Source organism: Coregonus lavaretus (assembly GCF_964263955.1).
Source record: "Coregonus lavaretus genome assembly, contig: HAP1_SCAFFOLD_3218, whole genome shotgun sequence".
Lineage (NCBI taxonomy): Eukaryota > Metazoa > Chordata > Actinopteri > Salmoniformes > Salmonidae > Coregonus > Coregonus lavaretus.
The window spans coordinates 1-66,569 of record NW_028165852.1 but is presented as its reverse complement, the minus strand read 5'-3'; the positions used below and the strand labels follow the sequence as shown (position 1 = coordinate 66,569).

Genomic DNA, 66,569 nt, shown 5'->3' with positions numbered 1-66,569 from the left:
CTGTGATCAAAGGGCCGTGGTGCTCGCTGCTTCAGGACGCTAGTCTCCCTGCCAAGCCACATTGTGTGTCTTTGAAACAGGGAAATGAAAGGAGGGATCGCATGGCTTACATCCAGGCATCACAGAGAATGCCTCAAATTGGCTTTCTGAATGTTTTGGAGAGAGCAACACATTCAAAAAGGAATGTAGGTGTTCAAAGGATTAAGCCCAAGTGTGGGAGGTTATAAAAAAGTGCACACATAAAGCTAATGGATGTTAAGTAAACTCACATGTACATGGGGCCATCAAAGGACAGTAGGTCAATGAGTTATAATCGGCGATTTGGGGGCTGCTCAGCCCAGCTCAGCACACACACTCGTTATCCTGTTGCGGTGATAAGCTGAAAGCAGTGGGAATCCCCTTTGGACACGATATGTCCCCGCACATTTGGATGAATCCCTATGAAGGTTTGTAGAATGTGGAGGATTTCGCTTGTGTTCACGAGCGTTCACGAGTCCCAACGGACTTGGTGGGGTGTAGCTAGCCAATGGGATGAGCCGCACGCTGTCGAGTCACCAATGAAGCCATCCATTCCCCTTTTGACACTCCTTGTTGCCATCTCCCCAGTCTCTCTCTTCTCTTGCCTCTGTGAGCTCTCCTCTCTTCCCTCTGTGAGCTCTCCTCTCTCTCCTCATATCTCTGTGTAAGAGATGTGCTCCCTGCCTCCCTGCCTATAAGTGAGATTAAAGCGATGGCATATTTATGCAGGTGCTGTTCCCCTGCTTTGTCTGATGAGCTAACACACAGAGGTGACAGTAAGCGCAAAACTTTCTCTCTATTTCTGACCTACATTTCATTTCAGAAAATAACACACATGGATCCTGGATCGTGTATGTGTGTGTGTGTGTGTGTGTGTGTGGGTGTGGATAGTGAGAGGAAAGAGGAGAGAGGCAGACCGTGTGGATAGGGTGAATAAAAGGAGGTAATTGTTTCCTGTGGGTGACCAATAAAAAGATGTTTGTGTAAAAGATCTGCTAGCTCTGACTTTGCTGATAACTTAATGTACTGAGGAAAAATGTACTTACTATGACTGTGATATGTGGTTGTCTCACCTAGCTATCTTAAGATGAATGCACTAACTAAAGAGTGTCTGCTTAATGACTAAAATGTAAATGTAAGATGTATTTAGTAGAACACTCTTAATGATCTTGGAATTATGGGAACATTTTGGGCTATGTCAACAAATGGTATGTAACCAGTCACAGAAATTATAGGTAAAGATTATAGGTAGGAATATTATGATCACGTGTAAGAGTGTAAGATACTGTACCATGTTGTGATCCACAGTGTCACACAGTTTGAGTCTCGAATCATTTCAGAACTTGTTATGATTTCCTTGTGCCAGTATCCACAGCATTCTGTAATCGCCCCCTACATACAGAACATACAGTGGGAAAAAAAAGTATTTAGTCAGCCACCAATTGTGCAAGTTCTCCCACTTAAAAATATGAGAGAGGCCTGTAATTTTCATCATAGGTACACGTCAACTATGACAGACAAATTGAGAATTTTTTTCAAGAAAATCACATTGTAGGATTTTAATGAATTTATTTGCAAATTATGGTGGAAAATAAGTATTTGGTCACCTACAAACAAGCAAGATTTCTGGCTCTCACAGACCTGTAGCTTCTTCTTTAAGAGGCTCCTCTGTCCTCCACTCGTTACCTGTATTAATGGCACCTGTTTGAACTTGTTATCAGTATAAAATACACCTGTCCACAACCTCAAACAGTCACACTCCAAACTCCACTATGGCCAAGACCAAAGAGCTGTCAAAGGACACCAGAAACAAAATTGTAGACCTGCACCAGGCTGGGAAGACTGAATCTGCAATAGGTAAGCAGCTTGGTTTGAAGAAATCAACTGTGGGAGCAATTATTAGGAAATGGAAGACATACAAGACCACTGATAATCTCCCTCGATCTGGGGCTCCACGCAAGATCTCACCCCGTGGGGTCAAAATGATCACAAGAACGGTGAGCAAAAATCCCAGAACCACACGGGGGGACCTAGTGAATGACATGCAGAGAGCTGGGAACAAAGTAACAAAGCCTACCATCAGTAACACACTACGCCGTCAGGGACTCAAATCCTGCAGTGCCAGACGTGTCCCCCTGCTTAAGCCAGTACATGTCCAGGCCCGTCTGAAGTTTGCTAGAGTGCATTTGGATGATCCAGAAGAGGATTGGGAGAATGTCAGATGAAACCAAAATATAACTTTTTGGTAAAAACTCAACTCGTCGTGTTTGGAGGACAAAGAATGCTGAGTTGCATCCAAAGAACACCATACCTACTGTGAAGCATGGGGGTGGAAACATCATGCTTTGGGGCTGTTTTTCTGCAAAGGGACCAGGACGACTGATCCGTGTAAAGGAAAGAATGAATGGGGCCATGTATCGTGAGATTTTAAGTGAAAACCTCCTTCCATCAGCAAGGGCATTGAAGATGAAACGTGGCTGGGTCTTTCAGCATGACAATGATCCCAAACACACCGCCCGGGCAACGAAGGAGTGGCTTCGTAAGAAGCATTTCAAGGTCCTGGAGTGGCCTAGCCAGTCTCCAGATCTCAACCCCATAGAACATCTTTGGAGGGAGTTGAAAGTCCGTGTTGCCCAGCGACAGCCCCAAAACATCACTGCTCTAGAGGAGATCTGCATGGAGGAATGGGCCAAAATACCAGCAACAGTGTGTGAAAACCTTGTGAAGATTTACAGAAAACGTTTGACCTGTGTCATTGCCAACAAAGGATATATAACAAAGTATTGAGAAACTTTTGTTATTGACCAAATACTTATTTTCCACCATAATTTGCAAATAAATTCATTAAAAATCCTACAATGTGATTTTCTGGAATTTTTTTTCTCATTTTGTCTGTCATAGTTGACGTGTACCTATGATGAAAATTACAGGCCTCTCTCATCTTTTTAAGTGGGAGAACTTGCACAATTGGTGGCTGACTAAATACTTTTTTCCCCCACTGTACATACAGTATAATCTTTGGAACTGGGTTGCGTATGCGTGTGCTTAGCTTTATTGTTGGGAAACGCTACAAGAGGAAGTCTCATGTCAGACTTGATTGCTCTGAAAACATCCTTCTTCCCTAACGTTTCCCCTTCAGACCAAGCTCTGGCCCAATCATGGCAGACGAGGTCTCCGGCTGCCCACGACTGAAAACAACAAACTTGATGTTTCTCTGTTGTGCGAGTCACTCACAATCTCTTAATCGGGCTCCCTTCTGTTGTTCTAAGTTGTGGGAATTGTCCATTGGAATGGAAGGGGTACAGTCTCAGGCCAATGTTGACCAATGAAAACACATTCCCTTCTTACAGAATGTACTAAAATCATGTTCACATAAACATACTCTAGGTCTGAAACGTTGCTGTTCTTTGGCTGACGGTAGCTGTGTTTTGAGACATTGCAGTCGTAGGTTTCCATTGTATTTCTCCTAGACAAGTTGGTGTGCTCACACACTCCGATATGTTAGTGAAGGACAATGATATGAATGTACTTGAAAACTGCTAACGTGATGCTTGTGCAAAGTGTACGGAGGGTTTCAGACCTTCCAGATTCCCAAATGGTGAGAGGTAGCCTAGCCTTCTGTAAATGACTTACGACTGGGCCCCACTTTACCTTGCAGCTCTCAGGAATAAGTTTTAAAGAGGAAGTTTAAGAGTTTGACTAAACTCTGAGACCTGGCTTGGGTTTGGGTGGGTAGCTAGCTAGCTAGCGTGTACAATGTCGTCTTGAAGTTCCCCCCGCCCCAGCAGGGTGGATTATAATTGGCATGGCCTGCTGTTTCTGACGGCCCAGCTACCATTTACGGTTCAAGGCATCATTAGCTGGCTGGGTCTCACAAAAGAGGAGTGAGGCAATGGAGGCACTCATGTTCATCGCAAACAAAACAAAAAACAAGCTGAATAAAGAAATAAGAATGTCTATACTTTTAGACAAATTGGTTGTAAACTACTACCATTGATGTTTTATTAGACTTCAAATTTGGAATGCTTGAAAGTTGAAAACACTGTAAACAAAAACAAGCCTGGAGGATCTTGGTGTTTAATAACAATGATATAAGGACATAGGGCTATACAGAATCTGCCATCACTACTAGCATGAAGCCAAGTATTATGCATGTCCAGGAATCATGTATCTCATGTAGTTGTTTTTACGGTCTCCCCGTGTAAAAAACTGTACATACATTTCATCTGTTTATCTGAATGTTCAATCTACAAATAAATTCCCCTAAGGACTATAAACATATTATCTGGGTATTGATCTAAGCCTTGTCGAGGCCAAGGTCACAACGCCAACTCTCCCAAAGGAAAACATTTTTCAAATGGCCTGGAGATTCCATTTTCAGATAGCCCCACTAAACATGCTACTCCTCCGTCCACACATGACAGAGTATGAAGGGTTCAGCCGCCAATGACTACCAGACATTTCAGAGCCGTACAAAACACTTTAAGGCAGCTAGGGGCCAGCTGTGTGAAGGATGGCTCAGTCCTGGTTGGTTCAGGCCAGCTGTGTGAAGGCTGGCTCAGTCCTGGTTGGTACAGGCCAGCTGTGTGAAGGATGGCTCAGTCCTGGTTGGTACAGGCCAGCTGTGTGAAGGTTGCCTCAATCCTGGTTGGTTCAGGCCAGCTGTGTGAAGGATGGCTCAGTCCTGGTTGGTTCAGGCCAGCTGTGTGAAGAATGGCTTAGTCCTGGTTGGTACAGGCCAGCTGTGTGAAGGTTGGCTCAATCCTGGTTGGGTCAGGCCAGCTGTGTAAAGATTGGCTCAGTCCTGGTTGGTTCAGGCCAGCTGTGTGAAGGTTAGCTCAGTCCTGGTTGGTTCAGGCCAGCTGTGTGAAGGTTGGCTCGGTCCTGGTTGGTTCAGGCCAGCTGTGTGAAAGTTGGCCCAGTCCTGGTTGGTTCAGCAACCAGTCAGTGGGAAGAAAGAAAGGTTCAAACAGGAGGGTTATACAGTACACAGAGACTGTTACAGAGAAGTAGCCTACAGAGCAGACCCCTGATATATAGCAGAACTGTAAGTTGAACTTTCTCATTTCGTGACTTTTCTAATTGACCAGTCAGCAGGAGACACCAAAATAGGTTCTGACAAATGGAATCGATTAGAGACTTTTTCAAATCAAATCAAATTGTATTTTTCACATGCGCCGAATACAATGGGTGTAGACTCAACCGTGAAATGCAGGGGTACGAGGTATTTGAGGTATATACTGCATGTACATGAAGGCAGGGTTAAGCTGTGTGTCTCTGTTTGAGTGTCTCTGTTTGGGTCTCTCTGTTTGAGTGTCTCTGTTTACGTGTCTGTATCCACAGGAAGTTTAGCCTGTACTTCTGTACTTCTCAGTGGCTGACCAAAATGATAATCCTTTTCCCCATGCAGTCCCTCCTCTGGCTTTGAACTACTCTGGAGGAGGTGATTAGTTTTAGTTCCACTTCCCTTGCCTGTCTCTTCCCATCCAGGGCCTGTGACTCTGAGGAGAGGAGGGGAGGGAGACTGCTGTTTTTGGGGAGGGTTAAGGACAAGGCAGAAGTCCTCAAACGAATAGAGAGCTGATAATGGCTGTTCCTCTGGAAAACAGTACTTTTACGGGGCCAGAATTAGACATGGAGAAGCTTTCAGGTGACATGGTCCAGAGGTGGGCAGTTTATGGGGTGGGACGAAGGCCAAATATGAACAGACTTCAGAAGTGCCACAGGAAAAACTGCCAATTGAATCTACACTGAGTGTACAAAACATTATGAACACCTGGTCTTTCTATGATATAGACTGACCAGGTGAATACAGGTGAAAGCTATGATCACTTATTGATGTCACTTTGTTAAATCCACTTCAATCAGTGTAGATGAAGAGGATGAGACAGGTTAAAGAAGGATTTTTAAGCCTTCAGACAATTGAGACATGGATTGTGTGTGTGTGTGCCATTCAGAGGGTGAATGGGCAAGACAAAACATTTAAGTGTCTTTGAACGGGGTATAGTAGTAGGTGCCTGGCGCACCGGTTTGTGTCAAGAACTGCAACGCTGCTGGGTTTTTCACGCTCAACAGTTTCCCTTGTGTATCAAGAACGGTCCACTACCCAAAGGACATCCAGCCAACTTGACATAACTGTGGGAAGCATTGGAGTCAACACGGGCCAGCATCCCTTTGAAACGCTTTAAACATCTTGTGGAGTCCATGCCTCAACGAATTGAGGCTGTTCTGAGGGCAAAAGGGTATAGTAAAACATTGGAAACATAGTTTCATCAAAGTACATACTGTTAGTAGTTAACTAGGGAGGATTCAGGGTCCTTAGTAGTGAAACAAATTAAGCAAACCAAATAATTCCAGACGTTACGCTTGCGTCCCATCTTTGATTCAGGAGGACAAGGCCAGGAAGAGCCATCCCAACCCTGAGTGATGTCAGGTGTGATCTGAGGCAGAGGTGATAGGGTTTGTGTCCCTCCCTAGGAGAGTCTCTTGGACATGAATAAACCATAATGAACCTCAGCCAAGCTGCTACAGAGGCTAAACCTACTCCCACTGGTCCCTGCTCTACGCCTCAAATCCCTGGCCCAATGAAGTATGAAGAAGAAGCTGACATTGCTCACGTTTTTGTAGTTGGTACTGTACTGTAAGGCAGAGGTGGTGAGGTGGTTGGGCTGGTGGGTATGTGATAATGGCTAACTTACTAGTTACATTATCTGTCGAAATGATCAAAGGGGTAGTGTAGGTTCAATGGTAACGAACTACCCACATCAATCACATTAGATGTTAGTCAGAACAACTTCTTCACTTTTCATAATAAGTTGGATCCATCATTTTTTCTTCTTCTGATAAATCATGGCACCACATTGCAATTGTAGTTACATTTACATAATAGTTTACTTCTGCGGTCAGTTGGCTTCTTCTGGTTTTCTTATTAAACACAGACACAGTGACTATGTTACTAGTCCTCCACTGATAATGGTAAACCCAATGTCTTATGGCCTGCACTGTATCAATGATGCGATGGTATCTCTTATCTGACTGTTTTTAAAGCAACCAAAGAAACTTTATATTTGTTGTTGCTAATGGAGTAAACATTTTGAAATAGGCTGAACTATGCCAACAATAAAACTCATAACCATCCAGTATGTTAAGTCGTTTCGATACTGTGGAAACATTACAGTATATGTTGAATCATACTACGCTCCATATATTTTCCCTCTGTTTGATCTGGGACATGCAATTACTTTTTATTTTGTTGGAGAGTGGAGATTGCAAATGTCATGATAGAAATTATATGGTGGCAATCATTTCCACTCTGCCTCACTGACATTCTCTTACATCACATCTTTGGAAGCCTGCAACTATATGCCTTCTGAACAATTTTTATTCGCATTACCAACTATGGTCATATACAGAGAGAAAGACAACCTTCAATCTTCACTACCTCAAATGTCAAATTTATGCCCCAGTTCTTGTTAGATATACTGTATGCCAGGGTTCCCCAACTGGTGGCCGTGGGCCGAATTTGGCCCGCGGTTGAATTTATTTGGCCCTCCAAGTTTTCTGAGCAAAAAAATAGATAAAAAGAAAACTGTTTTATTTTATTTTCATTGTTGGACTGTATAAACACCAGTTATTAAAATTTCGAAAATCTGTTCCCAAGTATTCCCGCGCATAATAGAGAGACGTGATCGTATAGAAATGTAAGCAAGGTTTGAAAGGATTATGTTTTTGTCAAATATTATATCTATTTGGGAGTCTTGCGGTCAAATTGCAGTCTACAAATTATTTGTAGTTATGTTCCGGCCCCCCGACCATCCGCTCACGAAAAAATCGTTCTGCGGCTGAATCTAGTTGATGATAAATAATATAATAATAATAATATGCCATTTAGCAGACGCTTTTATCCAAAGCGACTTACAGTTATGTGTGCATACATTTTTACGTATGGGTGGTCCCGGGGGATCGATCCCACTACCCTGGCGTTACAAGCGCCATGCTCTACCAATTGAGCTACAGAGGACCACCCTACAGAGGACCACCCTACAGAGGACCACCCTACAGAGGACCACCCTACAGAGGACCACCCTACAGAGGACCACCCTACAGAGGACCACCCTACAGAGGACCACCCTACAGAGGACCACCCTACAGAGGACCACCCTGCTGTAGGCCAAACTGTAACTTCTGAGTAGGCCAAACTGTAACTTGTGGGTTAATACATTAGAGATAAAAGTTTGACAGTGGGAGAGGAGTCAGAATGACATACTCTACTGGGGAATGTGTCGGCTAACAGAAGGCCTGATGCTGTGGTGACTGATAAAGACTGGTTGTGCTGTGTTGTGTTAGAACCAATCAGGAGGAAGACTGAGGCACAGAGCTCTAAGAAACACGTGTTGCTGTTGACAGACATGGCTCCTCGTTACCTCTTCACTGACACCTTCCCTGTTGGGGGTTATGATTTCCATCAGCGCAAAGACACTCCAACTACCAATCTACCCACAGATTCAGTCCGGCTACAGTCATGAGCTTCACTGGTGAAAATAACATTTCACACACCATTTAGGGAAAATCTGATAAATATGAAAGTTTAAATCGAAAAGACTGAGAACGCTACTTCTAACTCTGTTACTCTGCACTGATGGTCATGGTTGTTTGATGTTGTGGATGGTGTGCCCCATCCCAAGCAGTTGTTGACAGCTTGTTCTGGAGAGCTTGTTGCTACTTGTAAGTCGCCCACTTGACCTCCTTTACGTAGCTCCCTCTTTACTGTTCACCTGAATACTGCCAATAGCAGGTGATTATGCCACACCACAACCTCATAACCTAAAGACAATCGACCAGAGCACACTACCTCTGCAGTGTCAATAACAATATCACATGAAATAAAACTCCTCATATTTTACTGTGATGCCGCTGCTCCTCTCCTCCCTGTTGTGATTTGAGGAGTATGTCTCCTGTGTGTTCTGTGTGTTCCGTCCATTAAACAGAGCTGGAGGTGGAAGAGCTTCCAATTACAGCAGCCAGCAGGAGTCACACACAGCACACAACCACCACTGGAATGTGAACAGGCAGCTCCAGACATGTTGGGTTAAACACAGCCTGCCAAGCTAGGGGGAGGTGGAGGTGTGTGTGTGTTGGGAGGATGTGTGTGTGTGTGTATTTGTATTTATTATGGATCCCCACAAGGCAGCATATACTCTTCCTGGGGTCCAGCAAAATTAAGGCAGTTATACATTTTAAAAACATTACAATACATTCATAACAGATTTCACAACATATTAAGTGTGTGCCCTCAGGCCTCTACTCTACTACCACATATCTATAACACAAAATCCATGTGTACATGTGTGTATAGTGTGTATGTAATTGTGTGTTTGTATGTGTCTATGTTTGTGTTGCTTCACAGTCCCCGCTGTTGCATAAGGTGTATTTCTGTCTGTTTTTTAAATCTAATGCTCAGCATATGTGGGAACTCCTTCAAGACTGTTGGAAAAGCATTCCAGGTGAAGCTGGTTGAGAGAATGCCAAGAGTGTGCAAAGCTATCATCAGGCAAAGGGTGGCTATTTGAAGAATCTCATATATAACATATTTTGATTTGTTTAACACTTTTTTGGTTACTACATGATTCCATATGTGTTATTTCATTGTGTTGATGTCTTCACTATTATTCTACAATGTAGAAAATAGTAAAAATAAAGAAAAACCCTTGAATGAGTAGGTGTTCTGAAAGTTTTGACCGGTAGTGTACTTTTTTCCAGCAACAGACTATGATCGATAGTGTCAAAAGCCGTGCCGAAGTCTAACAAAACAGCCGCCACAATCTTTTTATCATCAATTTCTCTCAGCCAATCATCAGTCATTTGTGTAAGTGCTGTGCTTGTTGAATGTCCTTCCCTATAAGCGTGCTGAAAGTCTGTTGTCAATTTGTTAACTGTAAAATAGCATTTTATCTGGTCAAACACAATTTTTTTCCAAAAGTTTACTAAGGATTGGTAACAGGCTGATTGGTCGGCTATTTGAGCCAGTTAAGGGGGCTTTACTATTCTTAGGTAGGGGAATAACTTTTACTTCCCTCCAGGCCTGAGGGCACACACTTTCTAGTAGGCATAAATTGAAGATATGGCAAAAAGGAGTGGCAATATCGTCCGCTATTATCCTCAGTAATTTTCCATCCAGGTTATCAGACCCCGGTGGCTTGTCATAGCAGCTTCCCACCAGAATGGGCTTTAGGTGAGGCAGATGAACCTGTAGCCATATTACTTCAACAGTATTTAACATGAGATCCTCTCTAAGCTTTACAGGCATTTCTTTCTTTTCTGGAAATGTTAAAACCTTGTATTGCTTCCACTGTATCATCAAAGGTATTATCTAAGTGTGTTTCAGAGATAGTCAGACTATGAATGTCATCTGTTACTAGCAAATTACTGATCTCATGAACCTTGTTTCTTAAGCTACACATGTTAACATGGGCTATTTTTAACACTTTTCTAGGATGCTTGATCATTTTTCTTGCTTTACTGGGAAGCTTAGCAGAGGTAGACATACTCAGATAATTTTTATTAGTGCAGGGTGAGCTGCACACAGTGGACTTCCTACTAGGGCACACCACAGTATTACTGTGTATGTGTGTGTGTGTGTCTACGTGTGTGTCTATTAAATCAAATCAAATCAAAATGTATTTGCCACATGCGCCGAATACAACAGGTGTAGACATTAACGTGAAATGCTTACTTACAGCCCGTAACCAACAATGCATTTATTTATTTAAAAAAAAAGTCAAAATAAAACAACAACAACAACAACAAAAAAAGGTGTTGAGAAAAAAGAGCAGAAGTAAAATAAAATAACAGTAGGGAGGCTATATATACAGGGGGGTACCGGTGCAGAGTCAATGTGCGGGGGCACCGGCTAGTTGAGGTAATTGAGGTAATATGTACATGTGGTTAGAGTTAAAGTGACTATGCATAGATAATTAACAGAGTAGCAGCAGCGTAAAAATATGGGGTGGGGGTGGGGTGGGGCAGTGCAAATAGTCTGGGTATCCATGATTAGCTGTTCAGGAGTCTTATGGCTTGGGGGTAGAAGCTGTTGAGAAGCCTTTTGGACCTAGACTTGGCGCTCCGGTACCGCTTGCCGTGCGGTAGCAGAGAGAACAGTCTATAACTAGGGTGGCTGGAGTCTTTGACAATTTTGAGGGCCTTCCTCTGACACCGCCTGGTATAGAGGTCCTGGATGGCAGGAAGCTTGGCCCCAGTGATGTACTGGGCCGTACGCACTACCCTCTGTAGTGCCTTGCGGTCGGAAGCCGAGCAGTTGCCATACCAGGTGATGATGCAACCAGTCAGGATGCTCTCGATGGTGCAGCTGTAGAACTTTTTGAGGATCTGAGGACCCATGTCAAATCTTTTCAGTCTCCTGAGGGGGAATAGGCTTTGTTGTGCACTCTTCATGACTGTCTTGGTGTGTTTGGACCATGATAGTTTGTTGGTGATGTGGACACCAAGGTACTTGAAGCTCTCAACCTGTTCCACTACAGCCCCATCGATGAGAATGGGGGCATTCTCAGTCCTCTTTTTTTCCCTGTAGTCCACAATCATCTCCTTTGTCTTGGTCACGTTGAGGGAGAGGTTGTTATCCTGGCACCACACGGCCAGGTCTCTGACCTCCTCCCTATAGGCTGTCTCATCGTTGTCGATGATCAGGCCTACCACTGTTGTGTCGTCGGCAAACTTAATGATGGTGTTGGAGTCGTGCCTGGCCATGCAGTCATGGGTGAACAGGGAGTACAGTAGGTGACTGAGCACACACCCCTGAGGGGCCCCCGTGATGAGGATCAGCGTGGCAGATGTGTTGTTACCTACCCTTACCACCTGGGGGCGGCCCATCAGGAAGTCCAGATTCCAGTTGCAGAGGGAGGTGTTTAGTCCCAGGATCCTTAGCTTAGTGATGAGCTTTGAGGGCACTATGGTGTTGAACGCTGAGCTGTAGTCAATGAATAGCATTCTCACGTAGGTGTTCCTCTTGTCCAGGTTGGAAAGGGCATTGTGGACTGCAATAGAGATTGCATCATGTGGATCTGTTGGGGCGGTATGCAATTTGGAGTGGGTTTAGGGTTTCTGGGATAATGGTGTTGATGTGAGCCATGACCAGCCTTTCAAAGCACTTCATGGCTACAGACGTCAGACATTTAGGCAGGTTATCTTAGTGTCCTTGGGCACGGGGACTATGGTGGTCTGCTTGAAACATGTTGGTATTACAGACTCAGTCAGGGACATGTTGAAAATGTCAGTGAAGACACTTGCCAGTTGGTCAGCACATGCTCGGAGTACACATCCTGGTAATCCATCTGGCCCTGCGGCCTTGTGAATGTAAACCTGCTTAAAAGTCTTACTCACATCGGCTACGGAGAGCGTGATCACATAGTCATCCGAAACAGCTGGTGCTCTCATGCATGCTTCAGTGTTGCTTGCCTCGAAGTGAGCATAGAAGTGGTTTAGCTCGTCTGGTAGGCTTGTGTCACTCGGCAGCTCGCGGCTGCGCTTCCCTTTGTAGTCTGTAATAGTTTTCAAGCCCTGCCACATCCGACGAGCGTTAGAGCTGGTGTAGTACGATTCAATCTTAGTCCTGCATTGACTCTTTGCCTGTTTGATGGTTTGTCGGAGGGCATAGCGGGATTTCTTATAAGCGTCCGGGTTAGAGTCCGGTTCCTTGAAAGCGGCAGCTCTACCCTTTAGCTCAGTGCGGATGTTGCCTGTAATTCATGGCTTCTGGTTGGGGTATGTACGTATGGTCACTGTGGGGATGACGTCATCGATGCAGTTATTGATGAAGCCAGTGACTGATGTGGTGTACTCCTCAATGCTATCTGAAGAATCCCGGAACATGTTCCAGTCTGTGCTAGCAAAACAGTCCTGTGGCTTAGCATCTGCGTCATCTGACCACTTTTTTATTAACCGAGTCACTGGTGCTTCCTGCTTTAGTTTTTGCTTATAAGCAGGAATCAGGAGGATAGAGTTATGGTCAGATTTGCCAAATGGAGGGCGAGGGAGAGCTTTGTATGCGTCTCTGTGTGTGGAGTAAAGGTGGTCTAGATTTTTTTTTTTTCTGGTTGCACATTTAACATGCTGGTAGAAATCAGGTAGAACGGATTTAAGTTTCCCTGCATTAAAGACCCCGGCCACTAGGACCGCTGCCTCTGGATGAGCATTTTCCTGTTTACTTATGGCCTTATACAGCTCATTGAGTGCAATATTAATGTCAGCATTGGTTTGTGGTGGTAAATAGACAGCTATGAAAAATATAGATGAAAACTCTCTTGGTAAATAGTGTGGTCTTCAGCTTATCATAAGATACTCTACCTCAGGCGAGCAAAACCTCGAGACTTCCTTAGTATTTGATTTTGTGCACCAGCTGTTGTTTACAAATATACACAGACCACCACCCCTTTTCTTACCAGAGTCAGCCGTTCCCATCCTGCCGATGTAGCGTATATCCCGTTAGCTGTATGTTGTCCATGTCGTCATTCAGCCACGACTCGGTGAAACATAAGATATTACAGTTTTTAATGTCCCGTTGGTAGGATAACCATAATCATAGGTAATCTAATTTATTTTCAAATGATTGAACATTGGCTAATAGGATTGATGGAAGAGGCAGTTTACTCGCTCGCCGTCGGATCCTTACAAGGCACCCCGATCTACGTCCACAATATCTCTGTCTCTTTCTCCTGGAATGACAGGGATTTGGGCCTTGTCGGGTGTCTGTAGGATATCCTTCGGGTCCGACTCGTTGTAGAAAACATTTTCGTCCAATACGAGGTGAGTAATCGCTGTCCTGATATCCAGAAGCTCTTTTTGGTTATAAGAGACGATGGCAGAAACATTATATACATAATAAATTACAAATAACGCGAAAAAACACACCTAAAATAGTACAATTGATTAGAGGGCTGTAAAATAAAATGTGTGTGTCTACGTGTGTGTGTGTGTGTGTCTACGTGTGTGTGTGTGTGTGTGTGTCTATGTCAGAAATGACAAAATACTACCCCTGTATTAACCCATAATGGTCAGGTGTGTGTTGTTGACATGAAATGCGGTGGAACATTTGTCAGGTTGTCTATCCAGTTTGTCTTCAAAAACAAGACTAACACCTTAACAATTTTTCTCATTTTTCCATGACATAGGCAGTAGCGGCGCTTGGGTAACATCACTGTGGAAGCCAGACAAAAAGCCATATTACAACCTGTGTTGTGATAATTGCGTTGTTTGCTCTGTAACCTGTTAGTTCACATGCCTTGACACCGTGATATATAGGCCTAAGGCCGAGACAATAAGAAGACACAGTGTCAGAATCAATTCAACCACACCTTTGTTTCATCACAAAACCGGCGCGCAACCTCAGTCCTGTGAAGTAACAAACAGCTACATGACCTACAGAATGGTCAAGCAAGTCAATGTTTCCAACATTTTTGGACCACTAAACAACTATTGATTTAGAACCACAGAGAGTTACCGCAAGTCGCAAAGAAAACAGGAGCTGCCTCCACTATTCCAGCACCATTTCAACTTCAACATTTCACATCATCAAATCACCTATGCTTAGTCTAATACAGTGACAACTAAAAGATACCAAAAACAATTTAGTCCAATCAACGTAAGCTAAATATGATGTGGCTGTCCATGGTTATGATTTCTCTGTGTGTGTTCATGCAAGTAGATTATTTATTTTTTACTCACCCTACTTGTAAAGAAACGCCAATGCCATCCTCCTCTCTTTCATGTTGATGAAACGGTCTATCACTCATACAGTACACGCTTTTATTTTGGATTGTCCTAGGCTACCTGGCTAAAATGCTAACTTCCTTTCATGGGCAATGTTAGCTGGTAAACATTAGCCTTCTACATCTAGCTACATCCTCTCAGGTCAGGGGCACAAAGTATGCATTTATGGGTGGATCAGAATCGCCGTTATAATCATTGGCAGTACTGAGAATTAAGTAAAACCACAAGTCTAAATCCCTATCCCCATCCATGGCTAAATTAGGAAAGGGCCCATTTTTGCTAGCTAGCTAGCCACAGGAGGACAACAACACAACAAGATGCAACAATTCAAGTTGTTTCTGTCAATGACGTATTCCTCTCGATGTGATATGATTGGAGTGGAGCCAAATTGAAACTGGCTTCCCTTGACACTTTATTTTGTTGCGCCAGGACTATTCACAGTTGAGCTCGCTCAGTTTAGCTCAACGCTGATTGGCTAACATTTTACTCTTTTTTTTATCAATGGAGGCCAAATGCTCACTGGCTTCACTTGCATTCAATGCTACGGGGGGCAACAATGTCATGTTTTTTTGACCAGACATCATCAGATAGATGGCCTATACATACAGAGACAGAGGTGCGCTGTTTCGTTCGCTCAGATGCTTTCTCCAGTGAGATACATTCAGCCTGTTGCGAATTGAAGGAAATTAATGAAACACAGAGAGATGAAAGTAAAAGAATGTGAGGTAGCCTGGCATCCCTTGGCATCCATGAATACATGCTACTGGGCATAGGCTACTCTTAAGTTATCAGCAGACAGGAATGTGTACTTAAAGTTCCAATGCAGCCGTTTTTCTCTCAATATCAAATCATTTCTGGGTAACAATTAAATACCTTACTGAGATTGTTTTCAATTAAAATGGTCAAAAAGAAACAAAAATTGCTTCTTAGCAAAGACCAATTTCTCAAGCTAGAATTTTGCTAGGACTGTTTGGGAGTTGTCTGAGTGAGGAGGGGGAAAACTGAAAACTAGCAGGCCAAAACTCCAACCCACCAATACAGGGTGAAATTTCAGGCGGTCTTTTCAAACATCTCTTACATTAAAAGGGCATTATCATAATTTGTACAATATCACAGTAATATTCCAACCTCATAGTGTGGAAATATACTGAGAGAGAGAGAGAGAGACAGAGAGAGAGAGACAGACAGACAGAGAGAGAGAGAGAGAGAGAGAGAGAGAGAGAGAGAGAGAGAGAGAGAGAGAGAGAGAGAGAGAGAGAGAGAGAGAGAGAGAGAGGGAGAGATTTGTTAAGTCACACTGCCACCCTCTGGTCACCACTGTACTTGCAGTCCTCATGTTGAAGACGTTCACAATAACATCAGTCTAATCTGAAATAAAACAAACACTTTTCACACTCTGCCATAGCAGCATTATGTATGTTAGTGACGGATTGATTATAGGCTGGATTATTTATTTTTTATTGCCTTAAGAGAAGATGTTTTTCATTTAAGAGCAAATTCTATAGCTGCTAATGTCTCCATCTTCTGGTCAGTAGTTGAACTGCAGCTTGAGATTATCAGTATTCTCTTACTAACATTTCCAGATCCAGTCATATTATTTAAAACAAATCAAATACAAATCAAGGGATAAAAAAATGTAAACATACAAAAAAATAAAAGTAGCTCAAATTGCTGTAATGGAGTTCACCTTTAACCATCTATTGGTTTACTTTGCATCACTCTCTCTCAGCACCAAGAGGGTTTCTCCTGAGCTCGTATAGCTGCTGCCCGAGCCTGGCTCGCCTGTCACGGTACTCCAGCCTGTGGTAGTTGATCTCTGGCACTCCTCTGAAGCTGAACGGTGCGCCCAACCAGGCAACAGCGATTGCGGACGTGGAGTCGCTGTCCCCACCGTAGAAGAAGCCGTGATTGGCCAACTCAACCCTGGAGTCGCCTGCTTTTAGGAGGGCGTCGTAAGCTATCATGGGAGCATCGTGCCCACTGGTGCCACACATACGCTGGAAATGTACCTCCCTCTCCTTCACTCCGTAGCGCTCTGGGAACTGGGGTTTGCTCTTCCCATTCAGAATGCCTCTCTTTTCTAAATAGGCTGAGTCCCAAAAACAAGATTAGTCAGAAGCAGGTGAAGCTTACACATAATTCTACATTGTAAACCCAGGTAGTTAGAAAATGTTGTGTAAACAAACGGGACAATCTCATGGGAATATGTCTAATGGGGCCTGTGGGGTGGTGGTGGTTCAGACGCCCACTCTCCACACTGACTGCTATCAGCAGGTGCTCCTACTCAAGGTCGGGGAAGTGCAGGCCAATACACATGGTCCTCATGGCTGACCCACACCCTCCACCCCTCTTGTAGAAGGGAATCTTAATGCCCCTCTCAGTTCTCCGTTTGTGCCTGGCAACGCCGTCAATGCAGGTGATGCCTACAGCGGAGAGAGAGGGAGTATAATTCTTGCATTGAAGGGAGATCAACATGTTTGTTTAAGTGTGCCGTGCTCCAGCGTGCAGAAACATTGCCACTGCTGTTAACACTATTGAGTGTCCTGTTTACATTGTGACAACAAGACATGACACACTTCAGAAAGGACTCCCCCTCCCCCTTCCCCACCTTGACCAGGGCTTCAGCTGTAGCCAGGTACATGACGGTGTCATCACTAACAGGGAAGTCTTTGGCATCCAGCTTCTCTAGACTTCCTATCTTCTGCACTTCCTCATGGATGAGCGCTCCATCATTCTCAAACTCCCAGTTGCAATTGGTTGTAGCCAAGGGCGTCTCCTGCTCCGCTCAGCACCACTCTGGCCTCGTACCTCTGTTCCAGGGGGACCTCCTCTGAAATGGTGAGATCTGGTTGGAATGATGGTAGTAGTGGTGGTGGTGTTCAATTACTTCTGTTAAAGATTTCATTAGACCATTGACTAATTGTATGTTGCATTGGATGAAAGAAATACCTATTTATTTAAAATACAGAAAAAAGTTCACAATACCTTTTTAGGCTGTTAAGATGAGATAAGAGACACAGTCCCATATGTGAGTCACTGAACCCTCAATGGTCAATTCAGGAAGACACAACGTCACAGGATGTTAAGGTATGAATTGTACTGTGTAGAATCACAGAACACACAATATAAGTTGAGCTTGCGCTGTCAATGGCTCCCTTGTACTGGTGGTAGATCTTATAGGCTTATATAGGTGGAACTTGAGCGTATGTTCCCTTCATGTAATTCTATACCTTCGATTTTGCCTTCTCAGTCTCCATCCTTTCTCAGCTCACACGAGTTATGACAAACATTTCCTGGGTTGAAGGCCAATGGGATTGCGATTGTGAAGTTGCAATTGCCCCATCTGCTGGAGGTAAATGGGAAATTCATTGCTCTTTTCACGATCGTACACTTTACTCACTGTCTATTCCCCACTTTATGTGCTGTATAAAACCTTTACAGGTTGTTGTGTTATCGCTGGACCAAGGATGGCGCCCATGAACACCACAGTTTGAAATATACAGTAAAATAGTTAATTGTTCATTAAAAAAGTATCTCAGGGGTGAATCACCCAGACCACAGGAAAACCCCAAGATGATGTCATTCCCTGATTCAACCAATGTCATCAACAAACAATTGTTTTGAGGCCCAGTAATACTTCTGATAACGTTACCAAGTTAGTTTACATCTTTTGGGAAATATCTTGATGTAAAGTGTAAACCATTTATATTGTGTATCTACATATTGGTGATGGAAGTATGGTGCTCCCTTGTAAAAACAATCTATCTAAAATCACTGTAACCAAATGGAATTTCAGTTAGGACAACATTAACTGCAGTGGAACTCAGACATGCACCACTAACTTTCAAACTGCACTTTTGGCAAGGGAGATATTTTGGAACAAGCTGTTACTAAAAACAGGTGGAAAAAACAACTCGTAAGCCAACTCTCTGCTGCAGGAGGTCATTAAATCCTGATCTACCCTGTTCTCAGATTGTGTGACGGACAGATCTCTCATCTACGCGTGTTATCAATTTGTATTCAGTTCTGAAGTTGAAGTTTCAGTCAGACTATTGCTGTGCAAGTGGCATCTTTCAGGAAGTGGGGACCCGGGCCTGTGACGCATAAAAGACATTCACATCAAATGTGGAGCAGCAGTGAAAGACATGGTGGTTTGACTACACCACGTGATGAAACCTACTTCCTCTAAATGTAAGACTTGCATTCTTTCTCTCTCTTTCACTTTGTGTGATCTGAGGATTGATTTGATAGAAGGATGGCGGGGACGAGGTAAGACAGATACGATTCTAGTGGGTTTGGATGGAGTGGTTTTGCAAATTGAAGGATGCTGTTATTGTTGTTTAATCACTCTTAAAAGTATTTGGAGATTTAGTGGGGGCCATTGGTGACTTCTAGAGATGTAACACCTGGGCAATGGAATCAGGAGCCTGGGCCCTCACTTACTATATGCGGCTGGTCGGTGGAAAGTTGTTGATGCATGTGTTATTATGCGTAATTCTGTTATTCTTGAGTATTATAGTCCCGAATCGTTATGACATAGTAGATGTTGTTCAGGACTACCCTGTCTATGTGCATTTAAAACAGGAAATAATTAGAATTGGTGGTTGAAACATTTTGAATTTCTGAAAATATTTGCATTTTTTTGTCTCTTTCTTTTCTAAACTGAAGCTTAGTATTTTCCTAACTTGTTAAACTCACTCACAATCAACAGATCTGTGATATCACTAAAACTGCATCCATTATCCTTTCTGTCAATTGACATTTCTGCACTGTAAATCTTTACCGCATAAGCCTCATAACAATATGACAATCTTTATTACTATGGTCATGTCTACGGCATTGTTAATGTTGTAATCAACAATGCAGAGAGAAGTTAGGGTCTATGCAAACCATCAGTATACACAGCTGTTGATTTCTTAATCTGTTCACTTTTTTGGGTGTGGAGGTTGAGATTTGCTTCCTGTTGGGAGACACATTGTGCAACGTTTCTAAAAACCACACAATTGGTTTAAAACCCAACAATAAACTACTATGTGACCTTGCTGGATGAGCCTTGGTATTTAGATTGAACATAGATTTTTTTTCCGTTGGTAGACTGTTTATTATTTGCAAGAATCCCAAACTTGAACAGACTGAGTTTTTCCTGCTCATCGACAGACACATTACAGCAAGAAGGATTGATGAGAGAACCAGTACAGGAAGTAAGGCTAACGTCCTCAAGCTTAGACTACACTTCTTGCAGTGTCTGCCCTTAAATGTTCCTAATTTCCTGGACATTACTACTAAACCAAATGAATCAATTAATTCACCAACAGCAAAAACAGCACTTTAACTGCCTTCTGTGAAGTATTTTACATCCATTGATTTATTTGAAATCGTATCAATCGGATAATACTTATTTTTGAACAATATTTTAATCTGAACATATTTTCTCCTCCTTTTGACCAGAATCACCAATCTTCAGAGTGTAGGGAAACAGCAGCCTCTGATTCTGCCCCACCAGGTGACCGGAGCGGCACCGGGTACGGTCCAGATGCGCATCAAGAGCTCTCAGTGCAGTGGGGAACGGCTGAGTCAAACCAAGTCCATGGTCCTGCAGGACCCCGACCTGCCTCCCAAACCTGTAAGTATAGGACACGTGCACATAGAGATACACATGCACACATTCACACACACACACACACACACACACACACACACACACACACACACACACACACACACACACTGCTCACTTATTATACAATTTTATAGCATATTTTGGATTGAATGTTGTTTGACATTTGGTGAACCATGTTTACATAAATTCCAATAATTATGATTATAGTATTTATAAACCGTTGTCTCACATTAGGTGATTATCATTTGCTTAATTGCGCTGAGCTCTGTTTAACTGAGCACTTCCCAGTGGGAAAATCAGGGTAAAGATAAAACAGATGATGCAATTACAAAATGAGCAATCTGGTGCAGCATATTTGGAATAATGTAGTTACCATGTTGACAATGAACTGGACATAACCCCAACCATTTACTCTTTCCCATAAGCAGGTGTGGGGCCGGTTGACACCTCTATTTAGCATAGTGGTTAATGACCGTATCATAATAATAGTGGTTCATGACCGTATCATAGTGGTTCATGACCGTATCACAGTGGTTCATGACTGTATCATAGTGGTTCATGACCGTATCATAGTGGTTCATGACCATATCATAGTGGTTCGTGACCGTATCATAGTGGTTCAGGGCCGTATCATAGTGGTTCATTACTATCTCATAGTGGTTAATGACCGTATCATAGTGGTTCATGACCGTATCATAGTGGTTCATGACCGTATCATAGTGGTTCATGACCGTATCATAGTGGTTCATGACCATATCATAGTGGTTCATGACTGTATCATAGTGGTTCATGACCGTATCATAGTGGTTCATGACCATATCATAGGGGTTCATGACCGTATCATAGTGGTTCATGACCGTATCATAGTGGTTCATGACCATATCATAGTGGTTCATTACTGTATCATAGTGGTTCATGACCGTATCATAGCGGTTCATGACTGTATCATAGTGGTTCATGACCATATCATAGTGGTTCATGACTGTATCATAGTGGTTCATGACCGTATCATAGTGGTTCATGACTGTATCATAGTGGTTCATGACCATATCATAGTGGTTCATGACCGTATCATAGTGGTTCATGACTGTATCATAGTGGTTCATGACTGTATCACAGTGGTTCATGACCGTATCATAGTGGTTCATGACCGTATCATAGCGGTTCATCTGTCTATGTATTGGCTGGAATAATATAGCTGCACATTTAGTTTAAAACAGGCCAATGTAACCTTCAGTCAGTCTCAGTTTCTAACATGTATTTTAAACCTTCATAGAGTTTATTAATAATTGACAGCAAACTGAATTACTCAGATGATCACAGCCGTGAGGCCACGTCTTGATGTTTTGTTGCGTTGCTTGTTTGCTAATTATGCAGAAGATACTTGTTTGTGAGACGCCTCGTACTGCAATAACACAGTTTGTCCAGAGGGCAGAGTAGAGGTACAAAAGCTACTGCAGATAATGAACCAGATCCTACAGACTACAAACATGGTCACTAACACCTCCCAACAAACACAGCTCAGAGCACAGAACGTTATAGTGTTGCTCTAACATTACATCAGTGTTCCAGTGTTCCAGTGTAGAATGTTATTCTGATTACAGCTGTACTAGTTTTCATTACATTCATTACACAGAGGATCACATCTAGCAAACATCAAAATGAATGCTGTTTGTTGCTATCATGTATTAGTGTGTGTTTGTAGAGAGCAGAGTAATTGTTTCTTGACCTCCTTCAATGTATTGCCATATGTGTTAAACCCAGCCGGAACGTGTCCTCCTCCACCCTCCTACACTGTGATTAATGAGAGATTATAAACTAGGTGGTTCCCGCCCTGAATGATGATTGGCTGACAGCCGTGGTGTATCAGACCGTATACCACGGGTATGATAAAACATTTATTTTTACTGCTCTAATTACATTGGTAACCAGTTTATATTAGCAATAAGGCACCTCAGGGGTTTGTGGTATATGTCCAATATAGCACGGCTAAGGGCTGTGACCAGGCACTCCGCGTTGCGTCGTGCTTAAAGAACAGCCCTTAGCCGTGGTATATTGACCATATACCACAACCCCTTGGGCCTTATTGCTTAAATATAGCAGCCAAAAATAGGCAGAACCAGTCGCAGTGAATAAAGGACTCATTAGGGGTTTGGAGTGTGGGAGCAGACCTATCCTTATTGGGATTCCTATAAGACAGTCATTTGAACAGTAGAGGGCAGGGCAGCACCGCGCTGAGGGATAAAACTCAATACCAAACGGTACATACTGTGTTTCTATAGCAACCAGGGTGACTATTACAGAACACTGGTTCAACTATGTATAAGCTCAACCTTTTCTGAGATACCTTTGTTGTAACTACAACTTTTACTACTCTGCTAGTTTAATCTCTCGTTAATCAATAAACGTGCTCTATTAATGTCCATGTTGGTCTTTTGGAATGAGTGTTTCCATTGCTGTTATCGTGATATGAATTATCATGGTCTGATTGTGATTAGCACTGGGTTGTGTGAGTTGTTTATCGGTTGTCGCAGTGTGAGGTCCCATCTCATTAACCACACACACTACTGTCAGAGACTCTGTAGGTATTTATGATGTAGATGTTAAACATGTTAACACATCGATGAGACATTCACACATGTAACCATACTCTGTTTGTATTATATTGCATAATCTTAATAGCTGTTAAATACAATTTGGAATACATGGACTCTTCACAATACCTGTATTATTTTAATTTCACCGACAATGGGGCCACAATCAAGCAACAGTTGTGATTTGAAGTCAGCTCCTCTCCACTGTTTCCTCTGTTTCTCTGTCTGTAGATCTCTCGTCACCGGAGGAACCAGTCTCAGCATAACATCGGTGGAGCTGGAGCCTTAGAGACTCCTGTGAGCATGACAGACCACCATAATGAACTGTCAGGATGTATGGAAACATATGGACAGAAATCTGTTATTATACCGTACTAATTATTGTTCACTGTAAATATGTTTCTGTACTTTTCATTCAGCAGGCCTATTTTACTTAAAATAAGTACATTTATTTGGTTGATACTGATAAAATAGCATGTGTCTGATTGGAATATTTATGTCACATTCATTGATAATATCTGTTAAAGGATAAATGTTACATCTTGCATTTCAGGTTGTTTTGAAAGGTGAACATTTGAATAAAGCCAAAATATCCGATGGAGGCAAAAAACTGAGGAAGAATTGGACTTCAACTTGGGTAGTCCTGGACACAGATAAACTTCTGTTTTATAAAGATAGCAAGCAAGAAGCCCTGACGAATTTGGTAGGTTTTTGCAAGATACACACCCACACCCACACTCTCTCTCTCTCTCTCTCTCTCTCTCTCTCTCTCTCTCTCTCTCTCTCTCTCTCTCTCTCTCTCTCTCTCTCTCTCTCTCTCTCTCTCTCTCTCTCTCTCTCTCTCTCTCTCTCTCTCTCTCTCTCTCTCTCTCTCTCTCTCTCTCTCTCTCTCTTACACAAACACAGTAAAGTAAAATGTGATGGTTCAGCAAAGTAGAAAGTGATAGTTCTGTAAAGTAAAAAGTGATGGTTCAGTAAAGTAGAAAGTGATGGTTCAGTAAAGTACAAAGTGATGGTTCAGTAAAGTACAAAGTGATGGTTCAGTAAAGTAAAAAGTGATGATTGAGTAAAGTAAAAAGTGATGGTTCAGTAAAGTAAAAAGTGACAACAATAGGTTGGGTTATAACCAGCTAAATATGAGGGGGCAATGTTCAATTACAGCCTCAAATGAACTTTCTGAGGCATTGCCTATAAGCATTATGAGTGCACATGTTGAGTGAACACATGCTATGTGCATTTTAATTTGTGTTTTCTTTTATTTTCATATTTCTTAAACTAGCAAATTAACTTTAGCTTTGATCCCATGGACTAGAACCCACCCCATCTAAATGCAATGAGCAACTGTTTACCCCCTTGTGAGGAGGACTGTATATAGCGTGCGTGTGTGTGTGTGTGTTTGTGTGTGTGTGTATGTGTGTGTGTGTGTGTGTGTGTGTGTGTGTGTGTGAGTGTGTGTGTGTGTGTGTGTGTGTGTGTGTGTGTGTGTGTGTGTGTGTGTGAGTGTGAGTGTGTGTGTGTGTGTGTGTGTGTGTGTGTGTGTGTGTGTGTGTGTGTGTGTGTGTGTGTGTGTGTGTGTGTGTGTGTGTGTGTGTACGTGCATGTGTGCATGTGTGTCTGTGTCTGTCTATGTGTGTAGTATGTGACTTTAATCCACCCAGATATATACAGTGGGGGAAAAAAGTATTTAGTCAGCCACCAATTGTGCAAGTTCTCCCACTTAAAAAGATGAGAGAGGCCTGTTATTTTCATCATAGGTACACGTCAACTATGACAGACAAATTGAGAAAAAAAATTCCAGAAAATCACATTGTAGGATTTTTAATGAATTTATTTGCAAATTATGGTGGAAAATAAGTATTTGGTCACCTACAAACAAGCAAGATTTCTGGCTCTCACAGACCTGTAACTTCTTCTTTAAGAGGCTCATCTGTCCTCCACTCGTTACCTGTATTAATGGCACCTGTTTGAACTTGTTATCAGTATAAAAGACACCTGTCCACAACCTCAAACAGTCACACTCCAAACTCCACTATGGCCAAGACCAAAGAGCTGTCAAAGGACACCAGAAACAAAATTGTAGACCTGCACCAGGCTGGGAAGACTGAATCTGCAATAGGTAAGCAGCTTGGTTTTAAGAAATCAACTGTGGGAGGAATTATTAGGAAATGGAAGACATACAAGACCACTGATAATCTCCCTCGATCTGGGGCTCCACGCAACATCTTACCCCGTGGGGTCAAAATGATCACAAGAACGGTGAGCAAAAATCCCAGAACCACACGTGGGGACCTAGTGAATGACCTGCAGAGAGCTGGGACCAAAGTAACAAAGCCTACCATCAGTAACACACTACGCCGCCAGGGACTCAAATCCTGCAGTGCCAGACGTGTCCCCCTGCTTAAGCCAGTACATGTCCAGGCCCGTCTGAAGTTTGCTAGAGTGCATTTGGATGATCCAGAAGAGGATTGGGAGAATGTCTTATGGTCAGATGAAACCAAAATAGAACTTTTTGGTCAAAACTCAAAGAATGCTGAGTTGCATCCAAAGAACACCATACCTACTGTGAAGCATGGGGGTGGAAACATCATGCTTTGGGGCTGTTTTTCTGCAAAGGGACCAGGACGACTGATCCATGTAAAGGAAAGAATGAATGGGGCCATGTATCGTGAGATTTTGAGTGAAAACCTCCTTCCATCAGCAAGGGCATTGAAGATGAAAGGTGGCTGGGTCTTTCAGCATGACAATGATCCCAAACACACCGCCCGGGCAACGAAGGAGTGGCTTCGTAAGAAGCATTTCAAGGTCCTGGAGTGGCCTAGCCAGTCTCCAGATCTCAACCCCATAGAAAATCTTTGGAGGGAGTTGAAAGTCCGTGTTGCCCAGCGACAGCCCCAAAACATCACTGCTCTAGAGGAGATCTGCATGGAGGAATGGGCCAAAAAACCAGCAACAGTGTGTGAAAACCTTGTGAAGACTTACAGAAAACGTTTGACCTGTGTCATTGCCAACAAAGGGTATATAACAAAGTATTGAGAAACTTTTGTTATTGACCAAATACTTATTTTCCACCATCATTTGCAAATAAATTCATAAAAAATCCTACAATGTGTTTTTCTGGATTTTTTTTTCTAATTTTGTCTGTCATAGTTGACGTGTACCTATGATGAAAATTACAGGCCTCTCTCATCTTTTTAAGTGGGAGAACTTGCACAATTGGTGGCTGACTAAATACTTTTTTTCCCCACTGTATATATATATATATATATAGAGAGAGAGAGAGAGAGAGAGAGAGAGAGAGAGAGAGAGAGAGAGAGAGAGAGAGAGAGAGAGAGAGAGAGAGAGAGATGTAGGAGAGAGAGAAAGAGAAAGAGAGAGGGCGTGGGTGGGGGGAGTCTAAAATGAGCTTGCCATGCTTTTTAATGAAGCTCCGAGGACTTAATCAAAGCCCTCTCCCTTACTGAGCCCCACCAGTGCAACGTTCTGTCATACTCTCCCATTCCAATGGTTCATTATGGGCAAGAGAGGCATTTCCACATAGATTGACATATCTCCCCCTTTTCCGATGAAAAACGTTTCTAAATAGTGGGTACGGTGGAGGGCGTTTGTTTTCATAATTTCATAATTTGGTTTATCTTTGTTTTAGAGTAGAATAAACAGCGTATTAATCTCTTGTGTTATCAATTGGTCGCTGTGGACAGTATTTAGGTTTTGCTCTGAACATACACAATGTTGTCATCATCATACAAACTCAGGATATGATCTCACCTGCAACGTGTACATAGTTCTGTAAGGAGAGTTATTTATTGAGTAGAAACAAGAACGCTCAAATCATCCAACTAAAACAAGTGTAGTTTACTATGACTGAGGCAGGTACTGGAAGTCAAATATCACCTCATTTGTCCAATACTGTACCTGTCAGCCATGATAGTTCAATGAGTCTTCAGGGTTCAGTCAATTCGAAGCTGGTCATGTGGGATCTCAGTGAGCATCTTTCATTCGCCTAAAATGGCTTGGTTACTGTTGGTTGTACAATGTACTGGAATACTACATTGTAATATTATTGCAGAATGTTCTTATCGTCTTAATTTTCTACTGCATCTCGCTATGATTTCACCAGGTTTTAGATTGTTTCAATTTGCTGAGACCACTGAAGGGAATTATATCTAAATGAGTTCCCATGCCTTTTACACCGATTAGTTGTTGTTTGAAAAGCAACATATATATATATTTTTTCTAAATCACATTCTCTCTGCCTGAAAATTATACCATTCCTATTTTGATATGGTTACACACTGCTTCTATAATTCCATAAAGGATATGAATAAGATATTAAAGGTTAGAACTAGATGGTAATTTCCCATGAAGAAAATTCCATGAAGTGGGACTTGCTTTAACTCTTTACAAGTATTTTTGTGGTAGTGGAAGACGTTTAAAATGTTTTACTTAAGCCAAGAAGTTAAATATAGTCAAAATTGTATTTAGTAAAATAATTTGTCTGTTTACTTTGATAGACTACACTATCAACCTTATTACTTTGTATTGTGGGGCAGTTACATAACATATTTTTATCACAAATAACTACATTCAGACTAGCCTACAACACTTTTATACACTCTCCTACTAGAATACCACAGTATACTGTATGACAACTGGAATAATAGACTGCAGAAGACAAGGAGGCATTGTTGAAGTTTAAAATAAAAATAAAAAACATTAGTTTTATTCAAAGCGTTTATCCAACCATACATTAATGTCTTAATCAACAGATAAAGCTGTTAAAAGAAAGTTATGACTGGATAGATAAATAAATAGGATAGATTAATAAATGGATAGATAAATAAAGTAAGGCTACAGGGATGGAAGACATAATGATGGAGGGATAAAACAATGTTAAGTTGGACTGATTGGTATGATAAAGGAATGAATGTATGGTTGAAGGTGTGGATTGTGTGTGTGATATTCTCTGATATTCAGATTTGAATAGCAGAGAAGTGGACCAAGGTGCCATACCCTTTAAGTGTTTGTCTACGACGTGTTATTGAAAAAAGTGGTCAAGGTAGCTGATTAGTGTCAAAAGTCACAATGTTCACTCATTATCTCATGCTTAGAATGTGCTCCCCCTTTGTTATAATTTGAAAGTTCTGAAAAGTTCCATGGCAGTTAATTCAACAGCGGGAAGTTAGCTAAATTAGTTGACGTGGTTACTAAAACAGCTGTACCTCGTGATTGGTAGTAGATATTTCTGTTCTTAATTCAGATTTGAATAGCAGAGAAGTAGACCAAGGTGGCATACCATCTTATGTTTTTGTCTACGTTGTTGGGAAAAGTGGTCAAAACAGCAGTTCTTTATAAAAAGTTACAGAAAATGTTGATGTGGTCCCTTAAACAGCTGTAACGTTTGATCGGTACCAGATAATTATGTTGTTATTGAATGAAGAAGGACAAAAAGAAAGATAAAAAAATGTATCGTAAGCACAGTATTCCAGACCAGTCTGTACATTTTAAAGTCTGAATGGCGTTTCTAGCTTCAACGGTGTAAGAGGAGTAGCGTGCAGATGAATAATAAGAAGTATGATGAAGATTTAAAGTTGGAACTTTTGCTTCGCAAGTGCCATCTAATACTAGAGAATGTACAGCACATGCACATTCTCATCTTAATGGGAATCAGAATATATGTCTCTGCTCTTGGGCAGATTGCTTCCGTTTGTTCATTAATCGTGATTCATATGAAATATCTGGCCAAGATAGTGATAGCTATACCCTGTTTGAAAACATGCCTTTTGATATTTCTCCATAATGATGGTGCTTTTATCCCATTCATAACAGAGCAGTGAAACTACTTACTACTAACCGCCTCTCCCCTCTGCCTCTGATCCCTCTGTAGAAGCCTGGATGCAGTCCTGATGGGATGGATCTCTGTGGGGCTGTGGCTGAATGGACAACAGAGAAGTCCAGCCGGAAGAACGTGCTTCAGGTGCGGCCATTTAGTTTATATGTGAAGAGGATCAAAGTAGTTTACTATAAGACTGAGCAGCTTGCAGATTGTCTGTTTTGGTTGTTGAGGATGGGATGTTCTTGGGTGCACTCATTCCCTTATGATTTATACAGATAATATACTAAATTTCTTAAGACATTAGATACATTTTCATGAGTCTTTGAGTCAACCACCTGATCAGAAAATATATTTGCATTTAGTCAGATTGCATTTGAAGGTGATGTTAGGCCAACGTCTTATGTTTCCACAAAACCAATGTTTAGGAAATTAAACTCTTAAAACTTCACAGTGCTATCTTCTTATTGCCTTTTGAAGATGATCTTTTGATAAAGGCTTAAGGCAGGAAAGCAAACTGATGATCAATTCATTGGCAGTGGCAACGCAAGTTTTCATGGGGGAAAAAACAACGGGGGGGGGGGGGGTAACAACGGGGGGGGGGGCGTACTGATAACAGGAGAAAAGGAAGAGCAGATTTCCTCAAACGCTTCATCACTTCATCGCTGCTGGTCGCCCCAAAATCTCAACGCAGTGAAGATTAAAACGGGAATTACAGCATAATCTTAAATAATCCAAGTGCTGTGGACAGAAAAGGGCTTGTAATGCCGGCTCAAATCTATTCTGAGGTCTGACAACATTGTCAATCAACACTAGGATTAAAGTTAAAATGAGCACGGAAAGTTACTGTTAATTTTGCACCAATCCAGAGACTGATTTATAATCCAAGAAATACCTCACAAAGATATGCCTGTCAGATGGGTAGATGCAGTGAAAAAAATTGAATATACATTTGTTTATTTTTTCACTTACATCTCTGCTCCCGTATCCCTGTCTCCCAGAGAGATTCCTATTTCCTAAGATATTTAATGGACTATGACAACATCATTGCTCTTTTGAACCAAGTAAGCTAAGGGCCAGTTTACAGACTTGATAAATGTGGCACTGTTGCAAATGGTGACCTCAAAAAGTCATTCACTTCATGTAGATTTAATATGGAGGTGTTCAGTCAGAGTTTACTTTCTAAGACCTCAGTGCGTACCATCTGTTTCCTCCGACGTAGCGTTTCAGATCAGCGACATGACTGCCGCGGAAAACCTGTTCTTCCAAGAGGAAGTCATGGGTAAAAGGATAGAGGAGAGCTGGAATTGACCCTTTAAGGCAGAGGTTCCCAAACTTTGTCACTCAGGCCCCCCTTTCAGCATTGGGGAACATTTCGCCGCCCACATCTATTTCTATGTGCACAAGCACTGTTCATGACACAAACTGTTCACACCCCTCTTGTAGGCGGAGAGAACATTTTGCAAGTTTAAAGCTTATTTCCTGCAATTCTAACACATTTTGTCATGGGGTGCAGGAAAAAGAAAGTAAAATTTAGTCGTTGATGGAAATGGTTTGGAAATAGGTGTTCATGTTATTTATCTACCCAGTTTATGCGTTCCCTTTTTTTCTTTCTTTTTGTCATTGTGGAGGAGTGACACGGTTGGTGATACACAGGTCCTTTTAGACAGATGTTCCTCAGCCTTCCCCTCACCTCCTCACTCATCAAAATCAACACCTGTGTTTAGGAATGAGGGACAGTGGTTACTCCACACTCCAGCTTAGTGACACACTTGGTGAATAACCCTCATATGGTCTCCACATATGAGATTCTTCAAACAATACCAAAGTTCCCGTCTGGTGCAGGGTTTTATCACTAACACAGCCAGGGTTGACTAAGTGAAATGTAACTTTGCAGAAACACAGAGAGGGGAGCTCTGCTCTTTGTATTTGGACACCTGAGGGAGCCCCGTATATCTTGTCATGCTCACTGAAATAATGTATACACTAGCACAGTTAGAAACCAGAGGAAACTGTTGTCAGTTCTTGTGACATCACATGAGGATTGACAGGAAATACACGTATCTGACTGCAATATGAGATAAGTCATTGTTCGTCACCTTATGATACAGTGAGGGAAAAAAATATTTGATCCCCTGCTGATTTTGTACGTTTGCCCACTGACAAAGAAATGATCAGTCTATACTTTTAATGGTAGGTTTATTTGAACAGTGAGAGACAGAATAACAACAAAAATATCCAGAAAAATGCATGTCAAAAATGTTATAAATTGATTTGTATTTTAATGAGGGAAATAAGTATTTGCCCCCCCTCTCTGGCTCCCAGATGTATTTTATACAGGTAACGAGCTGAGATTAGGAGCACACTCTTAAAGGGAGTGCTCATAATCTCAGCTTGTTACCTGTATAAAAGACACCTGTCCACAGAAGCAATCAATCAATCAGATTCCAAACTCTCCACCATGGCCAAGACCAAAGAGCTCTCCAAGGATGTCAGGGACTAGATTGTAGACCTACACAAGGCTGGAATGGGCTACAAGACCATCGCCAAGCAGCTTGGTGAGAAGGTGACAACAGTTGGTGTGATTATTCGCAAATGGAAGAAACACAAAAGTACGGTCAATCTCCCTCGGCCTGGGGCTCCATGCAAGATCTCACCTCGTGGAGTTACAATGATCATGAGAATGGTGAGGAATCAGCCCAGAACTACACGGGAGGATATTGTCAATGATCTCAAGGCAGCTGGGACCATAGTCACCAAAAAAACAATTGGTAACACATTACGCCGTGAAGGACTGAAATCCTGCAATACCCCCAAGGTCCCCCTGCTCAAGAAAACACATATACAGGGCCGTCTGAAGTTTGCCAATGAACATCTGAATGATTCAAAGGAGAACTGGGTGAAAGTGTTGTGGTCAGATGAGACTAAAATCGCGCTCTTTGGCATCAACTCAACTTGCCGTGTTTGGAGGAGGAGGAATGCTGCCTATGACCCCAAGAACACCATCCCCACCGTCAAACATGGAGGTGGAAACATTATGCTTTGGGGGTGTTTTTCTGCTAAGGGGACAGGACAACTTCACCACATCAAAGAGACGATGGACTGGGCCATGTACCGTCAAATCTTGGGTGAGAACCTCCTTCCCTCAGCCAGGGCACTGAAAATGGGTCGTGGATGGGTATTCCAGCATGACAATGAACCAAAACACACGGCCAAGGCAACAAAGGAGTGGCTCAAGAAGAGGCACATTAAGCTCCTGGAGTGGCCTAGCCAGTCTCCGGACCTTAATCCCATAGAAAATATGTGGAGGGAGCTGAAGGTTTGTGTTGCCAAACGTCAGGCTCGAAACCTTAATGACTTGGAGAAGATCTGAAAAGAGGAGTGTGACAAAATCCCTCCTGATATGTGTGCAAACCTGGTGGCCAACTACAAGAAACGTCTGACCTCTGTGATTGCCAACAAGGGTTTTGCCACCAAGTACTAAGTCATGTTTTGCAGAGGGGTCAAATACTTATTTCCCTCATTAAAATGCAAATCAATTCATAACATTTTTGACATGCGTTTTTTTCTGGATTTTAATGTTGTTATTCTGTATCTCACTGTTCAAATAAACCTACCATTAAAATGATAGACTGATCATGTCTTTGTCAGTGGGCAAACGTACAACATCAGCAGGGGATCAAATACTTTTTTCCCTCGCTGTACACATGACATGACTGTACTGTAAAAACATACACAGAAGTTATTCTTTTTTTAGTCAGTTAGCAGACGCTCTTATCCAGAGCCACTTACAGCAGTGAGTGTGTGCATTTTTTTATTTTTGTTCTGGGTTCATTGAATAACAAAGATTGTTTAAACTTTACTCTTTGTACAGTGGCAAAAGCAAAAACATTTGAAGAAGCAGAGATATAAGAGGGGACAGAAAAAGGACATGAGGAGATGCCATGCTTCAGCTTGGGAAACCCCAAACCAGACCACCTATAGGGGCTAACACTGTACAATCGTATCCAGACACAGTGAGCAGAGCTCTGTCTTCTAAACTGCAGTATCGAGCTGACTTATGGGAATTCTTGAGTGGTGTCTTACTGAAAATAATATGTCAAAATGTCTGTTTGTTTCAGGAGACTGCCTGGCACACTGTCTTTATAACCAGAAGCAATTGCTAAGAATTTCAATTTTGCATAACTATCGTCAGCATTGATGAAAGCAGATAGTCTGTTTCAAAAGGAATAACGGCTCAAAATGTCTCCTGCAAGGCTAATAAAGCTAGAACTGTCTCTGATGTTGCTCAACAAATCAAAAGGAGCAGAACTTTGAATAAGTGGTCATGCATTTTTCATGCTTTTCTATCTAATGTTTGAGTCTGGCTTTAGTGAGTTAAAAGCAAATAACAAAAGGAACAGAAAGTCCAAATTGCATCAACTCCTCCAGAAGAAAGAGAGACAAACAGCAGTGTAGTGTCAAAGGCGTCTGGTTTTAACCACGGGCCGCTGTTACCGAGTCGTCAACAGCAGCCTCCTTCTCTCATCACTAATTTATTCTTTGGAGGTTTGGGCGACTCTCGCTATGAGCCTCGTGTACCCTCTCTTGTCTGACAAACATGTTTCTCATAGTCACGATGTGGAAAAAACAGGCTCCAAAAACAACCATGGAGAGTGGACAGAAACAACTGGGAGGATGAAATAGAGCCCAGGGCTAGAAAATAATGAGTCCATTTCAGTGGAGGAGCTTTAACCTGCCACCACTCCAAAAACATTGCATTGTCTTGAGTAATCAACAGGAAAGTTTAATATTATTGCGAAAGACTGGTAATCACGTCGGAGAAGTGTGAAGCATCCTTCTGAGTGTCAAAGGTGAATTATACTGGCAGGAAGAGGGTTGGTGAGTGCATTGAGGTTAGCACAATTTTTGATCTTCGGTTTTCTGAATGAGCCTCAACCTTTCTAAAGTTCAGTCAGATTGACTTTTACAACTGTCTTGACACTTGTTATGCCAACACAGAAATACCAAACTCCTCCACGCCGTTCTACACCCTGAGGTGAAGGAGATGCATCTTCAGTGGAGTAAATAAGAATAGCTGGACTGATTACACGGATCAATGTGGATGAATATATTCACTATTTAAAATAACTGAAAGATCAGTAGATATTGAGAGCAGGTTGTAGTTTGTAGTAGGTTAGCAGTAGTAGTCCGGTGCCTACTGGTCCCCTGATCCCAGGATGTAATCTTCCAAAGCTGCTGACCTGACTAGTTTAATGCCCTCTGTCTTAAGCTCACAGGGCCTGATTGCTTCCAGATGACCAGCCTTGATTACGGTTGTGAATAGGAGTGGCTCGCTCCCAAAATGGACATCACATCACACACAGATAGAGAGAGAGAGCCTCTCAGACACACGCTGTGCTCTTACTGGCCAGTACTACTTTAGTGAGGTCTAGGAGATTGACCTGTGGTTAAACTCAATAGGAAGCTCCTAACTTCCACAGTGTTGATGATAGTGGGCATCGGCCAACAACTAGTAGTTTATTCAAAATACAGCCTATACTAGAATGTTAATGGGAAAGTTAGTCTGGCCAAAAATAGCAATATGCACACCCTTTCATTCACCTCTGATATTCCTTCATCCATCTCCCTCTTGTCCTGTTGTCCACTTGTCCTTCCGGCTGGAGGGCAGAGACTGCACCACGGAGACATGCACCATATTGCAGCGATGCATGTCTCCGTGGTGTCAGAGCTGCGAGAGTCTGGAGCTCTTGAACAGTGTTATCATAGCTGGCATTTCAAACTGCACCTCATGGCCATGCACAGGGATTGATATGCTTCGGAGTGACTTTGTGATTAGTGTTATGGCTAATTGACCCAGGAGGATGGCTAACTCTTAGGACTTCAAATAGGCAAGTGGTATTACTGTACATCAATCTATTCACATAATGGGTATTTGTTTTGTTTGCTATGAGAGGAAGGCATGCCGGTTTGTCGCTCCGTGTTCTGGTAGAGAACCCTTCTATTTTGTATTTTAAAGGTATGGATAGCACTTAGATGGCTTTCCAGCTGAGAATAAAACGGTAGTTAGATCTCCACTTTGTTACCATGTTATTACACTTTTATTCTGAGCTCTGAAGTAAAAGTGGTACTTTGATTTGTATATCTAGTCTCTTGATTTTTATTCATCCCTGAAACATTTTCCCCACAAACCATGTAAAAAAAAAACGATGACAGCCTTTGAAAGATTTTTTCCTGTAACCGTTAAACACACATACTGTATGACCAGAGAGTTGCAAGGCAGCTGGCAACAGTCCCAGATTAACACTGAACGTCACCTTGTGAAACACTAGCTGTCATCTGAGTCCTGACCCCTACGAGACATGGTCAGGTTCTGAGTCCTGACCCCTACGAGACATGGTCAGGTTCTGAGTCCTGACCCCTACGAGACATGGTCAGGTTCTGAGTCCTGACCCCTACGAGACATGGTCAGGTTCTGAGTCCTGACCCCTACGAGACATGGTCAGGTTCTGAGTCCTGACCCCTACGAGACATGGTCAGGTTCTGAGTCCTGACCCCTACAAGACATGGTCAGGTCAGTCTATCAGCTGGTCCTTTCTCGCACCCCCCCCCCCCCCGGGGGGAGAGTAGAGAACACAATATGTGTGTTATATTGTATTGCATCAGCATTGCGATTAGTTGATTGTGTTGTTGTAAGTTACCTTCGTAATGTTCCATCTGAAGTGAGTCTCTAGGGACTTAATCTGTTGAAATGACAGTTTCTTTCTGGGACTCCCAGAGCGGAGAAAAGGTATTTGTGGTGTGGCCCTTCATCCACAAAGCTGCTTACATTGAAGTGGGCATTAATTTGGTTTTCCAGAGACACAGTGAAAGTATAGTGTGTGTTAATCACCAGAACAGTGGAAGGATTTAAATCTCCAACAGTAGATTGCCTTGGAGATTACAATTTAGAAATAAACCACAGGACTTCATTCTTGCCAGACATACATCACACTGTGCTAAATGTTATACCTTTCCTATGTGGAGAGATGGAGCATCGCGATGAGTTCTGGTCATGGAGCAAAGTGAAGAGAACAGAGCCATTTGTGGGTTATGAATTGTGGGGATTAATTGCATTTTGAGCAAATGATGGAACATCCTCATCTCAACTGTCACCTTGGCCTTATATAACTCAGCAGTACATTGCAGCATTAACATTCTGCTCAGGTCAGACCTGAAGAAGAAACACCAACACAAATACTATTTTATTTCACACTATTTCCACTGTTATTATAAGAACTTCCCTTTCTGTGAACCATATCACTGCACTTTTGACACATCTACAGATATTTTGTTGCAAATTGGAAATAATTAACTTGGCAAAGTAGAATGCTTCAAAGTTGCATTGTCCCTTTATGAAGAGCCATAATTAATGTTTAATTTAAGAGCCACATGCAAATGTGGAGGCACAAATGGCACTCTCCTCTCTGCTCCGCTGTGCATATTTAAATATTAATGGTTCCAGTCAAAATAAAGGCCAGACATTCAGCACCCTCTTTATTAAGAAATGTGATAAAAAATATAAAAACATATTTCATATTATTTTTCATTTCTGTAAGTAAAACATTACTTTGCACTACATTTCACTTCTTCAAAATACACAGGAAACATTTGACTTTTGTTTTTGTATAGTTGCAATGAGCTGAATATATTTTCTGAATAGAAGTCATACCCTTTATATGCAGTTATTGTACTGTGATATGAACATCAATGGCTCAGTTTTCCATAGCATTGTCAAAGCTGAATATCTCCTATAATACCTCACATTTTAATAACAGTCATCCAGTCAAATGAAACTATTGGTCTGTTTGTTATGAAGATCATTGTTATTTGGCGGGTATAAACTATACAGTTATTTTTTTATTTGCCATAGTCTGTTAGTTACCAATGAATATGTTTGCCTATGGTTTTGTTTGACTGTGGAGACCTGAATGTTTCATTAGCCTGCACCTCCTACACTGTCTGTCTGTAGTGTTCTCTAGCTGGCACATTGATATAAGGAGCCTTTGGGGATCTGCTTTCATATAGATTAGCATCTCCAGAAAACATTTGCCTAAGAATAAAATGACAATGCTAATTAAAATCCCCAACTTTTACTTCAAGATCCCCGCGCACGTCAGGATTAGTATAATATCAAGGCGTATTAAGGAGTTTGCGTCCCAACGAACCTACAGCTCAATATGAGCCTGATGACAGAGAGGTGGTGCCCTACTGTACCTTTGTGTTGGCTCAGATTTGGAAAGCTGACATGTGAACATGGAGGCTGGATAGGGCCCTATTTAGTTAAAGGAGCTTATCTCAATTTTTCATTAACAGAATGAATAGACATGGAGCGTCTGCTGTCATGTCTCCGTGCCGCTTCAGATAATCTTTAATGCATCTTTGACCGTGCAGCTCCTAAAAAAATATCTTTGATATATTTTTAACCAGTTTGCTCTCCCTTTTTTGATTAAACTTCAGAGGGAAGAGTCTGTCTTATCAGGAAGTCAGATAGACTTTGGTGTAAGCCAGACATTTCAATAGAAGGCTTCTGTTTCCAAGATGACAGAAGAAGAAAAGGACGTAATGTTCAGGATGCATTTCTGCATGAGGATCCTACGGACTACATGTTAAATCCCGAGTATTAAAGCCCAATATGAAGAGGATTGTAGGCTAGCATCACCATAATATGGACTCATTGGATTTCACCAGAGATTCCAAGTTGGAGGCACCAGTTAATAAACATTCACTAATATTGGTTTCCTCTTTCAAGCCCTAGGCTTTTAGGCCTAGGATTTTAACGTGACATCCATGCACATAACTTGAAAATCTGTCCAAATCTCCCAGTGATATCAATTATTTACGTGAAAGGTTGCTTTCCTCATTTGTCAAATAAACTCTGACTATAATTCTGGAGCTCTGACATACTGGTGTAAATCCTTTCTGCCATAATTGTACAACTATGAGGAGCTGTGAATGGCAAAATGAAACAGAACTATATTAAGTCCTCCCAGATGAAGGTAGCTAGCTCCGTCCCCTGTGGGAAAAGAGAGGGAGCTCAGTGTGCTGTCCACCATCTAACATTTATAAGGAACAGACTGTAACTAATACAACATTCATGCAAAGACATCTAACTGAGGTTATGAAACAATCTATCCAAGTCCATTCAGATCCTGTTAATCATTGGGACAAGAGGTGATAAAACACAACAGACCTGTGTTGATATTTCTAGGATAAAGATACATGGTAATAGTTTAACCTTTTTTATGTATTGTGCGTCTTATAACAAATACGTTAAGTTAGAGAACAGAAAAAAGATCCTCAGAGCCCACGGTTTGTGTGTTTGTGGTTGTTCTTAAAGAACTTTCAGATTCACCAGTGAGCCTCTCCGTAACCCATCCCCCACAATGCAGCAGTGTGATTGCAGAGGCTATTAATGACACATCCTGGGGCCGCCTCCAGGAAAAACATTGTTCCAGAGCAAACATGCTTGTTCAGATGCTTGTAACCAAAGAAGAGAGGGGTGGTAAACTCACTCTGACAAGGATTGCGCCCGTAACCATTCCCCTGCTTTTATCTGGCATCACAAAGTGATGCTGCTTAACTGTTCCTGACATTTGCAACGAAGTCAGAAAAGTCAGCTCCACAATAGTCCCAAACTTTGAAGGTCCATGTAGGATAACGACCTATCTACACACACATGCCACAGACACACACACACACACACACACACACACAGACACGGGTGTGCATTGATGTCTGTGGTATGTGTTTCACACGTGTGCTTGTGAGACAGGGAGAGAAAGAGGGAGAATGCTGTAGCAGGCCATCTCCATTGACTTACATTGGATTATGCTGTATAATGCACTCTAGGTGTGAGTGTGAGTGGATTTATTTAGATATTATTTATAATACAGTTTATAATAATTGTCCAGACAATTATTAAGATTTGAACATGTTTAAGATCTAAGAAAGAGTAAAGAATCTGATAAAATGACTCCATTGAATTTGCTTATACTGCATGTACTCAAGGGACGTGTGTGAGAGTTGACAATAATAACACCCTTATTTGCTGTATACTTTAGAAGTATTGGAAATAGGCCAAGACATTTTCTAAAGGAACTATCAATGTCAAATGTCTTTATCAAATGTCTTTGGAGGTGTTGGCAGAATGTTTTCTTTTGCAGTAACTTTCGCTGTATCCGACAGTTTCTGAAAGACAAAAACAATTGCAAATTGATGTGGACCTGTAAACAGATCGTTTGAATGCAATAATATTTTGCATTCATTTTTTCCTGAACCTAAATATGCTGCACTGCCCACGAATTCTGAAACATTGTCTACTCTGATGAAAACTACAGTAGGCCTACTTACAGTGGTAGGCTACACACTTCAATGCAAATTATCAACTGTCTGTTCAACTGTTAAATTCTACTGTATGTTATAAACCGCGCACCCTGTCGTCTGCATAGAGAAAAACCTTGACATTATAATAGCCTGTCTAATTGGCCCAATTAAATGATAGATGCCCCATGTCAATTTGTTGTATGGCTACTTGGGGAATATGAACTCTTGGCCAGAAAAGGTGCAATGGTTATGATATTTGTATTATGTTTATAAATTAAATATTGTCTAGGCTACTCGAGAAATTTGGCATTACAGTATTCAGACTGAGCCTACAAACGTCAATGGAAAAGGTGAATCGTCTGTTCTACCGTGCTTCGGATCGGATCAAATAGAGCAAAATAGGCTGCTTGAAATAGCTTATTTATTTACTACTGAGAAGTGGGTCCAATTAAATGAGAGATGGGAGGAATGGTAGCCTATCGTAACTTGTTGTAGGCCTATAGGCTATTTAACGAGTAGCCTATGAAACCATCACAGTCAGAAAAGGTGAGGAATTTATTCTGCAATGATCATGGAAATGAAATAAATAATAGGAAATATATGCCTATTTCTATATATTTTAGAATGCAAAGATGAATCGATTTTGCTCTTCTCACTAATGACAAATGATTGCATCTTGTTATTATATTTAGCTAGGCCTACCTGTTATTTTGCTAAGCTACTAGGCTACTGGGCAACTATGCTACTAGGATACTAGGATACTAGGCTACTAGGCTACTAGGATACTATGATACTATGATACTAGGATACTAGGATACTAGGCTACTAGGCTACTAGGATACTAGTATACTAGGCTACTAGGCTACTAGGACACTAGGAAACTAGGATACTGGGCTACTGGGATACTAGGATACTAGGCTACTAGGATAATAGGCTACTAGGCTACTAGGATACTAGGATACTAGGCTACTGGGCTACTAGGCTACTAGGCTACTAGGATACTAAGATACTAGGATACTAGGATACTAGGATACTAGGATACTGGGCTACTGGGCTACTAGGCTACTAGGATTCTAGGATACTAGGCTACTAGGATATAAGGATACTGGGCTACTAGGATACTAGGATACTGGGATACTGGGCTACTAGGCTACTAGGATACTAGGCTACTAGAATGCTAGGATACTAGGCTACTAGGATATTATGATACTAGGCTACATGGCTACTAGGATACTAGGCTACTAGGATACTAGGATACTAGGATACTAGGCTACTAGGATACTAGGATACTAGGCTACTTGGCTACTAGGCTACTAGGATACTAGGCTAATTGGATACTGGGCTACTAGGCTACTGGGATACTAGGATACTGGACTACTAGGCTACTATGCTACTGGGCTACTAGGATACTAAGCTACTAGGATAATAGGATAATAGGCTACTAGGATACTAGGATACTGGGCTACTAGGCTACTATGCTACTGGGCTACTAGGATACTATGCTACTGGGCTACTAGTATACTATGCTACTGGACTACTAGGCTACTATGCTACTGGGCTACTAGGATACTATGCTACTGGGCTACTAGTATACTAGGATACTAGGCTACTAGGATAATAGGATAATAGGCAACTAGGATACTAGGATTCTAGGCTACTGGGCTACTAGGATACTAGGATACTAGGATACTAGGCTACTAGGATACTAGGCTACTAGGATACTAGGATACTAGGATACTAGGATACTAGGCGACAAGGCTACTAGGATACATGGCTACTAGGACACTAGGATACTAGGCTACTGGGCTACTAGGCTACTAGGATACTAGGATACTAGGCTACTTGGACACTAGGATACTAGGATACTAGGCTACTGGGCTACTAGGCTACTAGGCTACTAGAACACTAGGATACTAGGATACTAGGCTACTAGGCTACTAGGATACTAGGAAACTAGGCTACTAGGCTACAAGGCTACTTGGACACTAGGATACTAGGCTACTGGGCTACTAGGCTACTAGGATACTAGGATACTAGGAAACTAGGCTACTAGGCTACTAAGCTACTTGGACAATAGGATACTAGGATACTAGGCTACTGGGTTACTAGGCTACTATGATACTAGGCTACTAGGCTACTGAGCTACTAGGCTACTAGGATACTAGGATACTAGGAAACTAGGCTACTAGGATACTAGGATACTAGGAAACTAGGCTACTAGGCTAATAGGATAATAGGCAACTAGGATACTAGGCTACTAGGCTACAAGGATACTAGGATACAAGGCTACTAGGATATTAGAATACTGGGCTACTAGGATACTAGGCTACTAGGATACTATGCTACTAGGATACTGGGCTACTGGGCTACTAGGATACTAGGATACTAGGCTACTAGGATACTAGGATACTAGGGTACTAGGATACTATGATACTAGGCTACTAGGATACTAGGCTACTAGGATACTAGGCTACTGGGCTACTAGGATACTAGGCTACTAGGATACTGGGCTACTGGGATACAAGGCTACTAGGCTACTAGGATACTAGGATACAAGGCTACTAGGATATTTGAATACTGGGCTACTAGGATACTAGGCTACTATGCTACTAGGATACTGGGCTAATAGGATACTAGGCTACTAGGATACTAGGATACTAGGCTACTAGGCTACAAGGATACTAGGATACTAGGATACTAGGATACTAGGCTACTAGGCTACAAGGATACTAGGATACTAGGATACTAGGATACTAGGATACTAGGCTACTAGGCTACTAGGCTACTAGGATACTAGGATACTAGGATACTATGATACTATGCTACTAGGATACTAGGCTACTTGGATACTAGGCTAATATGCTAATAGGATACTAGGATACTAGAAAACTAGTATACTAGGATACTAGGCTACTAGGATACTAGGATACTGGGCTACTGGGATACTGGGTTACTGGGCTACTAGGCTACTAGGATACTAGGATACTAGGATACTATGATAATATGATACTAAGCTACTATGATACTTGGCTACTAGGATACTAGGATTCTATGATACTAGGCTACTAGGATACTAGGCTACTAGGATACCAGGCTACTAGGATACTAGGATAATAGGCTACTAGTCTACTAGGATACTATGATACTAGGATACTAGTCTACTAGGATACTAGGATTTTAGGCAACCAGGATACTAGGCTACTAGGATACTAGGCTACTGGGCTACTATGATACAAGGATACTGGGCTATTGGGCTACTAGGCTACTAGGATACTAGGCTATATGGATACTAGGATGTTAGGATACTAGGATACTAGGCTACTGGGCTACTAGGATACTAGGATACTAGGCTACTATGACACTAGGCTACTGGGCTACTAGGATACTAGGATACTGGGCTATTGGGCTACTAGGGTACTAGGATACTAGGCTATTTGGATACTAGGCTGCTAGCATACTAGGATACTAGGATACTATGATACTACGCTACTAGGCTACTAGGCTACTAGGATACTAGGCTACTTGGATACTGGGATACTAGGATACTGGAATAATAGAATACTATGCTACTGGGCTACTAGGATACTATGCTACTGGGCTACTAGTATACTATGCTACTGGACTACTAGGCTACTATGCTACTGGGCTACTAGGATACTATGCTACTGGGCTACTAGTATACTAGGATACTAGGCTACTAGGATAATCGGATAATAGGCTACTAGGATACTAGGATACTAGGCTACTGGGCTACTAGGACACTAGGATACTAGGCTACTAGTATACTAGGATACTAGGATACTAGGATACTAGGATACTAGGCAACTAGGCTACTAGGATACTAGGATACGAGGATACTAGGATAATAGGCTACTAGGATACATGGCTACTAGGATACTAGGCTACTAGGATACTAGGATACTAGGATACTAGGATACTAGGCTACTAGGATACTAGGGTACTAGGCTACTAGGATACTAGGATACTATGATACTAGGATACTAGGCTACTAGGCTACTAGGACACTAGGATGCTAGGATACTAGGATACTAGGCTACTAGGATACTAGGCTACTAGGCTACTATGATACTAGGATACTAAGATAATGGGATACTAGGCTACTAGGATAATAGGATACTAGGCTACTAGGCTACTAGGATACTATGATACTAGGATACTAGGGTACTAGGCTACTAGGATACTATGCTACTAGGCTACTAGGATACTAGGATACTAGGCTACTAGGATACTAGGCTACTAGGCTACTAGGATACTAGGCTACTAGGCTACTATGATACTAGGATTCTAGGATAATGGGATACTAGGCTACTAGGCTACTAGGATAATAGGATACTAGGCTACTAGGCTACTAGGATACTATGATACTAGGATACTAGGATACTAGGCTACTAGGATACTAGGCTACTAGGATACTAGGCTACTGGGCTACTAGGATACTAGGCTACTAGGATAGTGGGCTACTGGGATACTAGGCTACTAGGCTACTAGGATACTAGGATACAAGGCTACTAGGATACTAGAATACTGGGCTACTAGGATAGTAGGCTACTATGCTACAAAGATACTTGGCTACTAGGATACTAGGCTACTAGGATACTAAGCTACTGGGCTACTAGGATACTAGGCTACTAGGCTACTAGGATACTAGGCTACTAGGCTACTAGGGTACTAGGCTACTAGGCTACTAGGATACTAGGATACTAGGACAATATGCTACTAGGCTACTATGATACTAGGCTACTTGTATACTAGGCTAATAGGCTACTAGGATACTAGGATACTAGGAAATTAGTATACTAGGATACTATGCTACTAGCATACTAGGATACTGGGCTACTGGGCTACTGGGCTACTGGGCTACTAGGCTACTAGGATACTAGGATACTATGATACTATAATACTAAGCTACTAAGATACTTGGCTACTAGGATACTACGATACTATGATACTAGGCTACTAGGATACTAGGATACTAGGCTGCTAGGCTACTAGGATACTAGGATACTAGGATACTAGGCTAGTAGGATGCTAGGATTCTAGGCAACTAGGATACTAGGCTACTAGGATACTAGGCTACTGGGCTACTAGGATACTAGGATAATGGGCTATTGGTCTATGAGGCTACTAGGATACTAGGCTATTTGGATACTAGGCTGTTAGGATACTAGGATACTAGGATACTAGGATACTAGGCTACTAGGACACTAGGATTCTAGGCAACTAGGATACTAGGCTACATGGCTACTAGGATACTAGGCTACTAGGATACTAGGATACTAGGACACTAGGCTACTAGGATACTAGGATACTAGGCTACTTGGCTACTAGGCTACTAGGATACTAGGCTAATTGGATACTGGGCTACTAGGCTACTGGGATACTAGGATACTGGACTACTAGGCTACTATGCTACTGGGCTACTAGGATACTAAGCTACTAGGATAATAGGATAATAGGCTACTAGGATACTAGGATACTGGGCTACTAGGCTACTATGCTACTGGGCTACTAGGATACTATGCTACTGGGCTACTAGTATACTATGCTACTGGACTACTAGGCTACTATGCTACTGGGCTACTAGGATACTATGCTACTGGGCTACTAGTATACTAGGATACTAGGCTACTAGGATAATAGGATAATAGGCAACTAGGATACTAGGATTCTAGGCTACTGGGCTACTAGGATACTAGGATACTAGGATACTAGGCTACTAGGATACTAGGCTACTAGGATACTAGGATACTAGGATACTAGGATACTAGGCGACAAGGCTACTAGGATACATGGCTACTAGGACACTAGGATACTAGGCTACTGGGCTACTAGGCTACTAGGATACTAGGATACTAGGCTACTAGAACACTAGGATACTAGGATACTAGGAAACTAGGCTACTAGGATACTAGGATACTTGGACACAAGGATACTAGGATACTAGGCTACTGGGCTACTAGGCTACTAGGATACTAGGCTACTAGGCTACTTGGACACTAGGATACTAGGATACTAGGCTACTGGGCTACTAGGCTACTAGGCTACTAGAACACTTGGATACTAGGATACTAGGCTACTAGGCTACTAGGATACTAGGAAACTAGGCTACTAGGCTACAAGGCTACTTGGACACTAGGATACTAGGCTACTGGGCTACTAGGATACTAGGATACTAGGAAACTAGGCTACTAGGCTACTAAGCTACTTGGACAATAGGATACTAGGCTACTGGGTTACTAGGCTACTATGATACTAGGCTACTAGGCTACTGAGCTACTAGGCTACTAGGATACTAGGATACTAGGAAACTAGGCTACTAGGATACTAGGATACTAGGAAACTAGGCTACTAGGCTAATAGGATAATAGGCAACTAGGATACTAGGCTACTAGGCTACAAGGATACTAGGATACAAGGCTACTAGGATATTAGAATACTGGGCTACTAGGATACTAGGCTACTAGGATACTATGCTACTAGGATACTGGGCTACTGGGCTACTAGGATACTAGGATACTAGGCTACTAGGATACTAGGATACTAGGGTACTAGGATACTATGATACTAGGCTACTAGGATACTAGGCTACTAGGATACTAGGCTACTGGGCTACTAGGATACTAGGCTACTAGGATACTGGGCTACTGGGATACAAGGCTACTAGGCTACTAGGATACTAGGATACAAGGCTACTAGGATATTTGAATACTGGGCTACTAGGATACTAGGCTACTATGCTACTAGGATACTGGGCTAATAGGATACTAGGCTACTAGGATACTAGGATACTAGGCTACTAGGCTACAAGGATACTAGGATACTAGGATACTAGGATACTAGGCTACTAGGCTACAAGGATACTAGGATACTAGGATACTAGGATACTAGGATACTAGGCTACTAGGCTACTAGGCTACTAGGATACTAGGATACTAGGATACTATGATACTATGCTACTAGGATACTAGGCTACTTGGATACTAGGCTAATAGGCTAATAGGATACTAGGATACTAGGAAACTAGTATACTAGGATACTAGGCTACTAGGATACTAGGATACTGGGCTACTGGGATACTGGGTTACTGGGCTACTAGGCTACTAGGATACTAGGATACTAGGATACTATGATAATATGATACTAAGCTACTAGGATACTTGGCTACTAGGATACTAGGATTCTATGATACTAGGCTACTAGGATACTAGGCTACTAGGATACCAGGCTACTAGGATACTAGGATAATAGGCTACTAGTCTACTAGGATACTATGATACTAGGATACTAGGCTACTAGGATACTAGGATTTTAGGCAACCAGGATACTAGGCTACTAGGATACTAGGCTACTGGGCTACTATGATACAAGGATACTGGGCTATTGGGCTACTAGGCTACTAGGATACTAGGCTATATGGATACTAGGATGTTAGGATACTAGGATACTAGGCTACTGGGCTACTAGGATACTAGGATACTAGGCTACTATGACACTAGGCTACTGGGCTACTAGGATACTAGGATACTGGGCTATTGGGCTACTAGGGTACTAGGATACTAGGCTATTTGGATAATAGGCTGCTAGCATACTAGGATACTAGGATACTATGATACTACGCTACTAGGCTACTAGGCTACTAGGATACTAGGCTACTTGGATACTGGGATACTAGGATACTGGAATACTAGAATACTATGCTACTGGGCTACTAGGATACTATGCTACTGGGCTACTAGTATACTATGCTACTGGACTACTAGGCTACTATGCTACTGGGCTACTAGGATACTATGCTACTGGGCTACTAGTATACTAGGATACTAGGCTACTAGGATAATCGGATAATAGGCTACTAGGATACTAGGATACTAGGCTACTGGGCTACTAGGACACTAGGATACTAGGCTACTAGTATACTAGGATACTAGGATACTAGGATACTAGGATACTAGGCAACTAGGCTACTAGGATACTAGGATACGAGGATACTAGGATAATAGGCTACTAGGATACATGGCTACTAGGATACTAGGCTACTAGGATACTAGGATACTAGGATACTAGGCTACTAGGATACTAGGGTACTAGGCTACTAGGATACTAGGATACTATGATACTAGGATACTAGGCTACTAGGCTACTAGGACACTAGGATGCTAGGATACTAGGATACTAGGCTACTAGGATACTAGGCTACTAGGCTACTATGATACTAGGATACTAGGATAATGGGATACTAGGCTACTAGGATAATAGGATACTAGGCTACTAGGCTACTAGGATACTATGATACTAGGATACTAGGGTACTAGGCTACTAGGATACTATGCTACTAGGCTACTAGGATACTAGGATACTAGGCTACTAGGATACTAGGCTACTAGGCTACTAGGATACTAGGCTACTAGGCTACTATGATACTAGGATTCTAGGATAATGGGATACTAGGCTACTAGGCTACTAGGATAATAGGATACTAGGCTACTAGGCTACTAGGATACTATGATACTAGGATACTAGGATACTAGGCTACTAGGATACTAGGCTACTAGGATACTAGGCTACTGGGCTACTAGGATACTAGGCTACTAGGATAGTGGGCTACTGGGATACTAGGCTACTAGGCTACTAGGATACTAGGATACAAGGCTACTAGGATACTAGAATACTGGGCTACTAGGATAGTAGGCTACTATGCTACAAAGATACTTGGCTACTAGGATACTAGGCTACTAGGATACTAAGCTACTGGGCTACTAGGATACTAGGCTACTAGGCTACTAGGATACTAGGCTACTAGGCTACTAGGGTACTAGGCTACTAGGCTACTAGGATACTAGGATACTAGGACAATATGCTACTAGGCTACTATGATACTAGGCTACTTGTATACTAGGCTAATAGGCTACTAGGATACTAGGATACTAGGAAATTAGTATACTAGGATACTATGCTACTAGCATACTAGGATACTGGGCTACTGGGCTACTGGGCTACTGGGCTACTAGGCTACTAGGATACTAGGATACTATGATACTATAATACTAAGCTACTAAGATACTTGGCTACTAGGATACTACGATACTATGATACTAGGCTACAAGGATACTAGGATACTAGGCTGCTAGGCTACTAGGATACTAGGATACTAGGATACTAGGCTAGTAGGATGCTAGGATTCTAGGCAACTAGGATACTAGGCTACTAGGATACTAGGCTACTGGGCTACTAGGATACTAGGATAATGGGCTATTGGTCTATGAGGCTACTAGGATACTAGGCTATTTGGATACTAGGCTGTTAGGATACTAGGATACTAGGATACTAGGATACTAGGCTACTAGGACACTAGGATTCTAGGCAACTAGGATACTAGGCTACTAGGATACTAGGCTACTGGGCTACTTCAAATCAAATCAAATCAAATCAAATCAAATTGTATTGGTCACATGCGCCGAATACAACAGGTGCAGACATTACAGTGAAATGCTTACTTACAGCCCTTAACCAACAGTACATTTATTTTAAACGAAAAAAGTAAAAATAAAACAGCAACAAAAAAAGTGTTGAGAAAAAAAGAGCAGAAGTAAAATAAAATAACAGTAGGGAGGCTATATATACAGGGGGGTACCGGTGCAGAGTCAATTTGCGGGGGCACCGGCTAGTTGAGATAGTTGAAGTAATATGTACATGTGGGTAGAGTTAAAGTGACTATGCATAAATAATTAACAGAGTAGCAGCAGCGTAAAAAGGATGGGGTAGGGGGGCAGTGCAAATAATCCGGGTAGCCATTATTAGCTGTTCAGGAGTCTTATGGCTTGGGGGTAGAAGCTGTTGAGAAGTCTTTTGGACCTAGACTTGGCACTCCGGTACCGCTTGCCGTGCGGTAGCAGGGAGAACAGTCTATGACTAGGGTGGCTGGAGTCTTTGACAATTTTGAGGGCCTTCCTCTGACACCGCCTGGTATAGAGGTCCTGGATGGCAGGAAGCTTGGCCCCAGTGATGTACTGGGCCGTACGCACTATCCTCTGTAGTGCCTTACGGTCGGAGGCCAAGCAGTTGCCATACCAGGCGGTGATGCAACCAGTCAGGATGCTCTCGATGGTGCAGCTGTAAAAGTAAAAAAAATTGAGGATCTGAGGACCCATGCCAAATCTTTTCAGTCTCCTGAGGGGGAATAGGCTTTGTCGTGCCCTCTTCACGACTGTCTTGGTGTGTTTGGACCATGATAGTTCGTTGGTGATGTGGACACCAAGGAACTTGAAGCTCTCAACCTGTTCCACTACAGCCCCGTCGATGAGAATGGGGGCGTGCTAAGTCCTCTTTTTTTTCCTGTAGTCCACAATCATCTCCTTTGTCTTGGTCACGTTGAGGGAGAGGATACAAGCATACTAGGATACTAGGATACTAGGCTACTAGGATACTAGGCTACTAGGATACTAGGCTACTAGGATACTAGGATACTGGGCTACTAGGATACTGGGCTACTAGGATATTAGGATACTAGGATACTAGGCTACTAGGACACTAGGTTAATAGGATACTAGGCTACTAGGCTACTGGGCTACTGGGCTACTAGGATACTAGGATACTAGGCTACATGGCAACTAGGATTCTAGACTACTAGGATACTATGATACTAGGCTACTAGTCTACTAGGATACGAGGATACTAGGATACTAGGTTACTAGGCTACTAGGATACTAGGCTACTAGGCTACTAGGACACTAGGATACTAGGATACTAAGCGACTAGGCTACTAGGATACTAGGATACTAGGCTACTGGGCTACTAGGATACTAGGCTACTAGGCTACTATGATACTAGGATACTAGGCTACTAGGTTACTAGGCTACTAGGCTACTAGGATACTAGGATACTAGGATACTATGCTACTAGGCTACAAGGATACTAGGCTACTTGGATACTAGGCTAATAGGCTACTAGGATACTATGGAACTAGTATACAAGGATGCTAGGATACTAGGATACTAGGCTACTAGGATACTAGGCTAATAGGCTAATAGGATACTAGGATACTAGGATACTAGGATACCAGGAAACTAGTATGCTAGGATACTAGGATACTAGGATACTAGGAAACTAGGATACTAGGATACTAGGATACTAGGATACTAGGCTACTAGGATACTATGATACTAGGCTACTAGGCTACTAGGAAACTAGGATACTAGGATACTAGGATAGTAGGCTACTAGGATACTAGGATACTAGGATAGTAGGCTACTAGGCTACTAGGATACTAGGATACTATGCTACTAGGCTTCAATGATACTAGGCTACTTGGATACTAGGCTAATAGGCTACTAGGATGCTAGGGAACTAGTATACAAGGATGCTAGGATACTAGGATACTAGGCTACTAGGAAACTAGGCTAATAGGCTACTAGGATACTAGGATACTAGGATACTAGGAAACTAGTATGCTAGGATACTAGGATACTAGGATACTAGGAAACTAGGATACTAGGATACTAGGATACTAGGATACTAGGCTACCAGGATACTAGGATACTAGGATACTAGGCTACTAGGCTACTAGGATAATAGGCTACTAGGCTACTAGAACACTAGGATACTAGGATACTAAGCGACTAGGCTACTAGGATACTAGGATACTAGGATACTAGGCTACTAGGAAACTAGGATACTAGGATACTAGGATACTAGGATACTGGGCTACTAGGCTACTAGGAAACTAGGATACTAGGATACTAGGATAGTAGGCTACTAGGATACTAGGATACTAGGATAGTAGGCTACTAGGATACTAGGAAACTAGGATACTAGGATACTAGGCTACTAGGATACTAGGATACTAGGATACTAGGCTACTAGGCTACTAGGATAATAGGCTACTAGGCTACTAGAACACTAGGATACTAGGATACTAAGCGACTAGGCTACTAGGATACTAGGATACTAGGATACTAGGCTACTAGGATACTAGGCTAATAGGCTACTAGGATACTAGGATACTAGGCTACTAGGATACTAGGCTAATAGGCTACTAGGCTACTAGAACACTAGGATACTAGGATACTAAGCGACTAGGCTACTAGGATGCTAGGAAACTAGGATACTAGGATACTAGGATACTAGGATAGTAGGCTACTAGGATACTAGGATACTAGGATAGTAGGCTACTAGGCTACTAGGATACTAGGATACTAGGATACTAGGCTACTAGGCTACTAGGATAATAGGCTACTAGGCTACTAGAACACTAGGATACTAGGATACTAGGATGCTAAGCGACTAGGCTACTAGGATACTAGGATACTAGGATACTAGGCTACTAGGATACTAGGCTAATAGGCTACTAGGATACTAGAATACTAGGATAGTAGGCTACTAGGCTACTAGGATACTAGGATACTAGGATACTAGGCTACTAGGCTATTAGGATAATAGGCTACTAGGCTACTAGAACACTAGGATACTAGGATACTAAGCGACTAGGCTACTAGGATACTAGGATACTAGGATACTAGGCTACTAGGATACTATTCTACTAGGATACTAGGATACTAGGCTACTAGGGTACTAGGATACTAGGATACTAGGCTACTAGGGTACTAGGATACTAGGCTACTAGACTACTAGGATACTAGGCTACTAGGATACTAGGCTACTAGGATACTAGGCTACTAGGATACTAGGAAACTTTTTGCCAGTGGCTTGTATTCATGGATGCCAAGGGTAGCCAGGCTTCCCCAAATATTTGCCAAAAAATAAAACATTAATGTTTTCATACGTTTCTGTCAATTCGCCAGTGACTGAATCACACTAGAGAAATCATCCGAGCGAGGGAAACAGCACCTCTCTGTCTCAGTATGTGTAGCCCATGTATCTGATGCTGTCTGGACCAAAAGTGTATAAAATGTTGCTGCCGTAGCATTTGATTGATTGATGCCAGCAGGCATTTGGCCTCCCTTGATTAAAATAAATTTAAAAGAATCAGCCAATCAGTGTTGAGCTGAGCTCAACTGTGGGTTGTCCTGGTGCAAGTTTTTGGTAAATGCCAATTTGTGCGTGAAAACTGGCGCACGCATGCTTTGGGGCATATTTTGTGCATACACAACGTATATAAATGAGGCCCCTGATCATTTGAACATGTATTCATTGGACTTGATTCATGAAATGTGTAAACAACAGTAACTCCATGTGTCCAAAGACTAGATATAGTACAATATCAAAAACTCACATTGTAGACAAACGCTTTGGCCGATTTAAAACATGTCGTCAGATTTGGCCATCAGTAAGCTTAGAGAACATATGTATTATAAGACATTTCCGTTGTGGACATGAATGGCTAATTTTGAAAGATAACTGCGAAGATAACGATTTTATCATTATGTTTGGTATGAGACACCATATATGCTCCTTTGATGTTAATTCGACCATTTCAGTTGCAAAAGATGAGTGAAACAAAACTGCTTTAAGTTCAACCAAACTTGACGATGCTGACCTTGATGTCATGGTTTCTCAAAGACTTTTACTAACAGTACAGTCATTCATTTTGACTGCGCCAAATGCTGTTACTATACTGTTGGAGAAATGCAGAACAGGCCCGATATTAAGATGACAAGTATCACGCTAATTATGTTTTCCCCTCTCAGAAGACAGTCTGTATTTGTCTCTTCTTTTGATACACACACACACACACACATACACACATACACACACACACACACACACACACACACTCTGCACAACGTGAGGTTCTTGTCACACAGACACAGATACATTAACAGGCACATCACTGATAAGACTCTCAACAGACCAAAGGAATGAGTTTCAAGGTCTGATGATGTTGGAGTGAGAACATTCTTACCAACTCATGTGGATCAGTGGGTGTCATTTAAACTAAATTAAAACGTAAATACTCATTGTTAGTTTAGGGTATTACGCATTTGAACATATGCCATTCGGTATGCATTATGCACCGCGTCATGGGAATATGTTAGATAAAGACCTGTTCATTGTTGTAGCTTTATTGAAGTCAATTTGAACCTTCTCTGTTCCAGATAACAACCAGCTCTGGCAGTGAGTTCCTTCTCCAGGCTGACAATTACCACACTATTTCTAAATGGCATGATGCTATTAAAAGGACAACTGACAACTTGGTAAGCAGTTTGCTGTTTCCTATAGATGGTGAATCTGAAGTTATAACATTTCTGAAGTCTTTATGATTTTGCACATTGAAATGATGACTATAAATCATTCAGAACATTGTTTAGTCATACCATGCTACCCAAAATGAAAGTAAAACAATTCCATAAATCATTGACTCAAGTTTGATTTAATGTTCCACGTTGTGCAGATAATCACATTGACATGCTTTACCGAAATGATGAGTGATAATAATGAGATACGCAGCCAGTGACCTTTGTACTGAAATGTTTTAACCTCCTTTCTGTTATAGTCTAAAGGAGCTGCAGGGAAGGCCTCTGATAGGCCTGGCATACGGAGGGCAAACAGCACAGAGTACCTACCCAGACATGGGTTGCCTAGCAAGACACTGTCACTGCCAAGACCTGCACCTGAGTCCCCCTGCACAAAGGAACCCAAACCTGAACACAGACGCTCACACAGTAAGTTGTCTCTAATGACTAGCTATTTCTACTACGGTTGCTTTATTCAAAACAGTTATTGACGTGGTAGTGGCTTGAACTCGCTGATTAAATGCTGTCTCTTATCTGTAATACTGTAGGTATTTAATGACTCAAATAACGTTTTCTAAGGTAGTGGTTGTTCATATATTTGCATAATATACAGTGCCTTCGAAAAATATTCAGACCCCTTGACTTTTTCCATGTTTGGTTACGTTACAGCCTTATTCTCAAATTGATGAAATCGTTTTTTCCCCTCACCAATCTACACACAATACCCCATAATGACAAAGCAAAAACAGGTTTTTAGAAATTGTATAAAAAAAATTACAATAACTGAAATATCACATTTACATAAGTATTCAGACCCTTTACTCAGTACTTTGTTGAATCACCTTTGGAAGCGATTACAACCTCAAGTCTTCTTGGGTATGGCGCTACAAGCTTGGCGCACCTGTATTTGGGAAGTTTCTCCCATTATTCTCTGCAGATCCTCTCAAGTTCTGTCAGGATGGATGAGGAGCGTCGCTGCACAGCTATTTTCAGGTCTCTCCAGAGATGTTCGATCGGATTCAAGTCCGGACTCTGGCTGGGCCACTCAAGGACATTCAAAGACTTGTCCTGAAGCCACTCCTGCGTTGTCTTGGCTGTGTGCTTAGGGTCGTTTTCCTGTTGGAACCTTCGCCCCATTCTGAAGTCCTGAGCGCTCTGGAGCAGGTTTTCATCAAGGATCTCTCTGTTCTTTGCTCTGTTCATCTTTGCCTTGATCCTGAATAGTCTCCCAGTCCCTGCCGCTGAAAAACATCCCCACAGCATGATGCTGCCACCACCATGTTTCACCTTAGGGATGGTGCCAGATTTCCTCCAGACGTGACGCTTGGCATTCAGGTCAAAGAGTTCAATCTTGGTTTCATCAGACCAGAAAATCTTGTTTCTCATGGTCTGAGATTCTTTAGGGGACTTTTGGCAAACTCCAAGCGGGCTGTCATGTGCCTGTTTCTGAGGAGTGGCTTCCGTCTGGCCACATAAAGGCCTGATTGGTGGAGTGCTGCAGAGATGGTTGTCCTTCTGGAAGGTTCTCCCATCTCCACAGAGGAACTCCAGAGCTCTGTCAGAGTGACCATCAGGTTCATGGTCACCTCCCTGACCAACGCCCTTCTCCCCTGATTGCTCAGTTTGGCCGGGCGGCCAGCTCTAGGACGAGTCTTGGTGGTTCCAAACTTCTTCCATTTAAGAATGATGGAGGCCACTGTGTTCTTGGGGACCTTCAATGCTGCAGACATGTTTTGGTACCCTTCCCCAGATCTGTGCCTCGAAACAATCCTGTCTCGGAGCTCTACAGACAATTCCTTTGACCTCATTACATTTACATTACATTTTAGTCATTTAGCAGATGCTCTCATGGCTTGGTTTTGGCTCTGACATGCACTGTCAACTGTGGGACCTTATATAGACAGGTGTGTGCCTTTCCAAATCATGTCCAATCAATTGAATTTACCACATGTGGACTCCAATCAAGTTGTAGAAACATCTCAAGGATGATCAATGGAAACAGGATGCACCTGAGCTCAATTTCGAGTCTCATAGCAAAGGGTCTGAATACTTATGTAAATAAGGTATTTTTGTTTTTTATGGTTAATACATTTACAAAAATGTCTAAAAACCTGTTTCCGCTTTGTCATTATGGGGTATTGTGTGTAGATTGCTGACAATTTTTATTTATTTAATCCATTTTAGAATAAGGCTGTAACGTAACAAAATGTGGAAAAGTCAAGGGGTCTGAATACTTTCCGAAGGCGCTGTATGTGTTTTAATTTTCCTTACCCACCAACGTGATAGGGTCTGACAGCCTCCCTGATTTTCAGTGACACTTATTGTGTTTTTTGAGATGTGCCCAAAATGTGTGCGACATCTATTCATTTAGAAGATTACTCTTGTAGGAACATGACACAAGAACATGCTAATTACCATTATGTCAGCATATGTCAAGTAGCAATTATGGTAATCCCTATCAATGGTTCAAATCAATCTCGTCACCTTAAGCACTGCGAGAGGAATATATTGATGTTGGATGATCATATTAAAATATCTCGATAGGGACCAGGGACACAGAGGTCCAGTATATTATTGGTATACTGAGCTGCTTGAACCTTTGATTGTGGCTTTGATTGTAGTTATGTTCATGTTAATTTATGCCCATGAAAAAGACAGTCCTGGAGCGCATCACAGATAGCAATTATTTCCACTGTAGTTGCTACTGTATGTTTTCAGAAAATTAGAAACAATCACCTGACAACAATATTATTTGCTTTGCATCTCTGTGTACCCCAAATGTACTGTAAGACATATCTCAAACGTGTTTCTTGGATGACAAAGCTAGTCCATAGACAAAGCTAGTCCATAGACAAAATAGGTAATTTGAATTAATTAGGGAAGAGCAGTGTTTGTTTTTATTAGATTGACAAGCAGGGCCTGGACTTTCAAAAACAGCAGGAATTTCTTTAGACACGGAAAAGTTCAATTGGAGTGAATACTAGTAAAAGACAGCCATGGGAGAGATTCATTTATAAATAACAGTGGGAATATAAGGAGAGAGGAAGAGTGAGGGTCAGGTAGAGAGATGAGGCGAACAATAATATCAACCTCTACTTTGCTAGTTGAACAACCAGGCCCTAGGCTATAGCATTGCAGAGGCATATACGCCTACTGATCCTTTCTAAAGACAAACGTAAACGTTGTAGCTTTCCCTTTCACTTCATTTAACCGTGTGTCTCTTTCTCTGTGTGTTCCTGACAAGTGTTCAAGTCTTCCAAGCTCAACTATAGCATGTCGGACAGTGCTGATAAGAATGGGGTGAAGAACAGACTCAAAAAGTTCATCACAAGACGGCCCTCTATGAAGACTCTACAGGAGAAAGGCATCATCAAAGGTATCAGAGTATTCTGCCAGGATACATTGATTCTTTTCCACCACACCACACATTTTGAGAGGAACATAAATCTTTCAAAATGTATTACACATTGTATTGTATCTTCTTTCAATTTGGACAACCCTTCAATGAGGAAGAGTTGACGTAACTGTAGCTGTGCATTCTATAGAATAAGTAATGACGACACCATTTTGTATACATCTGGCCCTTCATTGGACACTGTGTTAACATACCTCCAAACGAGCTTCAATGCCATACAACACTCCTTCTGTAGCCTCCAACTGCTCTTAAACGCTAGTAAAACTAAATGCTCGTCAATCGAACGCTGCTTCCACCAACTGGCCTGACTAGAATCACTACTCTCGGCGGGTCTGACTTAGAATATGTGGACAACTACAAATACCTAGGTGTCTTGTTAGACTCCTTCCAGACTCACATTGAGCATCTCAAATCCAAATTTAAATCTAGAATCGGCTTCCTATTTCGCAACAAAGCTTCCTTCACTCATGCTGCCAAACATGCCCTCGTCAAACTGACTATCCTACCGATCCTTGACTTCGGCGATGTAATTTACAAAATAGCCTCCAACACTCTACTCAGCAAATTGGATGTAGTCTATCACAGTGCCATCCGTTTTGTCACCAAAGCCCCATATACTACCCACCATTGTGACCTGTACGCTCTTGTTGGCTGGCCCTCACTACATATTCGTCGCCAAACCCACTGGCTCCAGGTCATCTATAAATCACAGCTAGGCAAAACCCGCCTTATCTTAGCTCATTGGTCACCATAGCAACACCCACCCGTAGTCTGCGCTTCAGCAGGTATACAGTGGGGGAAAAAAGTATTTAGTCAGCCACCAATTGTGCAAGTTCTCCCACTTAAAAAGATGAGAGAGGTCAGTAATTGTCATCATAGGTACACGTCAACTATGACAGACAAATTGAGGAAAAAAAATCCAGAAAATCACATTGTAGGATTTTTTATTAATTTATTTGCAAATTATGGTGGAAAATAAGTATTTGGTCACCTACAAACAAGCAAGATTTCTGGCTCTCACAGACCTGTAACTTCTTCTTTAAGAGGCTCCTCTGTCCTCCACTCGTTACCTGTATTAATGGCACCTGTTTGAACTTGTTATCAGTATTAAAGACACCTGTCCACAACCTCAAACAGTCACACTCCAAACTTCACTATGGCCAAGACCAAATAGCTGTCAAAGGACACCAGAAACAAAATTGTAGACCTGCACCAGGCTGGGAAGACTGAATCTGCAATAGGTAAGCAGCTTGGTTTGAAGAAATCAACAGTGGGAGCAATTATTAGGAAATGGAAGACATACAAGAACACTGATAATCTCCCTCGATCTGGGGCTCCACGCAAGATCTCACCCCATGGGGTCAAAATGATCACAAGAATGGTTAGCAAAAATCCCAGAACCACACGGGGGGACCTAGTGAATGACCTGCAGAGAGCTGGGACCAAAGTAACAAAGCCTACCATCAGTAACACACTACGCCGCCAGGGACTCAAATCCTGCAGTGCAAGACGTGTCCCCCTGCTTAAGCCGGTACATGTCCAGGCCCGTCTGAAGTTTGCTAGAGTGCATTTGGATGATCCAGAAGAGGATTGGGAGAATGTCAGATGGTCAGATGAAACCAAAATAGAACTTTTTGGTAAAAACTAAACTCGTCGTGTTTGGAGGACAAAGAATGCTGAGTTGCATCCAAATAACACCAAACCTACTGTGAAGCATGGGGGTGGAAACATCATGCTTTGTGGCTGTTTTTCTGCAAAGGGACCAGGACGACTGATCCGTGTAAAGGAAAGAATGAATGGGGCCATGTATCGTGAGATTTTGAGTGAAAACCTCCTTCCATCAGCAAGGGCAGTGAAGATATAACGTGGCTGGGTCTTTCAGCATGACAATGATCCCAAACACACAACGAAGGAGTGGCTTCGTAAGAAGCATTTCAAGGTCCTGGAGTGGCCTAGCCAGTCTCCAGATCTCAACCCCATAGAAAATATTTGGAGGGAGTTGAAAGTCCGTGTTGCCCAGCGACAGCCCCAAAACATCATTGCTCTAGAGGAGATCTGCATGGAGGAATGGGCCAAAATACCAGCAACAGTGTGTGAAAACCTTGTGAAGACTTACAGAAAACGTTTGACCTGTGTCATTGCCAACAAAGGGTATATAACAAAGTATTGAGAAACTTTTGTTATTGAACAAATACTTATTTTCCACCATAATTTGCAAATAAATTCATAAAAAATCCTACAATGTGATTTTCTGTTTTTTTTTTCTTCTCATTTTGTCTTTCATAGTTGACGTGTACCTATGATGAAAATTACAGGCCTCTCTCATCTTTTTAAGTGGGAGAACTTGCACAATTGGTGGCTGACTAAATACTTTTTTCCCCCACTGTATCTCACTGGTCATCCCCAAAGCCAACACCTCCTTTGGCCGCCATTCCTTCCAGTTCTCTGCTGTCAATGACTGGAACGAAGTGCAAAAATCTCTGAAGCTGGAGACTCTTATCTCCCTTACTAACTTTAAGCATCAGTTGTCAGAGCAACTTACCGATTACTGCATCTGTACACAGCTCTGTAATTAGCCCACCCAACTACCTCATCCCCATATTGTTATTTACATTGTTATTTATTTTGCTCATTTGCACCCCAGTATCTCTATTTGCACATCATCTTCTGCACATCTATCACTCCAGTGTTAATACTACATTTTAATTATTTTGCACTATGGCCTATTTATTGCCTTACCTCCATAACTTACTACATTTGCACACTGTATATAGATTTTCTATTGTGTTATTGACTGTACGTTTGGTTTATTCCATATGTAACTCGCACTGCTTTGCTTTATCTTGGCCAGGTCACAGTTGTAAATGAGAACTTGTTCTCAACTGGCTTACCTGGTTAAATAAAGGTGAAATATATATATATATATATATATATATATATATATATATATATATATATATATATATATATATATGATAGTGAGTCTCCCCGTTTATTAGGAGTCAAAGTACAACAGAGATTGATAAAATTATACTGAATTATTTTACTTGAAAAAAAGCACACCAATCCAACCGGCAACCACATAATCCATTCCTCTAGGGGGGAACTCATTTACACCATTAAAGGCATTATTTAAGCACATTTGCGATCCTTAGAAGAAGGTAACAGTATTTGGAATTTCCCCCAGCTTCAAGGAGACCCTTTAATGTTGTGTCCACGGGACAAATGCTCGATCAAAGGGAGAGGACATTATTGACGGAATAATTGAAATACTTGGGGCAGGTGGCCCTCAGACTGTCCTTTTTGTCAGGGCTGGAGGGAAAGCCACTTCAGAGAGTGTGTTTCCTCAAATCAGGCCCCCCTCCCACCCCCCTCTTTCCTATTGTACTTCAGAATGCAAATTAAATCCATGCAAAGCGAGGGCTATTTGAATTCCTTTAGGAGGGGTAATTTTGCTCCAATTCTCTGGCCCCTCCCCCTCCCCCTCGTAATTTCCCTTGCTTATCCGCTGAGCGCTGGGAAGTGGATTTTGTATGCAAAGGTGCCTTGCTCGCAGTCATTTCTGTATTTGGTGAACCCTCACCTTCCCTCAAGTGTATAAACAAGAGAGGGTGATCTTTGATGTTGCACAGTGCTAGAGAGACAGCACTGTTCCAGAACACCCATACTGTGACATAATTCAGTTGATGAGTGAAAGAGTGTACCCCTGTGCACAGTCAGTTTGAATACCAGTCAGTTTGAATACCAGTCTATGTTTGATGAGTAATGCTTTGCTAACCTTATATGGCGTCTACTGGAGATTAACTGACCAAAACTCACAAAAGCCTGAGTATATTGCCAGTAGGGACAGGTTAAGTGAGGGACTTCTCAGTAGACTTCTCAGTAGATTTGAATGGACAAAAGCAGCTTAATGAAGCAACGGGAATGTTCGTATACAGTAAGGCAAGAGAATGTGGTCCCCCTCTCCCTCTGATTGGAGCAAAGAGAATGTGGTCCCCCTCTCCCTCTGATTGGAGCAAAGAGAATGTGGTCCCCCTCTCCCTCTGATTGGAGCAAAGAGAATGTGGTCCCCCTCTCCCTCTGATTGGAGCAAAGAGAATGTGGTCCCCCTCTCCCTCTGATTGGAGCAAAGAGAATGTGGTCCCCCTCTCCCTCTGATTGGAGCAAAGAGAATGTGGTCCCCCTCTCCCTCTGATTGGAGCAAAGAGAATGTGGTCCCCCTCTCCCTCTGATTGGAGCAAAGCCGCCTGGGAGACTCAGGGTTCATGGGAAAATGTTTTACTTAGCGATAAAATGCTGTGTGTGGTTAACCATTTGATTGATGATCCTTTACCAGTGGAGCCTTGGAGCCCATGTACTGTTAGCAGCACTGTTCTGGAAACAGCCATCAGAGGAGAACAGGGGCAGTAGGAGTCAAGAGCAATGAGTGTTACTACTTGTGCTATGAGTTAATGACCTATCCCTCAACCTAATGATGATCAATGGGCAGTATTAATGAGATGTTGCAGGTGTGAATGGAAATGACTTATTAAACAGATACTCTACCGTTCCGCCAAGTTCCTCCTCTGTGCATTTAAGATGGGCTCCCGAGTGGCGCAGCGGTCTAAGGCACTGCATCTCAGTGCTCGAGGCGTCACTACAGACCCCCTGGTTCAATTCCAGGCTGTATCACAACCGTCGTCGTCCGGATTTGGCCGGTGTAGGCCGTCATTGTAAATAATAATTTGTTCTTACCTGACTTGCCTCGTTAAATAAAGGTAAAATACATAAATAAAGATCTGAAAAAAACACAGTTCAGCACAATTAAATGCAGAAGCTGTTCTCGTTGATGGTGACTGTTATCGCTAATTTCAATACTTTTTACACTGTAGCTCTAACTCGGCAGTTCTGGGGAATGATGTTTTTTCCTGAATAAACCATGTGTTTTTTCCTCACAGATCAAGTGTTTGGGTGTCACTTGTTGGCACTTTGCGAGAGGGAAGGGACCACTGTGCCAAATTTCGTTAGGCAGTGTGTGGAGGCCGTCGAAAAAAGAGGTATGTACTTTTCTGAAAAAGGTGTTGAAAGTAATCTTTGATACTTTGTGTATGGGAAAGAAATCAACTATTCACACACACACACACACACACACACACACACACACACACACACATATTCACACACTCACACACACACACACACACACACACACACACACACACACTCACACACTCATACTCACACACACACATACTCACTCACACACACACACACACACATACTCACACACACACACTCATACTCACACACACTCATACTCACACACACACACACACACACACACACATACTCACACACACACACACACACACACACACACACTCACACACACACACACACACTCACACACACACACACACACACACACACACACACACACTCACACACACACACTCATACTCACACACACACATACTCACACACATACTCACACACACACACACACACATACTCACACACATACTCACACACACACACACACACACACACACACACACACACACACACACACACACACACACACACACACACACACACACACACACACACACACACACACACACACACACACACACACATACTCACACACACACATGGCCAGCCCGCTCATTAGGCAGGATTAGTCAGCTGCCTATGGCGGCAGATTGACGAGGGCGGCGTTTCGTGAGCTAAACTGACCAAGACCCACCTCCAACAACGACATATAAAACCTCACTTAATTCTGCCCAAAAACAATGACAATTCCTCTCAACCAGTGGCATATGGGCTTTTTAGGTGAGCGCTGATGCCACCTTTTGATAAGCAGTGGCCACTTTGTCAAAGGCGCAAAATATTTTGCTTGTCCTTTCCAAGCCGCCTCTCCAGAGTGCTGTTGGAGAGACGCATCTCTGCAGCGCTCCACCAACGTTCCATCAATTTTCTTTACATAAATCATGTAGCAGATACAGGATATGGTAGAATGAGTATGTGGCCTTTTCTGTAGCCTACAGGCTGGAGATAAAATGTATGACAAAGTAATGAGACGGACGCTTTTTACATCATGCAGGTTTCTCCGTTCAAATAGCCTAACATAAATGACGCTCAATCAAATACAAAATTAGCTATCATGCTAACAACCAACATATCCTAAAAAAAGGACAGGTCAATATGGAATGGACAATCACAACTTGTCCAGGAGTTTCACCCCATTGTCATGATCAGTGGTTTCAAGTTTATATCCATAAAGTTTTGACAAGCTGATCATAGCGAAAAATAAAATACTTCTGCATATATCGCTGTGTAAACACATTGCAAATAGGCTCAGGATAACTCCTGATGAAGTTGGGTAGTTGATATTCAAAGCTTAAATAGACAAATTGATTAGTCAGGAATCAGGACTAGTAAAGCCAATGCAACGGTCTGTTTTACAAATGGTGGGCCTACCACATGGATGGGCATTCATAAAATTCAGTTGAGGGCTGACATGGTAGGCTACACCCCAGTAAGCAGAGCAGACGTCTTTTGGATGTCTTTTTTTGGTCCTGTCCGGATGTTGTTCTTTGGTATTTTACAAACAGCAGGCTTACCACATAGATGGGTTTCACAAAATTCAATTTCAGACAACACTGTAGGCTAGACCTCAGTAAGCACGGACTGACGCCGACGCCTTTTGGATGTCTTTTTTTGGTGCAGTTCCGAAGCAGTCATAGACGTCTATGTTTGGTTCAGATTTTGTCCGGTCCAGACCGGCCTTGATTTCAACGTTCATGGACATAGATTTTTGGTCTGGTCTGGACCAAATCTGAACCAATCATAGACGTCTATGTTTGGTTCAGATTTTGTCCGTTCTGGACCAGCCTTGATTTGGCCCATACATAGACGTCTATAAATGACTTATTTTCAGCTTTCATTCAGAACCCAAAATGTGCCTGATTTCAACATCCGGAAAATACATATTTTCAACGTCTGTAAAATATGTATTTTCAACATCAGGAAAATAAGTATTTCAACTTTAATTCAGAACCAAAACTGAACCTGATTTCAACGTCCGGAAAATACGTATTTTTCAAGGTCCGGAAAAGATGCCTTTTCAATGTCCTGGAAAATATGTATTTTAAACATACAGAAAATACCTTTTCAACTTTCATTGAGAACCTACAATAAACCTAACTTCAACGTCTTTTCGACGTCTTTTCAACGTCATTTGGCCAGGCTCTGGACACCGCAGGAAAAGTACAAGCAAACAGCTTCTGACTGCCTTCTATGTAAAGAAAGGGCCCAACACACTGGTGTCAAATTCATCTGGACATCTTGAGCTGTAGAAATTAGCCAGGACGTTATACAAGAACGCCTTGCAAAGAATGAAACGCGTACGTCTTCTTTACTTTTCAAATCAACCATATCATCAAGTTACTCCACCAGTGACAGCGGTACAGTAGAATGTGGACAGACATTCATTAGAGCAATTGATAGAAAGGGTCAGAGGAATGTGTCGCCCCAGCTACCTCTGCACAGTGGCAGTGTTACTTTGCACCGACAACAGTGTGACTCAAACTGTGGTGGCTATTTCACATTACAATCTGTAGTCTAGCCTGTGTATCAACTTTCAAGCTGCTAGGATGTATTGTGTATTTAAATGCTGGTTTTTAGAATATAGACAATGAAAGCATGACAATCTGTCAAATGCTGTTGAGTTGGTTTGAAAGACTGGTCTCCTGTACGTGGATGCAGTCGGATTCTATAATCAAAGTAGTGCTCAAAATGTCACAGTGAAATAGAGCCGTATGGCGTCCAAGTCCAAGCCTCTATCTAGGCAAGATGTCAACTATCCATTCCACTGCAATGAATGTTAACATTATCTATCGAAAAAACCCAGAATTTATTTATAAATTGGTCAGTTTTGTTAATCTAAGTCCAAATTAAAGCTTAGTCTTTGTGTGTAGTATGTCACTGGCTTGTGTCTAACTTGTATCCGCCAGGTTTAGAGGCTGATGGCATCTACAGAGTAAGTGGTAACCTTGCCACCATCCAGAAGTTACGATTCTTGGTTGACCAAGGTACGTTCTGTTGTTTGATTCACTTGTGATTGTTTGTATGTTATAGTGTTTGTATTACAGCCGCATGCCCAATAAACTAATATCGTTCTGCTCTCCCTATTATGGATTAATAGTAGTTAACTTCATACAGTTCAGTTTCTACTGGATATCATACAATGAACACAACAGGATTGGATTGAGGTGTTCTTTGTGATAAAATCTATACAACCGAGACTGTGCTCTGTTGAAATCATAGATGATTACTGAGTAATTACTGAGTAATTCCACTTTACAGCTAAATTATGAATAACAGCAGAGACATTTTCTTGTTAAATGAATAACTGATCACAAGACTGTCTTTTTCGCAAATGAAAAAAAAAGATTCCCAAATACCTTAAGAATGGGATCTTTCAGAGTAAACGGAAGGATGACAAAGCATCCCTCATGAGACTTCAAGTCAGGTCTGTGCCTCCAGTGAAACGCGTCTACCTACTTAATCGGAATTATCCAATGTCTCCTTGTGAGGGGCTGCTGGGGGATTTCTCCATCAAACTAACAAGAGAACGTTTGTCTGTTGTTTTCCAGAGCTCTGAGACGGAAGAATAGACTGGTTGACCTTTAGACTAATGTATCATTCTGGAATGTATTTTTCTGTCTTGAAGAAAGCTAGCAACCTTCTTATTTAGACACACCATTATTTTTTATTGTGCCCTGCAGTCCTACAGATTAAAGAAGTGGTTTGTGACGCGGGACATTGAGGGAAGAGTGACATCACCAACATTTTGCACATTCCGAGCATTCTGACACAGTGACACCATGTGTCTACATTCTGTCCCACCCATTCCATTTCTCCTGAATGTGCTCCCAACCCCCATAGTTTATACAGAGCCAGTACAGTACAAGCTGAAGTAAGAGTGGGTTGAAAACATTGACCATGTAGTAGGCTACTTTGTCCTTCAGGACCATAGAACGCAGCAGTTTCAGTTTTTCTAGTGGGTCTTTGTACCAGGACTCAGTACAAACAAGGCAACCGTGGGCTGATTAGCAATCCACTCAGATGTGTCAAGTGCACACACTGGAGAGGCTGGCTAATTGAAAGTCTGGACTTTCTGCTGGTGAATACGTAAAACTGGCCAGAGAAAGAGAGAAATACCCACTCGCTTTGTCATTTTCTGACTGTCCAACAGTCCAACACATTGCCTTGGTTTTTGGTTGACTGAAGATAAAGAACATCTGGACATATCAAATACATAGACCTCATTTCAAAACATGAATCAAATCTTTCTAAGATTAAACATGGCGTTATATTCTGATCATGTGACAGGGTTGCCTGAAATGAAAGATGGCTTCAACATAGAGCATAAAGTGACCATTCCACTGTCTTCAGAGCTTCAGGCCTGTCATCTTGGGTTTGGATCATAGGCCTACTTCTCCTCCTGTGACATATTGGGCCTGGTGCCTCTGAATCACTTATCCACCTGATGTCTCTGTCACTACCCAGGGATTTGTCTGTTTTCCACCCTATCAGAAGTAACTCATTTCAGCAGAGGGTATCTGTCAGTCTAAAACAGAGACACATGTTGCTTCATCAGACCTCTGGGTAGCTCGGAGCCTGTTAGTGAGCCCCACTGTTAGCAGGTAAACATTAGCATAGTAATTAGCCCTCTCTAATTATCCCAATT

At 42.0% G+C, this 66,569-nt stretch overlaps 1 protein-coding gene and 1 pseudogene across 2 annotated transcripts; one reads left to right on the top strand and one right to left on the bottom strand.

Moving 5' to 3' along the window:
- Positions 1-16,514: 16,514 nt before the first annotated feature.
- On the bottom strand, positions 16,515-18,056 carry LOC311115362 (ADP-ribosylhydrolase ARH1-like; annotated as a pseudogene). Its single transcript has 4 exons — positions 18,030-18,056; positions 17,785-17,793; positions 17,351-17,627; positions 16,515-17,250 (listed from the first exon to the last, which is right to left on the bottom strand). The product of its transcript is annotated as an ADP-ribosylhydrolase ARH1-like (transcript).
- Positions 18,057-19,015: 959 nt separating this feature from the next.
- Positions 19,016-64,908, top strand: LOC311115363 (rho GTPase-activating protein 15-like; the record flags this gene model as incomplete). Its single annotated transcript, XM_084190546.1, has 10 exons — positions 19,016-19,068; positions 20,248-20,422; positions 23,245-23,310; positions 23,567-23,716; positions 28,898-28,987; positions 53,281-53,379; positions 53,679-53,847; positions 56,663-56,794; positions 61,771-61,869; positions 64,831-64,908. Coding segments are annotated over exons 1-10 (1,072 nt in total), but the record flags the coding sequence as incomplete, so codon positions are not given.
- Positions 64,909-66,569: the final 1,661 nt, after the last annotated feature.